Source organism: Aristolochia californica, unplaced genomic scaffold, assembly GCF_029961685.1.
Source record: "Aristolochia californica isolate CCGP_79_NKW_82.1479 unplaced genomic scaffold, dmAriCali1.0.hap1 SCAF_16, whole genome shotgun sequence".
Classification (NCBI taxonomy): domain Eukaryota; kingdom Viridiplantae; phylum Streptophyta; class Magnoliopsida; order Piperales; family Aristolochiaceae; genus Aristolochia; species Aristolochia californica.
Genome location: NW_027181837.1, coordinates 14,713,799 through 14,774,746, shown reverse-complemented (window position 1 = coordinate 14,774,746; position 60,948 = coordinate 14,713,799). Strand labels below are relative to the sequence as shown.

General features: G+C 38.5%; 4 protein-coding genes across 5 annotated transcripts; 2 read left to right on the top strand and 2 right to left on the bottom strand.

Moving 5' to 3' along the window:
- The first annotated feature begins 2,041 nt into the window (after window positions 1-2,041).
- On the top strand, window positions 2,042-7,307 carry LOC137953396 (uncharacterized). Of its 2 annotated transcripts, none has more exons than XM_068800782.1 (12): window positions 2,042-2,472; window positions 2,633-2,753; window positions 3,235-3,295; window positions 3,430-3,513; window positions 4,044-4,160; window positions 4,593-5,015; window positions 5,370-5,776; window positions 5,952-6,051; window positions 6,165-6,224; window positions 6,318-6,404; window positions 6,593-6,718; window positions 6,866-7,307. In XM_068800782.1, the coding sequence occupies exons 2-12, from the start codon at window positions 2,644-2,646 to the stop codon at window positions 7,166-7,168; spliced, it is 1,878 nt and encodes a 625-aa protein (XP_068656883.1). In that variant the 5' UTR covers window positions 2,042-2,472; window positions 2,633-2,643; the 3' UTR covers window positions 7,169-7,307. The 2 variants fall into 2 exon arrangements, with proteins under 2 accessions (XP_068656883.1, XP_068656882.1); XM_068800781.1 differs by having other exon boundaries at window positions 2,627-2,753.
- Window positions 7,308-10,378: 3,071 nt separating this feature from the next.
- On the bottom strand, window positions 10,379-11,023 carry LOC137952649 (protein MIZU-KUSSEI 1-like). The gene has a single exon (XM_068799713.1). The coding sequence runs from the start codon at window positions 11,021-11,023 to the stop codon at window positions 10,379-10,381; it is 645 nt and encodes a 214-aa protein (XP_068655814.1).
- An 835-nt stretch (window positions 11,024-11,858) lies between these two features.
- On the top strand, window positions 11,859-14,889 carry LOC137953903 (plastid division protein PDV2-like). The gene is made up of 2 exons (XM_068801451.1): window positions 11,859-12,171; window positions 14,066-14,889. The coding sequence occupies exons 1-2, from the start codon at window positions 11,962-11,964 to the stop codon at window positions 14,699-14,701; spliced, it is 846 nt and encodes a 281-aa protein (XP_068657552.1). The 5' UTR covers window positions 11,859-11,961; the 3' UTR covers window positions 14,702-14,889.
- A 19,174-nt stretch (window positions 14,890-34,063) lies between these two features.
- On the bottom strand, window positions 34,064-35,008 carry LOC137952648 (MADS-box transcription factor PHERES 2-like). The gene has a single exon (XM_068799712.1). The coding sequence runs from the start codon at window positions 35,006-35,008 to the stop codon at window positions 34,064-34,066; it is 945 nt and encodes a 314-aa protein (XP_068655813.1).
- Window positions 35,009-60,948: the final 25,940 nt, after the last annotated feature.

Genomic DNA, 60,948 nt, shown 5'->3' with positions numbered 1-60,948 from the left:
CGTTCCCCGTGACGACGCTGCTAACGACGATTTCTCAGAATATCGACACTTCCTTGATCGAAAACATCGTCTGGATTCCCGCGGATTAGATTCGTTACTAGCCTCTTTTTCATTTATCTCCCATTTCTTATTCTTGCTAGGAAAGATTTTTACAGAACCCAGAAACGGAACCTGCTCTGCCGTTTCCTTTGATTCTCTTTTCTTTTCCTTCTTGCTCTTAAGGCCGATTCTTCGATCTTCAATCTTCTTTTCTGAAGGTTAACTTAAGAACTAATTTGGGTTTCTGGGTTTTCTGGTTCAGTAATCAAGGTGGCTTTTTGGAGTTGAATCCGTCAATCAGTCAGCATTAATGACATCATTAGTTTTTAGGATGTGAATAATGGTGTCTTTTCCATTAACAGTTACAATAAACATCTCTTAATCAGACAAATTTATTATGGTTCCTTGGCCTTGGGGAATGGGGACTTCCGTGAAAATCATTTTGTACTCCTCATTTTGTCAAAGAGAAAATATGGATTTCCTTCTTTCATGTCTGACTGTCATAATAAGCAGAGACCACTGAAAGTTGAGAAAGATTAACTGATTTGGGGAGGGCAATTTAACTGATTTGTGACTCGTAATCTGTCGACCTCTCCACAATTTTAAACAAAGAGAAAACAAAATCTATTGTTTATATCAGCTCAAGAAGATCTCTGATTTTTATTCACAAAACACATGGCTGGGTTATTTTCTATGTTAACTTCTTACACCCACCGTATTAGTTGTATTCGAAGTCAAATTTTTTAGTAGTAATGGGAGTTTGATCTTCAAGGCTCTAGCCTCAATAAAAAAAATGAATTTCGTTAACAGCATTGATTAACTCAGGCATCAACAGGTATGTCTGTCAGGTCATTTTTAAAAACAGGGTCTACGGAGAAACAGGTGGAGGCTTCTCTGAAATTGAGATTTGTAAGACATCCGTGACTCTTGATTCATACTGCAAACGTCTACAGATAGAGCTCGCTAACGTGATTTTCAAATTGTTTATCCATTTCTTGGAACAAACAATGCTTCGTTCACCACCCAAAAGTGGGTTGCAGTATTCACTGGAAAATTTTAAAGAAAAGCTTTGTCATTTTTTGGGCTTCCTTGGCCTGATTTCTCATCTGGGCATGACGCTTACTGAAACCGTTTTTTCATCCAGAAAATTGGTTCATCCAGAAGATTAGCAGTAGAAGAGACAACATACTTGTATCTTGATATCCATTTCTATCTGGGCAAATAATTTTGCCATCAAAAGAAAGGATTAGTGCAGAAACAGAACCATCCATTTGTCCAGAAAGCGAATTGAGCCATTTTTCCTCTTTCAAAATTCAACATATATCACTGGCGTGCGTTTCAGAAAAGTTCAGCTGAAACAAACAAAACATACCCAGCGAAACACTGGCGCTTCTGATACCATCATATAAAGAAGCAGAAAATGCCCATTTTCCAGCTTTGACCTCACCTGGTTTTCTACTCTTAAGAACTGACTATTCACTCGTGTCACCACAGTGCGGCATTAATCTTTCTGCAACCACCATTAAAGCCTTAAAAAACTCCCACTGTAAAAAGGCAAACTTTTTCCTCAGCATGTCCCTATCAGACAAAAAAGAAACAACCCACCTTACCTCAACCGCACCCATATTTTCTTGTCTCGATCTTGCACAAGGTCAAGCCTTGGCTCTTATTTTATCGAGGGATTCTGTGACAAACAAGAGTCATCTTTGACATAGTAGACAATACGGGGTATCTCACTATTCCTTTGGAGATTGGACACGAAACCCATCTTCTAAAAGCATCCAATGTCTCTTTTATCCCTGCATTTTCAGCCCCTTCTGAGTTCCGAGAGTGTTTTTCTTCCACTGTAATTGCTACTAGGCTTTGTTCTTAAATAAATTACTCTATTACGTCTCCTTCTCCGGATTTTTTCTATTTAATGAGTGTGAAATTTGGTCGTTTTCAGGCATTGACATTGCGGCATGTTTGACTGGTACCCATTTGTTTCTTCCATTTAAAGCGAGGAGGTTGATAGCTTGTGTATAAATACAAAGCTGGAAGCTTGTGTCAAGGGAGTGGGGGACTGAGGGGAAAGATATCCCAGCGAAACACTGTTGAGTGGAATATAAATATAGAACATCCTGCATTTCGTTCCGCTTATTCAGACCAGATTGGTCTCAAGCCAAATCAGTCTCATAACGTGGAGTAGTTTTCGCTACTACAGAGAGGTGATGGGAAATTGAGACGTCTCAGACTTATTTGGACTTTCAGTTCGCGGGTTTGGTTGGCTTTTTCAACGACCCTGTTTTGCTGCCTGATCTGTCTCTTGAAAAGACTTTTCGTTCCGTCATTTGGAGCACTGAGGAGAGATGGTGATACGAATGTGAGATACCTGCTATCCATTGGAGTCAGAAGTGTAGGTTTATTAGTTGGATCTTTCAACAACCCCTCTGGGTGAGTATTTTTTTTTTTTTTGTGATTTTAATCTCATTGATTTTTGTAGAGTGCCCGTTGGTTCTGAAAATTGTGATGGTATATGCATTCTTAATCTGTTAATGCCTTTGAAGTTTGGGTCTTATCCGGAAACTCCTGGCTGATATTTGAGCAGTTCCAGAGTTTGCAGAGATGGGGATCGAACTTGGTGGAGATGAAATGCCGGCCACTCCGTTGAATAATTCGTCTCTGAGACCGTTAAGTTTTAAGGATGTATGTTCAAGGCACAAACGCTCCGAGAGGTGAATAATCTCTCACCCTTTTCTGGAACTTCTTACTACGGCTTTCGCATTCTTTACTTTTCTGTTGCTTTTATTGGTAGAAAACAACTGAGATTGGTTTCAGAAATAACGAATGAAGAACATAAACTGCTGAAGTTCAGTTTTAGATTCTCTGTTAGAAATTTGTCGAAATAAGTCCCAAGAGCATGTTCCCGTGATACATGTACTTCCCTTTTCCGTTCTCTTATTTTTGGTCCTTCCGTCTTTCAAATATCAGTAGCAGGGAGAACCTGAATGGGGTGGAAGAAAGGAAGAAGGGATCTATTCCATCTTAAATAACCAAAAAAATTCATATTTAATGATATTAAGGTTTTCCTTCAGACTGAAGTCCTTTACGGATCATTTACATTTTGCTGTCTCTCATAAGATTAGAAATATTGCAGCGCCCCTAACGTTATCTCTTGTTCTTTCCATTTTCCTGACGATTACTGGTCGATGGCAGCTTTCCTTGTAAAAGAGTTTATAAAGATGATCAAGCGGTTACTTTTCCCCAGCTGAAGTTGGTAAGAATCCAGTTACCTTTTTTTTTTTGGGGACATTCTGGTTTCCAGTTGCAACAGTTTGAGCCATTCCTCAGGATTCAAGTCCTTCGGACTCTTACTGGATCAGTAATTAAGCATTTGATTTTGGTTACTAGGATGTGGAGAGAGTTAAGGACAAAATTAATGTTAAGAATGAAGAATCCCCGGCCACAGAGCTTCAAAGTTCATTGGAGAAAGAGGTACTGAATGCATTCTGTAGAAATCATAATTGAAACTTTGTACTACTTTCTTATTCCGTGGTCCAGATTAAGTTTTAAGGTAGCTGGAGCATGAATAATTATTCTGCATGTGGCTCACTGTGCACTTTAAATCCCTCACTGTCCAGTCTGAGGGAGCTGCCAATGTTCTGGTTTTAAACTTTTTACCAGTTGGATGCTCTTAACCAACCAGCTGATTGGCTTAGCTTTAAGGTAACAATTTGGTACTCAGCTGAGTAAAACTTGAGTTGGCTGAAGTGGATTAGTGTTACCTAATATTTCAATCATGAAGAACCTTTGGTTTTGGGCCAGTCTTTATACTTGTGCCATATGAATACTCCAAACATAGACAATTCTTCAATATTGTTATCACCTGGTAGTCATGATATCTTTTACAGTTTACTTTATTATGCATATGTTTAAAGCATAATTGACTGTAAATGTTTGTTATGTACCTCTAACAACACGAAAGAGAGACTCTTGATGACCTATCTTTAATTTGTTGTTTGCAGATTCTACACCTGGAAAGACGTTTGCAGGACCAGTTTGCTGTTCGGAGGGCCCTAGAAAAGGCATTAGGATATAGGTCTTCATCCCATTTTATTTCAAGTGAAAATTCCATGCCAAGGGTATCTCCACTCATTTCTTGCTTGCTTATGATTTTGTTTGATATTGTTTGTCTAACAGTAATGGAAAGTCTTTCTGAGGGTTCTTCCTTGCCAAGAGTCCTGTTGTTTTTTCTTTTTTTTCTTTGGGATGAGAAGGATCTCATATGAGCATTGAACATTGTCTTATCATAGGAAGATACTGTTTTCTAGCATGGATTGTCCAATTCATTATTGTCCTTCTGCATGGCCTTATGAATTTCATGTTGTACAATAACGGAACTCAAATTAATACTGACCTAATCATTCATTCTTTGGAATGAAATCTACACTACATTTCAAAAAGCCAAAAAACATTATGCTGAGCCCTAATTCCTGCATTCCAAATGAACTAGTCTAAGTGGTTTACTGTCTTTGTAGTTGCATGTGTTTTGAGTACTTTTTCTGTGGATACAGCCCACAAAGGAGCTCATCAAGGAGATTGCCGTGTTGGAGTTAGAAGTCATGTACTTGGAGCAGTATCTTCTATCACTCTATCGGAAAGCATTTGACCAGCAAGTTTTGGCTTCATCTCCATCAACCACTGATGTCAGATTAAAAACACCTTCAAAGGACTTGGCCAGGCTTGACACCACATCAAAAAGGGAATGTAAAGGTGTCCATTCTAGTCGGGTACTCTTCCCTCAAACACCAGCTGCCAACTTAAAGAAGGAAACCAGTGACATCAGGAGCACCGAGAACTTAATAGATCGTAGTGTGCAGCGGAGTCATTCTTCACTATCTCATCGTGGGGTTGGCCCAGCCAGATCTTTCCCTCCTGATGAAAATCTTGATAAAACTCTGCGGTCATGTCATTCACAGCCCTTGTCTTATTTGCAGGTAATTGAATCTTCTTCATATGAATTTTTGCTAGCAATGGGTGCATTCATTCCTCTAGTTGCCAATTCCACATACAGAGTATGTATTCGAGTTAAGTCACAATAAAAAAGGTCCCTGTGAGGAGGGGGTAAATCCTTTACACCCTACAGTCTTGTGAATTCTGCTATACGATGAAAATGGCCAGATGGAATGAATTCCTTCTTTGTTTTTTCTGGGACTGGCTGACTGAGTTTTACATGGTTGACCTTTTAAAAGGCACATCCTGCTTGCTTGGAATTGTGCTATTTATTCTGTAGGCCACAGGTACATTTATACTCACTTACTGACCCACTGCATATCAACTTGCATCTACAGTATGTACAGAATGGAATGGAAAACATCATAAGCCTTGCGGAGCATCTTGGTACCAGAATCTCTGATCATGTTCCTGAGACACCAAACAGACTTTCAGAAGACATAATTAGATCTATGGCCACCATATACTGCAAGCTTGCAGATCCCCCTTTGGCCCATCATGGCCACTCATCTTCACCTTCCTCGTCTTTGTCATCCACAAGTGAGTTCTCTCCACAAGATCAAGGTGATATGTGGAGTCCAACCTTCAAGAAAGAGTCGTCTATTGATGTACGGTTAGAGAATACTTCACAACCTGAAAGCTTCAGAGATTTCAGTGGACCCTACAGCTCAATGGTGGAAGTCCCTGGGATTTGTAGGGATAGTCAGAGGCTGAATAATGTTGAAGACATGCTTCAAAATTTCAAGTGAGTTATTGAGTTACATGATTCTCTGACTTGGAAAATGTTATTTATGTTCTTCCTAAAGAAGAATGAATCAGACGTGGCCCACCTGTGAAAGAAAAGATTTAAGTCCTCTTTTTTGTTGTCTCATATTAAATTTCTTAGTTTCGCACATGATAATAGCCATGGCCAATGTCAGGTCGCTTGTTCAGAGATTGGGAAGCGTTGACCCAAGAATGCTGAAACATGAGGAGAAAATTGCTTTCTGGATTAACATACATAACGCATTGGTGATGCATGTAAGGAAGGGTCTTTCATTGTCAAACACCTAAAATTTTTGTATGTATCCAAAGAATAACAGCTCCCTTGTTTCATCTTGTCATTCATCTGTTTGATCTTTAATTTTTCACAGGCGTATCTGGCCCATGGGATACCAAACAATAGCGTAAAAAGAAATTCATTACTTCTGAAGGTAACTATCTTTGAAGTTCTTTTTCCTTTTGCTGACTTTTCTGGACCATATCAATTAAACCTTGAGGTGCTTTCTCTGTTGTGTTAACTCCAGGCTGCCTACAATATAGGAGGTCAAACCATAAATGCGGATAGGATACAGAGTTCCATTCTGGGATGCCGAACAACCCGTCCTGGACAGGTATAAACCCTATTGATATGCATGTCTTATTCGCGTTAGAGATGTTGATCAATCATTTCAATTTGTGATGATTTCCTTTGTGAAGCGGGGTTGAGCAAGTAGTCGGCACACATGCAAGATCCATTTTTTGTGAATGTTGATAAATAGTATGTGGTGAGATGCTTACAATTGTCTTTGTTTGCTTCCAGTGGCTCAGGACATTGTTCTTCCCTAAAATGAAGTTGAGAGGAGATGATAGGAAATCCTATGCCATTGACCACCCTGAACCCCTTCTACATTTTGGGCTATGTACCGGAAGCCATTCTGATCCACCGGTAATTTCCTTACTTCTTTTGTTTGTTAATATACAAACAAAGCAGAGGGGCACTCTGGCTTTTTCAATAAACTTATCCTCGTACTCCTAGAGGCATAAGTCGCGTAGGTGTTTTAGTATGTATTATTTACACCCATCACTTGTCCAGGTTCGTGTCTACACAGCCAAGAGAGTGTTCCAAGAACTGGATGCTGCAAAAGAAGAATACATCAAGGCAACAGTGAACATTCGCAAGGAACAGAAGATTCTTTTACCAAAGATTGTCGAGTCTTTTGCCAAGGATTCAAATTTAAGTGCAGCAGAGGTGATGGAGATGGTGCAACATTATTTGCCCGGGACTCTGCAGAAAGCCATGCAAAGGAGTCAAAAGGAGAAACCTCGAAAGAGCGTGGAGTGGGTGCCACATAACTTTGCTTTCCGGTATTTGCTGTCAAAAGAGTTGGCAAAATGAGCATTTGCATGGGTTTTGTTATGGGTTTGGCCTGTTTGTTTTGTTCATCTTTTTGGTTTTTCTTTGTATACAAACAGGGTTGATACAGCAACTGCTCAATGCTCAGATAATTATGTTTTGTAATCTATGTTTTGTAATATAAAAGGGATTCCTTCATTTACATCTTGGGTTCTTGTGCATTTGCCATTCTTATGTTCAAACTCTGAACAAGGCTGCTCTTAAAGTCTACTCTTGTTGGTAGGTAAAGCGGGTTGAGTCAACATTGAAGTTGAAGTTGAAGTTAGACTTCAAATTCAAGGCAATGATTTGATTCAACTTCAACTCATCCTTGGGTGTTAGAGTAGACGAGTTCAAGCATACAGGAAAACAGATTCCAGTGTTAGTGTCCCAAAATGAAAAATATGATATAAACAATAGAATAAGTAATTTTTTGTAATATACTTAAATAGAACATATACTTAAACAGATAATTAACTAAAATAAACATGGTTATTACACTTATAATTGATTTAATGTAGTATTAAAATATATTAATATATTAATTAATAAAATATTATATTATATTAATGAATGATTATAATTTATTATAAATTAATATAATAATGATGTGTGACTAGAATAAATTATAAAAAATAAATAAAAAAGTAAAAAATAACATAAGTGAATATAATAAATAAATAAATAAATAAAACTGAATAAATAAAAATAATTATTTTATTAATAACATAAGATGGATTTTTTACCTACTATTAATTAATAAAATATTATTTTTCAAAATAAAAAAAATTAGTTTAATTAATTATAAAAATGAGATAATTAAACCAAAATAATTGATCAAATCCTCTCTTTAATAATATTTTAATTACCAGTCTTAAATTTATAATTTAATATAGTAATAAATATAATAAATATATAAATAATTTTATTAATAAACTAGGATAGATTAGAGGAACTGATGAATATGTTATAATTCATCATGTAAATTATAAAATGATATAATTGGACTGTTAGAAGAGTAGAAAACCCATTTTTGACAATCTAATATGGCATTTATACATTTAACATGGACTCACTTAATAAATTGAACAGCAAAATCATGGTGCATCAGTGTATCATATCCTAATTTTTATATTAGTGAATTCAATTATATTAATTTTATTATATAACTCAAACTACTAATAAAGATATTTTTAATATTAGTGAATTCAATTATATTAATTTTATTATATAACTCAAACTACTAATAAAGATATTTTTAATAATTGATTATAATGTAAATATCTCATCACCTGCTCCTTCACATAGTTGTAACCAAACTACATTTTCCAATTTGTAGAGAATTCAATAAAAACTGGTCACAACCCTGCTTCAAAAGAGGTAATGGTGGGAATAATTCGATGGGGGGGAGAAAGGAAGAATGAGTAAGAACTAAATGAAAAGTGAGCAATTCAGGATCTTCAAACTACAAACAATACTAATTATCTCCGAGTACTATGCCCCTCTAGACAATTCTCAATGATGGAAGAAACGAGATCGAGTCAAGAGAGCAAGTAATAGAGATTCCTCTTAGAACTTGTTTTGCCACCCTCTATGACCTAGAAAATTATGCTTCAAATGCTTCTCAAGCACCTTCTTAAGGAAACATGTTAAGATACTTATGCACGGGCAGTCTAGTCATTTTACTAAACCATTAACCATACTTTAAATACCCTAAATCTTAAATCCTAACCCTAAACCCAAAAGTATACCCTACCTTAACCCAAACTCTAAATACCCTAAATGCTAAACCATAAAGACAAAGTTGAACCCTAAATACTATAAACCCAAACCCTATATCCTGAAATTATGTAGAAACTAAACAATAAATACAAATACCGCACATATAAATTAATATTAAATCAAATACAACAGTAAATTAATAATAAAGAAATTAGGGTTTAGGGTTACCTTCTGAAATTTGTGGAAAACCAAAACCCAATGTAGAAATTGAAGCCAAATGGGGAAATAAAGGGAAATCGATGTAGAATAGAAGAAATTGACACTGAAATAGGGAAATCGAAACTGAAATGAGTTAAATCGAAGAAAATCGAGAGAATTTTTAGGGGAAAAGAGAAGAGTGAGAGGGAGACGGGAGAGGGAGGCCGAGAGTGAGAACAGAGAGAGAAAAGAGAGGGAGATGAGAGAGGGAGAAGGGAGAGGCAGGCCGAGAGAGACAGGGAGAAGAGATGCGAAGACGATGAAGGGAGAAGAGGTGCAAGGACGATGAGAAGGGAGAAGGAGCCGAACGCAGTGCGAAGACGAGAGGAAGAAGAGAGTGTGAGGAAAAAAAATCCAAGAGAGGAAGTTTGAGAGGGAGAACAGAGCGCATATGAAAAAAAATCGTAGGGGGAGGGAACGATGCATCCCAAGAGACGCTTCAAGTGAATGATTCGTAAAATCGGGCTGAATCACGATTCCATGATTTTAGTCTGAGACGATTACCTGAGTTTTTCAAATGATGTTGGCGCTCATTCACCACTAACAGCATAATCGAATGAACTACGTAATGCGCGTGAACTTTATTTCAACTAACCCCCCTAAAGTCTTGAAAATTTTACATCCCATAACTGTGAACTCTCTTAAGAGTTGCCTTGTTTTATGTAATGACTTGGATGATGATTGGGTTAACCAAGGGTGAGTGGATGACCCACATAATTATGTTAAATTTTCTCCTAATGATTCAAATAACTTTTCAATTTCATCCATCATTAAAATCAAATGGGCTTGATCATGTGGTCAAAGTGTTTGTGTTTTTTTAAGTGAAAAGGAAGTCTTTGGTCAAACAAATGTTCATACATTGGCGTGTTTGTATTAGCATAAAATCATTAAGAATGTAAACCAATAAAGTAGTAATTTTTTAATGTTAGTGTGTCTTTTAGGTGAAGAAGAATTTTTGAATTATCAGGAGTTTTTTTTGAAAATAATTTTTTTATCTTAGCCGTTTGATCATGATAACCGTTGATCAGACGACAGAGATAGCCGTTGATCGGATGGATGTAATAACCGATCATGATCGGATGATTGAAATATTTTACACCAAATAACTTTTGGGATATATTGTGGGTAGATGCTTTTATCAAACAATGATGGAATATGGACAATTTTTTTTGGAAAAAAAAAAGGAGTAAAACAGAATAATTAGTTCTCCTATTCAAAGTCTATAGAAGTTAATTACAATCTTAGGAAGAAAATGCTGAGCTCTTGGCCCAAACTCCCCGAGGGGTCCATCAAGTGGTAAGCCTCACAGTCGGTGGATCCCACAACCCGCCGGAAATTCCCTCTAAGAAACTTACACCAGCCGGACTCCGCCGTCTTCCCGGCTAGAAACCCGGCACCGACTGACACCGTTCTCACCTGATACAGCACCCAGGCCTCTCTCTCCGTCACCTGCCGCCTCGTCGCGAACCCGGTTCTACGTCCGTTGCAGTAGGTGGTCCAAGCGGGGACGTCGAGCAGGGCGGCGCCTGCACCCGGCGAGGTGCGATCGCACACGAGCGAGAATCGGCTGACGCCGCCGTCGATCTCGGCTGCGAGATCCGGGGTGTAAAGGGGGAAGTCGAGGAGGAGCAGTAGGGAGTTGGCCGCAGGGCTCTGCTGTAAACAGAGACGGACTTTGTCGTTCTGTGGGCAGATGATGGTGCCGGTGACGGTGGAGGATTCTGGGACGGCGGGAACGGGCTGGAGCTCCATGCGGCAGGCCAAGCAGGGGAAGAGGCGGTCGAGGATCCAGCGGAGGAAGTGCGACCAAGTGAGGTGGCCGCCTACGTTGTCGGAAATGCTGATGAGATGGGTTGTGCTCGGGCCTGCTCCGGCCATTTTTCTGGAGAAAAGAAGAGGTGAAGAGGAAGAGAAGGAGAAAAAGAGTCGACTGGACGAGTGTTTTGATCAAGATAGAGTTCCACAGTTACACCGGCGAGTGGAGTGTAGGGAGAGGAGAGTGGAGGAGTTGCCTTGTAAACGTTACGGATGAAACGGGAAAAGCGAGAAGATTGCGCGGGGCTTTTACGAAATTAAAAAACGGCCCATTGTTATGAAATTTATTACGAAGCGACCACTATTGCGCTCCCTAGCGGTGCTATTGCTGATCGCATGAAAAGAAGTAAAACCCACGGTGCCACAGAGGCTTTTAAATTTTTTAATATTTTTAAAAAATAAAAAAATTAAAAAAACCACCTTATTTTCCACCAATATTAATTCATATAGTAAAAAAATACGATTAAAAATCCTAAAATGGGTTACAATTATTCGGATTTATAAAGTTTTAAATTAATCGGTAAAAAATATAAAATTGCTATTGGTGAGAGGCATTTCTGTCATTTTTTATATAAAAAAAAATTAATATTTTGAGCTAGTCAAGGAAGCTTGAATAGATTCGGGATCGGCTCCTTGATCCTACCAAAAAAAGGTCGTTATAGACTTACGAGTTCAAATGATTAGACCAACGAAAATCCAGCACCCAAGAATCAAATGAGAATATCTCCAGGAGAAGCATCTGAGACACCTTTACTCTGTTCTTCGAAGCGCACGTTAGTGCGATTCTGAACTTTCACATAGATTTTGTCTGTTATGCCGGTTCTGGTGGCTTTTAAAAAAAGGCCATGAATTCTTCTGGAATCCTGAACACTATAAATGCGTCCAGAAAAATGGATTTTGTTTTTTTATGTTTCTTTGAAAAATTAGGATTAAGGGTTTTGAGAAATTGTCTTGTGGAGTGGAATCGAAGGTGGAGGGAGGGAGAGGTGGCAGAGGCGGAGATGGACGTGGATGGAATCGGCGCCGTTTTGTCTCGAGTGGCTGTGCTTCGATCGACGATTAATAACTGCATGGACAAGGCATCGTCGCGGGAGACAGATGAGGGGTCTTCTAGTTTTGTCGATAGAGGCGAGGCCGAGGAAGAGGCGGAGAGCCTCTTGAATATTCGGGACGCCCTGGAGTCGCTGGAGGAGCAGATTGCTTCTCTGCAGGTTGGTTTATTGGTCCTTCTGGTTAGCTTCTATGTGTTTGGGGTTTATTGTAGTCCTTTGGTTGTTGTAGGGAGTTCTATTGATGTTTTATTGCTGGGGTGTAGGAGAACTATATACTTTACTGACTTATCGTCCCTTGATGTTCAAAACGCTAGTTGCTGGTTTACTGTATGGAAACTGATACGCTACAATAGGGAAATGGATGCGTATGATGAATGTCTAAACGTTCTTGTGTATGTCCTTAGCTAAATTTATATTGGATAAGACTTACCTGTTTGCATGCATTATATAGGGCAAAATTTGAACTCATAAAACCGAGTTTATATTGCCTGTTTAGAGCCGTTTCTCACTGAGTTGGGAATATCTAGTCCAATTGAGCAACATGTAAATTTATATTGGCTAAGACTTATAGTCTGCATGCACTATATAAGGCAAAATTTGAACTCATAAAGCCGAGTTTATATTGCCTGTTTAGAGCCGTTTCCCACCGAGTTGGGAATAGCTAGTCCAATTGAGCAACATGTAAATTTATATTGGCTAAGACTTATCAGTCTGCATGCACTATATAAGGCAAAATTTGAACTCATGAAGGCGAGTGTATATTGCCTGTTTAGAGCCGTTTCCCACCGAGTTGGGAATAGCTAGTCCAATTGAGTAACATGGTACTAAATATCCAAAAGCATCCCTCTTCAGTATCGTATTTCCTAATATAGCTAGTTATTTGTTGTATTCCGAAATTCTCCTGGTTGCAAATGTGGCCATGGGAATGTGTTGAATTGAATTGTATATTTATCTTTTGCAAATTTACTAAAAATGAAAAGGGGATTCTTCTCCTGCTGTTGGGAGAGAAGGGAGAATTGGCAAGAGGAGGTGAGTGCTACCCCCTGCTTTATCCTTATGGTCATATTGGTCCCCTCACAGAAGAGGAGCGAGGCAGGCTTCTCCTCTTTCTGCATCGAGGGAATCAGACCTCCCCGATTCACTACTCTTTGAGTATAACCAGAAGAGTAAGGAAGAAAAGAGGGTCCTTCCCCCTTCTTCTGTTTCCATATTAAAAGGGAGATGTGCAGTCCAGCTCCTGTCCTCACCCCACCCCCACAACATGGTTTGGGAAGGGACTTGCCCTTATCTTGTGCAGAAAACAGTGGGAGAGGTGGGCACCACATAAAATTTTAAACAAATTATTGAAATGAGAACAATATGTTCGTTTTTATTTTTCTGTAAGGTATATTAATGATGAGGTTATATTTATATCTGGGTTTTAATCATATAGCAGCATTTGTATATTCAGCATCTAGAACTTACCCACTGAGAGGTGAGAAAATTGGCATGGAGGGAATAAAATAAAACGGTGTGGGTGAGACGGGTCAATTTTTTGAAGCCCAATAGACTCCTAGCTATGGAAGCAGGTTGTTCACAACAAAGGATCTGTTCATTGGATTGGAATAACAGAAACCTGATTAGATTGATGTTTACTCTGGGAAGATCTTGAAATTTTCTTTACCAAGATTCTCAGTAGTAGTTTTGGCATTTCAAGATTCAATGTCTTTGAGTCTTAATTTTTACTTCAGAATCAGGTTGATTTGATCCAGTTTTTTAGGTCTTTTTCTTTCTTTTATTTCTTTCAGTTATGATCAATATGGGGACATGATGTAGGTGGTCAGCATGTTAAACTTCCACTTAAATCCTGCAAATTCTTGTTTAATGAATTTTTCTTCTTCTTTTCTTTGTTGATTCGCGATTCTTCATTATTCTAAAAAAAAATGGTTCGAGTCTTCTCTTTGTTACTCGAGATTTCTTCTTCTTCTTCTTCAGTGGCAAGGTTAGTACCATATTTCTACTAAACCAGTAAGCAGTGTAGATATGGTTTTTGACTTTTTCTTTATTGTTTCAGGCACTGGAACAACTGCAAAGATATGAGAAAGAAGCCACTATTACTGAAATTGAGCATAGCCGCAAGTTGTTGTTGCAGAAACTCAAGGAGTACAAGGGAGAGGACTTAGAAGTGATTCGTGAAGCCTCAGCCTTTGCCGATGCGACCATTGAGCGGGATGAAGATCTCCATCTGCCCCCGTATCCTAGTAGGCTTCCTGATTTATTCATAATGAACGAGGCTTACTCATCTCAGTTACATCGCAACAAGTCTGCTCGAAATGGGGTCCCGGCAGAAATTAAACAGAAGGGTGTGGATGAATCAGTGAAGCCAGATCATCCTGTACAGGAGAACACCCCAAGGGGGTTAAAATTTACCTTTGCTTGCGCTGCCAAAACTGTTTTCACCATTTTTGGTGTGGTTACTGTTTTGAAAATCGCCGGGTGTGAACCAAAAATGCGGAAACACAGCAATCCCTTTAAGATTCTGGAGCTGTTCAAGAAGGCCCAAGCTGAGGAGAAGCAATTAAGAATACAGTGCCCGCCTGGGAAAGTTTTGGTGATAGATGGAGAACCCCGGTGCATAGTGAAAGAGAGAGTAGAAGTTCCATTTGAGCCAGGGATTAAGGCACCGGATGTAAGTTACGGTTTCGGATGAAGAGTGTCCAAAGTCATCAATCGTTCAGCGTTCAGGGAATGGGGCTGGTTGGATGGTCTTTTTATCTTCTGGAGTATATGAAAACTCTTCATTTCTTTCTTTATTCTCATAATCTGCTGGAAAAGCATAATCAGAATTAAAAGGGGCAGTTAAGATCCGTAATTGCCCTATTTCGGGTGTAAATGGCATACAGGCTTTAATTACCATCCCGATATTTTTATTTTTGTTACATTTAATAAGTATTATTCGTTTCCCTTTCAATTAATAAATGGTATAATAGTAAATAAGTAAAATTATTTAGTAACTTATACGGGTAAAATTCTTTTATTCCATTAAAACTCTTAATAGAAATTACATTTAATTTGAATCATTCATAAAAAAAAAACATAAAATTTCCCTATAAAAGACAAACTCATGGTAATTACAACTTTATTTGATTCAAATACTAATTTGTACCCTAGTTGACTCAAAGGAAGCACCTAGCAAGATTCTTTTCAATGTCTCGGAGAATAAGAGAATTCTCGAATGTGAATTTCAACTCTATTTCTTCTTCCCTGATTACTTGAGCAACACGAGAATCGCCCATTGTCATAGTTTTCCTTTGACTTTCTAGTAGAAAGAAAAAACACAAAAGACATCATAATAAACATTGACTATTATTCCTGTGTCAATCCAACAATCGATTGAATTAAATGCCACTTTTATCTTTAAATTAATCGTAACTAACCTGTCATCGGTTCCAACTGAGTTAGTCTCAATTATCATGTTTACTTGAGGAGTTATATTATCATCTTGCCCTTTGTCTTTCCCTTTGCCATGTCTATACTATTTCGTAAAGTGACCTAATTTTTCACATGTCATCTTATTTTGTTCCTTCTTACTTTTCTATTTAGGTTTACCAAAGGATTTCTCGGTTTTCTTCTTTATGAAGTTAGTCTTATTGGATTATCTCAAATTCGTTTTTTACTAACTTTTATAGCCATGCAAGTTTTCCAGTACTATTTTATGCTTCATATGCTTCATCTGGATCTTAAAGTTTAACCATGAGGGAGAAGGTTTTTAAATGAGGGCAAATTGTATTCTATCATCTAATGGAATATCCTTGGCGATAATTTTAGCAACAGTGTTCTGAATTTTTTGTGTCATCTTGACTTCTCATAAAGATGAAATGAAGATGTAACTATATATCTATTTATGTCTCTTCTTTTGTAAAGGTTTTAGTTATAAGGGTATTGTAGTCATTATAACTGTTGAATTTATGAAAAAGATAAATACTTTATTGAGTTATTATCATCAGAGTATATGAACCTCTATTTATAATATAATTAGAAAAATAGTATAGTCCAATTACAATTAAACTATATTTGTTCCAATTATATCCAAACTCTGACTTAAAGTTAAGTCCTAGTATAATTAAATAACCCAATATAAATAGAAGACTAACATAACTAAAACTAGAACTCTTCTAGGACGTGACTATAAGATAAAGATGCCTTTGTGAGTCCTTCTTGATCTTCCAACCAACTTGTGGTTATGTTTGTGAGTCCTTCTTGATCTTCCAACCAGCTTGTGGTCATCTTTGTGAGTCCTTCATCTTCCAACTTATGTGATAAGGATGTCAGCTTGTGGAAATCATGGTGGGTCATACTTCTTATGGGCTTAGACCCATCTTCCAATACTCTTAGATATGTGGGTCTTCCTTGGTCGTGTGGGTTGGAGTCCATCTTCCAACACTCCCCCTCAAGTTGGGAGTGAGAGAACATCATGAACTCTCAGCTTGCTGCAAATGATGTATAAAATGACAGTCCTCAAGTTGGGGGTGAGAGAACATCATGAACACTCCCCCTCACGCTGGTGCTCTCTTCCATAAGGCCCAACTGGACAATTAACGATGGGGTGGGGGAGGGGGGGGCGGGGGGGGGGGGGTGGGGGTGTGTATAACATAGATGTAATAATAAACTCATCCATCATGGTATCCCAATCCGGGCACCGACATTGGTAGATATTTTTTACGGGGTATCAAGTTCTTCCAATACGGTGTCCCAAATTTTTAAGTTGCTCCGTCATGGAATCCCAACCACTGATATTTTTTATATTTTTTTGGGGCTATTAAGTTCCTCCGTCTTGGAATCCCAACCATTGATATTTTTGATGGGGTATTAAGTTCCTCCGTCATGGAATCCCAATTGTTGATATTTTTTACGGGGTATTAAGTTCCTCCATCTTGGAATCCCAACCGTTGATATTTTTGATATTTTTTATAGGGTATTACCTCCGTCATGGAATCCCAACCGTTGATATTTTTCACGGGGTATTAAGTTCCTTCGTCATGGAATCCCAACCGTTGATATTTTTTACGGGGTATTAAGTTCCTCCGTCATAAAATCCCAACCGTTGATATTTTTTACGGGGTATTAAGTTCCTCCGTCATGGAATCCCAACCATTGATATTTTTATGGGGTATTAAGTTCCTCCGTCATAAAATCCCAACCGTTGATATTTTTTACGGGGTATTAAGTTCCTCCGTCATGGAATCCCAACCGTTGATATTTTTTACGGGGTATTAAGTTTCTCCGTCATAAAATCCCAATTGTTGATATTTTTTACGATGTATTAAGTAAATGATGGTATGAGAAAGGATACCGAGGCCACCTCTTCTTCAATAATAATGTCTCATCCAAAGAGACATAATAGTTGTAGCTGAATACAACACGACCATCTTCTAACACATATAATAAATTTTGTAAAAGAACCCATGAAATAATTTAATATAAAATTTTCTCCTTGGATGCACAAGCTTCATCTGTGCTCCCCCTTTCTTTAATATTTTGGTCACATAAAACTTATCCACAACATATGGAAAAAAATACCTCTTCCTTGTACTTCTTCTACTTCTCCCCCCTCAAGTTAGGAGGTAATGAGAGTGATCCCAGCTTGAACCAAAAATCATCGATGTAGCAATAAACCCAAATAACAGACATGTATAAATAAGCCCTCAAACTCCAACTATATCCAACTAATAGCAATTGGAGAGTCCCCCGGTCAACAATCACAAGTTGCAAAACTTTCTTCTCCTATAGAGAACCTTACAAGTCTTGTTGCCTTTGTCCAAGAGAAAATAACATCTAGTTGCAAGTCCTTGCTGTTGGATGCTTCCACCCATTTTATCATGGGAAATAGATTCCTCCTTGCATTGCTATGTACTTTGAGATAATACTATTTACCCTCACAATCTCACTTCCCACAATTCTATTACCCTCACAACCTTCTCTCTTTAGCTCTTCTTAGAACATGGGCTCAAGCCCACACATCCAAGAGGTGGCATCTTGGTAAAAAGGACGACTTCTCATAAAGATGAAATGAAGATGTAACTATATATCTATTTATGTCTCTTCTTTGGTAAAGTTTTTAGTCATAAGAGTATTGTAATCATTGTAACTGTTGAATTTATGGAAAAGAGAAATACTTTATTGAGTTATTATCATCAGAGTATATGAACCTCTATTTATAATATAATAGGAAAGTAGTATAGTCTAATTACAATTAAATTACATTTGTCCCAATTATACCCAAACTCTAACACTTAAAGATAAGTCCTAAGTATAATTAAATAACCCAATATAAATAGAAGACTAACATGACTAAAACTCCTTTGTGAGACATGCTTCCATAATAATTCTGGCTCTGTTAGACTTCTTATTGTGTAAGACTTCTAATGTCTCCTCACGTGATCATGGTGGGTCACATATCTTATGGGCTTGGGTCCATCTTCCAACACTCTTGTATATGTGGGTCTTCATTGGTCGGGTGGGCATGGGCCCATCTTCCAACACTCTCCCTCAAGTTGGGGGTGAGAGAACATCATGAACTCCCAGCTTGCTGCAAATGATGTATAGGATCTTCTCATATAAAATGACAGTCCTCCATATCTTCCAACACTCCCCCTCACGCTGGTGCTTTCTTCCATGAGGTTCAACTGGCATAAGATAAGTGAGAGTAAAATCACTCCAAGTCATATGACATCGCTCCATACTCCAGTCATAAGCCATGGTGGATGTAGGGCACACTCCTATCATTTTCTGGGAGTGGTACTCCTATCTTTCACAGGTAGTTGGTCTATACGTAGTGCTCAGAAGTGTAATAAAAAATCCTCCACTGTGTCCCTCTACAGAACAATGACTCTCAAGTGGGGTAACGTATATGTAGTAATAAGCTCTTCCATCACGGTGTCCCAACCCGGGCACTGACCCTCACTTCTAGAAATGGGTGATAAATGTCTGTCATTCACAAAACGGCGATAAAAGATGTGATACGTGATAAATACCTGTCTGTTATTTACCAGATGACAATACAAGACGTGATAAGTGGATAATGTCTGTCATTCACAAGACGGCGAAAAAAGACCCACAGGTACATAAAAAAATCTCAATGGACTTAAAAACACCCAAACATGATAGACTTAAACTCCCAACAGAAGCAACACGCACAAGGTTGGCCCAAAGATGTATATGAGAGTCAAATAAAGGATAGTAGGAGTAAGGTTTTCAAATAACCAATAGGTTATGGTTAACAGAAAGATAAGATGTTGATGCCACCACTTCTTCATTAATAATGTCTCATCCAAAAAGACTGTTACAACTGAAATGGGCATAAACTCATATAACATGAACCAAAATAATAAAAATCCTTGTAAAAAGGACCCATAAAATAATCCGATGCAATATGTTGACCAAGGAATATATTGCGAATCCCTTAAAATAATAATCTAGCCAGAACAATGGAATCGAGTCAAGCCGAGGCAGGTATTACTAATAATTACCACAATTATTACCGCGAATCAGGATTATTGATCTTCAATTTTCTTTACTGCAAAAAAATCTTCTTAGATGCAAAAGTTTCATCTTTTGTGCTCCCCCTTTCTTGAATATTTTGGTCACATAAAACTTACTATAATATATGGAATAAAATACCTCTTTCTTGTACTTCTTGTACTTCTCCCCCTCAAGCTGGGAGGTAATGGCATTGTTCCCAGTTTGAACCAAATAACATAGATGTAGTAACCGAAAAAGTGGTAAGTGAGATATTGATGCAGGAGAAGCGTGAGGCGGGTAAGTAATCGGATCCATATTCGGATCCGTCTTTCTGAACCCGGTTTGGGTTTTTTTGCTTTGAGCTGTAGCCCGGGCTTGTCGGGGGCTTTGTATTTTGGATGTTAAAACTCGTTCTATGTACAGGGGATGGATAATTGATTGTGTATGGAATTGAATAGAAACAGGAGGTTTTCTCTCTGTTTAGGGCGACCTATTGCCAATTTTTCCCACAGATTACAGGTGGAATTTTTGGCAGGATAATCACTATCTTGTGTCTGGCGTCAGTTGGTATCAGAGCTTCAGGCTCGGGAAGAGGCTTGTCTCGCCATAAATACTGCAGCGAGCAGTTGAAGGGGTCGACGAAGACGACGCCGTCACCGTTGAGCTATTGCTCAACACTGATGTTGTAGCCATTGAGCTACTGCTCAACGTTGCTGCCGGAAAAGCTCGGGACTCGACCGAGCAGTTATAGAAAATAAGGCTTCGGCAAGAAAAAGGGGCGGAATCGTTGTCGTCGCTGTAGCCGTGGTCGGAACTGCCATCGACGGATCTGTCCGAACAGCAAGAGTTCAGGATTGACGAAAAACAGAGCACCAAGACAGGGTTTCGTGGTGCCATGAAAGGGAGGGTTTTGAGACAGGCAAACCTCGTTGCCGGAGCGAGCTAGCGTCGCAGGAGGCGACGAGCTGCAAGAGACGACGGTCGAAGAGGGCCGCCGGAGGAAAATCAGCCTATCGGAATCCCGATTTCGGGAGTTTCATCAACGTCGAGGTATTTTACATTTAGGGGAAGTTATTATTTTTTTTATTAAAAAAGAAGAAGTATGGTTGGTGTTTGTGGTCGTGGTCGTGGTCATCGCGGGCAGCATCCGAATGTGGAAGGTCCACACCGTGGCCGTAATCTTCAGAATGTGATGATTGAAGATTTACAATGGCAAGTTACGGAGTTGACTCAACATCTGGCAGTGCAGGATTTCGGTGATCGTGAGATGGGAAGTCACGATTCCGATACCAGCTTCGAAAATCCATATCGCAATCATGCTCGATTTGGGGAGCACCGTGGTCTGGGAGATTGACCTATAGACATCGGTTTCAAAGTGACGTTACCCGAGTTTTCTGGTACATTACAGGCCGAGGGATTCATCGATTGGTTGCAGGAGATAGAGCATATCTTTGAGTATAAGGAAGTCCCAGATAATGTCAAGGTGAAATTGGTTGCCATCAAACTCAAGGGCAAAGCATTTGCGTGGTGGGAACAGTAGAGGCCATCACGAGACCGGCAGGGCAAGGCCAAAATCACTGATTGGGAGAAGATGAAGAAGAAGATGAAGGGTCAATTCCTTCCTTTCGGCTACACTCAAACTGTTACGATCCCGGGTCATGGATCGAGTAACACGGCGTGGGATTTGTGAATCCAACACTCAGAATTTACTCACTTCACGTCAAGGGTCTGTGTATGAGTATTTCTCCTTAACCAGTGCTTGGCCAAGAGGAAAGATCCTCTTTTGTGGGTCCTACCGAGTTGTTGTGCTAGGTAGTAGACCCCACAACAATGCTGTCCTTGCTAGAGCAAGGTGCTCTCTTTTTTTGGTCACGACAAAGAGGGTTTGGCCCTCTTTGTTGCTGCTCTAGCTAAGAATGCAATCCTTCTTTCTTAAATAACTTGAAACACGAGTTTGGGATAGATTAATACCTCTTCTTTGATGCTATGATCAGCTCCCACGTTGCACCAGGATTTTCTCAATATTTGAGGATAAAAATCCTCACTTTGTTGCTTGGTAAGGGAGGAATTCGGCCTCTCTTGCTGCTGCTGCCAAGAGGGAGGATAGACCTCCTCTTTGGGCTTGGAAAAGGGGCAGGAAGCTCCTTTTCTTACTAGGGATGATGGTGGATGAATTTGGGTGAAGATGGATGGCAATGGAGGGTGAAGGATAGGTTGGATTTTTGGAGTAAACCCTAAACTCGAGATCAAGAGGTGATCTCAACCTATTTAGACTAGGTTATTCTAAAATCTCAAAGCTTGCCTATTTCATTCATACCTATCCCTTAAATAGGGAGTTTTAGGGTTAGGGTTACAATACTTCCCCATAATGCCCTTACATATAAAGTAATTAGAAATAACTCCTACTTAAAACAATATAAGAAATAAATCCTACTCAAAGAAATATAAGAATTAAATCCTATTGAGTGAGGTGTTGTTGTCTTCTTCGTTGTGTGACTCGGTGTGCTATTGAGTCCACAACATCTGCCTCCCTATGGAGAAAGAGCTTGTCCTCAAGCTCAAAAGTTGGGTAGACTTGTTTGAAGATGTCCACACGTTCCCATGTTGCAGCGTCGGGGTCAGTGTCCGTCCACTGAACGAGAATCTCCCAATGATCATTGGTCAGCCGTGCACGTAACACTGCAGCTGGGTTAAGAATAACCTCGCCATGATCAACCGGTGGTAGGAATGGAGTGGATGTAGGCTGTGCTCCTGAATGCGGCTTCAAAAGAGAGACATGAAACACATCGTGAATTCTGGCTGTGTCCGGTAATTTGAGTTGATAGGCGACTGTTCCCACGTGTCGAAGAATGGGAAACGACCCAAAAAATCTGGGTGAGAGCTTATGACGTGGAGGTCCCGCTAGAGACTGCTGACGGTAGGGCTGGAGCCGTAGCCACACATACTTTCCAACCTCAAAAGAGACCTCACGGTGGCCTCTATCGTATACATCCTTCATCCAAGCTTGGGCACGTCTTAGCCGTTCTGTGATATTCTATAGCAGTAGATCCCTGTCTATGAGTGCCTGATCAATCGTGTCCACGCGGGTGGACCCTGGGTTGTACGAGAGGAGGCGAGGTGGATCCTGGCCATATATAACCCGAAAAGGAGTGGAATGCAATACAGAGTGGAACGAAGTGTTGTAACAGTATTCGGCCCATGGAAGCCATTGAACCCATTGCCGCGGACGATCCCCCACCAAGCACCGTAGATACATCTCGATGGTGCGATTCACCACCTCAGTCTGCCCGTCTGTCTGTGGATGATAGGCGGAGGAGAACTTCAATTTCGTCCCACTCAAGCGAAACAATTCCCGCCAAAATGTGCTCGTGAAAACTGCATCTCTGTCACTCACAATGGATTCTGGAATGCCATGTAAGCGGACTATCTGCTCTAGGAAAGTCTGAGCAACCCGTGTTGCTGTATACGGATGAGCCATCGGTATAAAATGCCCGTACTTGGAGAATCGATCAACCACTACGAAAAGTACGGATTTGTCGTTTGACAGGGGTAGGCCTTCCACAAAATCCATTGAAATGTCGGCCCAAACCTGCGTAGGAAGGGCCAGAGGCTGGAGAAGACTGGCTGGACTCAAGTGCTCAGCTTTGTTGCCCTGGCATACCTGACAGTCCCCCACATAAGTCGCAATAGAGGGTTTCATGGCTTGCCAGTAAAAATCAGCTCGAATTATGTGCAAGGTCTTCTGGATCCCCTCGTGTGTACTGTCGTGGTAGGCCGAGAGAATAGCTAGAATCAACTCGGACTCAGGTGGAAGGAAAATCCGATGCTTGTAATAAATAAGTGAATCCTGGATGGACCACTTCACATTCATTGACCCTTCTGAGATCTGCTAATGCAGTTCCTGCAGTGCAGGGTTAGTAGCATGTGCTTCTCGCACCAAGTCCATAATGAGAAATCTCGGCTGGCTGATAGAATAGATCGAATGCTGATCTTCAAAACACCGTGACAAGGCATCTGCCACCTTATTTAATCTCCCCGCACGATACTCCACCGAGAAGTCAAACCCCAACAACTTACTGATCCAGTGCTGTTGTGGCGATGTCGTCAAACGCTGTTCTAGTAAGAATTTAAGGCTGTAGTGATCCGTGCGTATGAGAAAAGCCCGGCCCCAGAGATAAGGCCTCCAATGTTGGACCGCTTTGGCCAACCCAATCAATTCGCGCTCATAGGCTGCCAGTTTGTGATGGCGGACTGCCAACTGTCTGCTAAAATAAGCAATAGGATGGCCCAGTTACTGTAAAACGGCCCCCATGCCCACGCCCGAAGCGTCGCACTCTACCACGAATAATTCGTCGAAGTTGGGAAGTTGTAATACTGGCGCGGATGCGAGGGCAACTTTGAGTGCCACAAATGACGTGGTGGCCCCCTCATTCCAAATAAAGGAATTTTTCTTGAGTAAACTCGTCAATGGTGTTGCCACTGGCCCATAGTTCTGAATAAATTTGCGGTAGTAGCCCGACAGACCCAGAAAACCCCGTAATGCAAAACACGACTGTGGTTGCGGCCACTCGTGAATAACTCGGATCTTCTCAGGATCCACCGTAACCCCCTCATGTGAGATAATGTGTCCCAGATATCCCACATGTGAAGCCGCAAAGGAACACTTGGAGTGTTTCAAATAGAGCTGATGTGCTCTTAACAAGTCGAAAACAATCCTCAAGTGTGCCAAGTGCTCCTCAACCGACTTGCTATATATCAAAATATCATCGAAAAATAAAAGAACAAATTTTCGAAGATAGGGGCTAAATACCTCGTTCATCAAAGCTTGAAAAGTGGAGGGTGCATTGGATAACCCGAACGACATGACGACGAACTCAAAGTGGCCATTGTGTGTGCGGAACGCCGTCTTCTCAATATCAGAGGGGTGCATCCGGACCTGATGGTATCCCGAACGGAGGTCGAGTTTAGTGAATAACCACGACCCATGTAACTCATCCAGAAGCTCATCCACTACCGGAATCGGGAACTTGTTTTTTACTGTCTGCACGTTCAACTCCCGATAATCTACGCAGAACCTCCATGTCCCATCATGTTTCTTCACAAGTAAGATGGGTGAAGAGAACGGGAAGCGGCTGGGACAAATAAGACCCTGTTTCAACATCTCATGGCACTGACGCTCTATCGCGTCCTTCTGAAGGTGTGGGTAACGGTATGGTCGCACGACCACTACCTCAGAACCTGGTTTCAGACAGATCCTGTGGTCACAGTGCCTCATGGGAGGCAACCCCGAAGGCTCCTGGAAGAGGTCATAGAACTCCTCAACCAGACCATCACTAGTACTGGCAGGCTGATCCTGTGTCTGCAAAGTGTGTATGCGGTGGGTCCTGTCCACCTGACAGCCCTGTAAGAGCACCCGACTTTCGGCCAAATCAAAGCTCATGGTTAAAGCCGAAAAGTCCCACAAAATGGGCCCCAATGTTTGTAACCATTTAATGCCTAAAACCATATCAAATCCCGCTAGGGGAATAACAAAAAATTCCGCATTAAATGAAGTAAATCCAATGGAAAAAGTTACCGCCTTACTAATCCCATAGCTAGGGACCTTCTCGCCATTGGCCACTGAGACGGTGGCTGTCGGATGAGTGTGTATCTGGAGCTGGAGATGCTGTGCGGCTGTCAAACTCAGAAAATTGTGTGTACTCCCTTAGTCAACTAGTCCCACCAGTTCTCGGTCGATGACATGAGCTCGGACTTGCATTGTAGTAGGGGATTTCTGCCCAGTAATAGCATGCAAGGATATCTCTGGTGGTTCCTCCTCGATAATATCCTCTGGTTCCTCTAGATCCTCTGAATCCTCCATCTCGAGCCAAAATAATCGTTTACATTGGTGTCCGACCCGATACTGCTCATCGCAGTTATAACAGAGATTTTTGGACCGCCTTTCTACCATCTCCGCACTCGTCAATTTTTTTATAAAGCTCAGTAGGGAATTACCAGGGCGGGGATCGGCTACCCGAGTCGTAGTCGGAGTGTGTCTGGATGGTGCTGCTGTAGATGCTCCCTGAGATGAATTATAGCGGCGCCCTTGCCACGTGGAGGAAGTGTTCCTCTCACTCGACCAACTCGGCTTACGTTGCTGCAACTGTTGTCGTTGTTCCATTGCTTGGGCCATATTCATGGAATGAGCTAGATCCGTGGGCATAAGGAGTTCTACCTCTAGCCGTAAATACTCATTGAGATCTGCTGTGAATAAGGAGACCTGCAGGTCAACCAATACCCTCTCTCCAGCACGAGCCAACTTTTCCTGGAAGAGTTTTTGATAGTGTTCCACCGAACCCGTTTGTCTCAATAGGACTAACTCGCCCAAGGGGTTGCTGTTGGCGGGAGGCCCAAATCTAACTGTGCATAGATTTTTAAATTCGCCCCAAGTCATTCCCGGTCTCTCTTTCTCTACTTGAGTCACCCATAACATGGCTTCATCTGTCATATGGAAAGAGGCTAGTTGCACCTTATCCCATTCAGTAGTCCCTTGGTTCAAATTTTTTTTCACATCTATGCAACCAAATTACGGGATCCACAGAACCATTGAAAGAGGGAAACTCTAACTTGGTGTACCTTGGGATTGTGCCTCCATGCTGAGGTGCTTGGACAGCAGTGCGCCCAGGCCACTGCTCCAAGCTTCTGTGATATGGTTGAGCAACCTCTCGCACCTCTGGACTCTGATGTCTCTCTGTCCTCAACTCCTGTAGCATGCTAATGATTCGGCTCATCTCTTCTTCCAAACCACAAACCTTTCCCAACACTGGTTGTGCTGTTTCATGGCTATCTTTTATCTTTTGTATCCTGATTTGGATTTCTTCATTGCTGATATGATCCCCCATGTTACCCTGCTCTGATACCAAGCTGTTACGGTCCCGGGTCATGGATCGAGTAACACGGCGTGGGATTTGTGAATCCAGCACTCAGAATTTACTCACTTCACGTCAAGGGTCTATGTATGAGTATTTCTCCTTAACCAGTGCTTGGCCAAGAGGAAAGATCCTCTTTTGAGGGTCCTACCGAGTTGTTGTGCTAGGTAGAAGACCCCACAACAATGTTGTCCTTGCTAGAGCAAGGTGCTCTCTTTTTTTGGTCACGACAAAGAGGGTTTGGCCCTCTTTGTTGCTGCTCTAGCTAAGAATGCAATCCTTCTTTCTTAAATAACTTGAAACACGAGTTTGGGATAGATTAATACCTCTTCTTTGATGCTATGATCAGCTCCCACGTTGCACCAGGATTTTCTCAAGATTTGAGGATAAAAATCCTCACTTTGCTGCTTGGTAAGGGAGGAATTCGGCCTCTCTTGCTGCTGCTGCCAAGAGGGAAGATAGACCTCCTCTTTGGGCTTGGAAAAGGGGCAGGAAGCTCCTTTTCTTACTAGGGATGATGGTGGATGAATTTGGGTGAAGATGGATGGCAATGGAGGGTGAAGGATAGGTTGGATTTTTGGAGTAAACCCTAAACTCGAGATCAAGAGGTGATCTCAACCTATTTAGACTAGGTTATTCTAAAATCTCAAAGCTTGCCTATTTCATTCATACCTATCCCTTAAATAGGGAGTTTTAGGGTTAGGGTTACAATACTTCCCCATAATGCCCTTACATATAAAGTAATTAGAAATAACTCCTACTTAAAACAATATAAGAAATAAATCCTACTCAAAGAAATATAAGAAATAAATCCTACTCAAAGAAATATAAGAATTAAATCCTATTGAGTGAGTTGTTGTTGTCTTCTTCGTTGTGTGACTCGGTGTGCTATTGAGTCCACAACACAAACCTTGTTTTAGCGACTTCATTTGTTGCGGCAAGGCTCGAGATCAGTGGATGATTACACGGAGGAGTTCTATCAGTTGATCAACAGGAATGACTTATCTGAGACAGAAGAGCAGATGGTGGCACGGTATTTGGGGGGGGGTTACGACAACCCCTGCAGGATGTCCTCAGTCTTCACTCGCTGTGGACCATTTCAGAAGCATACCAGCGTGCATTGACTGTGGAAAAACAAAAGAACAGAAGGCCAATGGTCAGAAGCGATCACATTAGCAGACCAGTTCGCCCTCAGGAATCTCGTCCTGCCCAGCAGCCTCCCCAAGGTCCTTCTAACTCAAATATTCGATGTTTTCGTTGTGGTGAGTCGGGACATAAAGATAATGAGTGTAGGAAACATGCTAGTCAGAAGGGCAAAAATCTTCTGATTGAGGAAGACGTGGTGGATGAGCCTGAGGAACTTGGTGAACCTATGTATGATGATGCTACGGTGATGGCCATGAGACTCTAGTTGTTTGTAAGAGTCTATTGACTCCCAAGGGGGATTCAGGGGATAATTGGTTGCGAACCAATGTGTTCCACATGACCTGCATAGTTGCAGATAAAGTCTGCAAGATGATCATTGACAGTGGCAGTTGTGAGAATGTAGTTTCTGAAGAGGTTGTCCAAAAATTGCAGTTGCAGACAAATCTTCATCCCAAACCGTACAAATTAACGTGACTGACTAAAGGCAATGAGGTAGCAGTAAATAAATGATGCCTCGTTTCTTTTTCCATCGGCATGAAATATTTTGATAATGCTTGGTGCGATGTGGTATCTATGGATGCTTGTCATGTATTGTTGGGCCGCCCTTGGCAGTATGATCGCAGCGTTATTCATGACGGACGGAAGAATACCTATTCCCTTAGCATCAAAGGGAAGAAAATTGTGTTAGCCCCTAGCCGGGAAGGCCCCACTCCTACCCCGATAGACGACCCTTCTAACCTGCTTTCCATGTCCAGGTTTCTCGTAGAGATAGAGAAGGAAGATTTAGTCTATGCTCTACTTCCTTGTTGGAATAGTATCATAGATGTAACTCCTGATTTACCAGCAGAGTTTTCTGACTTGATGCCAGAGGACCTTCCTCCCGGATTGCCGCCTATGAGGGATATTCAGCATAAGATTGACCTTGTGCCGGGGTCCAGTTTGCCAAGTCGGCCAGCATATCGCCTCAACCCCAAGGAGTCTGAAGAGTTGCAGCGACAGGTGATAGAGTTGTTGGATAGGGGTTACATCCGTGAGAGTATGAGCCCATGTGCAGTTCCTGCCCTACTAGTGCCAAAGAAAGATGGCTCGTGGCGTATGTGTGTTGATAGCCGAACAATCAACAGGATTACAGTGAAGTACAGATTTCCCATTCCTCGCCTGGATGATATGTTAGACCAGTTGTCCGATTCTAAGGTCTTCTCCAAAATTGACCTTAAGAGCGGATACCGCCAGATCAGAATAAGGCCTGGAGATGAGTGGAAGACAGCGTTTAAGATGCAACATGGGTTGTATGAGTGGATGGTCATGTCGTTTGGGCTGTCCAATGCACCCAACACCTTTATGAGGTTTATGCATCAGATTCTACGACCATTTATGTGGAAATTCGTTGTCGTGTACTTTGACGATATCCTCATTTATAGTCCGACGTGGGCATCCCATTTTGATCACCTCTGTGTTGTTTTTGCGATGTTGCGGACGGAGCACCTGTTCGTGGTTCGACTGAAGTGTTCTTTCTTCACTACCTCTGTAAATTTTCTTGGGTTTGTTGTGTCTACTGATGGTGTTCATGCAGATCAGACGAAGATCAATGCGGTCTTGGAGTGGCCCACACCAAAGACCTTGCACGATGTCCGCAGTTTTCATGGCTTGGCGTCCTTCTACCGTCGGTTCATTCGACACTTCAGCACTCTGATTGCTCCTCTCACAGAGTGCCTCAAAGAACGTGAGTTCCGGTGGTCCGAGGAGGCGGAGGCCAGTTTTCAACTGGTCAAGCAACAGATGACAGAGGCCCCCATTTTGGCACTTCCTGATTTTGAGAAGGTGTTTGAGGTGAACTGTGATGCATCTGGGGTTGGTATTGGTGGTGTTTTTAGTCAGGAGGGGCGGCCCATAGCTTTTTTCAGTGAGAAGCTATCCAGTTCCAAGAAGAATTATTCCACATATGATCTGGAGTTTTATGCCATAGTTCAGTCCTTGAAGCATTGGCGTCACTACCTCGTCCAGAAGGAGTTCATTCTATTCACTGATCATGAGGCCTTAAAGTACATCAATGGCCAACACAAACTGTGTCGTCGGCATGCCAAGTGGGTGGCGTACTTACAAGAGTTCACATTTGCACTGAGACACCAAGTAGGGAATCTGAATCGTGTCGCAGATGCCTTGAGCCGTCGTACATTACTCCTCACTACCATGAGCGCCAACGTTGCAGGCTTTAAGACTTTCTCTGCTATGTATGCTATAGATCCTTCATTCGGGCGGATACTTCGCGAGGTAACTGAGGGTCAACACCATGATTTTCTTTTGCCTCATGGTTATTTGTTTCGCGGATTACAGTTGTGCATTCCGAAGTGTTCACTACGACAGTTGATTATTAGGGAACTTCATAACGAGGGTCACTTTGGGCGAGATAAGACGTTGGATTTGATATCTTCTTGTTATTACTGGCCCAAACTGCCCAGTGACGTGGCTCATTATGTGGAGCGTTGTTATGTGTGCCAGCGGTCCAAGGGAGTTCTCACTAATGCGGGCCTGTACACCCCGTTACCAGTACCTGAAGCCCCGTGGATTGATGTCAGTATGGACTTCGTGTTGGGCTTACCCCCTACCCAGAGGACTTTGGATTCTATTTTGGTTGTGGTTGACAGGTTTTCCAAAATGGCCCATTTTGTTGCTTGCCGGAAAACAATGGATGCCGCCAGGATCGTCCATCTTTACTTTCGAGAGATTGTGCGTTTACATGGCGTTCCTCGCTCCATTACTTCTGATCGTGACACCAAGTTTTTGAGTCATTTCTGGCGGAGTTTATGGGAGAAACTGGGGACGAAGTTGAACTTTAGCAGCGCCTACCACCCCCAGACGGATGGTCAAACTGAGGTGGTGAACCGGAGTTTGGGCAACCTTTTGAGAAGCTTGGCAGGAACTAAACCGAAACAGTGGGATTTGGCATTACCTCAAGTAGAATTTGCCTATAACAGGTCGAAACACAAAACCACCGGTATGAGCCCATTTGAGGTTGTCTATGGTCAGAATCCCTCCGGGGTGTTTGACTTGGCCCCTATTCTACGTGTGGGTCGTCTGAGTCACTAGGCAGATGAGATGGCAACATCTCTTTGAGATGTCCATGAGCAGGTGAAGAAAGCCATTCACGAGAGTAATGCCAAGTACAAGGTTTAGACAGACAATCACCGTCGTCAGGTACTTTTCGACGTTGGTGATTTGGTTTGGGCAGTTTTAACTCGTGATCGTTTTCCTGTTGGAGAGTATACTAAGCTTAAGGCACGGAAGATTGGCCCATGTGAGGTCCTGTAGAAGATCAATGATAATCCCTACAGACTACGCCTCCCCAGTCATTTGCGGACTTCTGATGTCTTTAATGTTAAACACTTGAGTCCTTGTTTTCTGGATTCCGATGCTGCTACTGTGAACTCGAGGACGAGTTCTTTCGAACCCGAGACGACTGATGCAGGAGAAGCGTGAGGAGGGTAAGTAATCGGATCCGTCTTTCTGAACCCGGTTTGGGTTTGTTTGCTTTGAGTTGTAGCCCGGGCTTGTCGGGGGCTTTGCATTTTGGATGTTAAAACTCGTTTTGTGTACAGGGGATGGATATTTGATTGTGTATGAAATTGAATAGAAACAAGAGGTTTTCTCTCTGTTTAGGGCGACCTATTGCCAATTTTTCCCACAGATTACCGGTGGAATTGCCGGCAGGATAATCACTATCCTGTGTCCGACGTCAAATATTTTCCTAATATAGTTGATCAATAACATCAACTCAAACAGTGATGCAAAACAATCGGCTTAAATTAGGATTTTTCAACACATCATAATTCTAGAATGACCTTTGATTATTCTAATACAAATATATCCTTAAATATAGATCCGATTGACATAAAATTTTCTCCTTTTGAAATTAGAATTAAATAAATTTCATCCAAGTATAAATTAACTTTATAAAATATACTTCTATTAAGATATATAATCTGATAAATTTCGGTCTCTGCCGAACTAAGTTATCTTTCCCCATTTTTCTGGTATGACCATTGACTCTTCCAAGATCAATACCTCCTTATAAAAAAAAAAGATAGAGAATTGGTTGAATAGGTAAGAAAATAGATTTATAGGTCGTTCTTTCGATATATAATTCTCCATATAAAGTCTCGTTATTTATAGCATAAAATAGCTCGAAAGTTGAAGCTTTCAGCTATAGCACGATCCTCTTTTGCAATCTGACCTTTGCTGCTTCAAATATCGATTCCTCTTTATAGATAACTCCGATTGCAAAAAAATCATTTTTCTTTGGAAATTAGTCTTGAATATATTTTCGTCAATATATATAATATAATAGAAAATCTAAGTATAGAGGTGAAAATGTAAATAAAATAGCAGGTATAGGGACTAAAAAAAGAGAAATACAAACCTAAACTACTAGAGATAAAAAAAATCAGAAAAGGATCACATTACCATAGAACCTGCTTTGATACCATGTTGATTTTACGGAAAAGATAAATACTTCATTGACTTATGATAATCAGAGTACATGAACCTCTATTTATAATAGAGGAAAGTAGTAGAGACCAATTACAATTAAACTACCTTTGTCCCAATTACACCCAAAATCTAACACTTAAAGATAAGTCCTAGCATAATTAAATAACCCAATATAAATATAAGACTAACATGACTTAAACTCCTCTATGAGTCCAACTTCCATAATAAATCTGGCTCTATTAGACTTCTTATTGTGTAAAACTTCTTATGCAATGTCACATGATTATGGTGGGTCCTATATCTTATGGGCTTAGGCCCATCTTCTAACACTCTTGGATATGTGGGCGTCATTGATCTTATGGGTTTGGGCCCATCTTCCAACACTCTTGAATATGTGGGATTTTCTTGATTATGTGGGCTTGGGCCCATCTTCCAACATTAACATACACTCAAAAAAACTATAAATAGAGGCCCTTGGCTAAAGGTAGAGCATTAAGTTATCTCCCTTATCATCAGTCCAAACTCTCCTCTCTCTTCTCTTGGAAGCCGAGTTCTAAACTCTCTCTCTTTTCTCTCTTCTTCTCTTCTTCTTCTCTTTCTTCTTCTTCTTGAATTAGACACTCTAATTCCAAACTAACGAGAGCAATAATAATAATCGTGGAAGAAGAAAAAACAAGCATGAAGAACAACGATATTTATATAGGTTTGTGTTAAGTTGCGGAGCCTAATCAATGCCCTACGCTGAGTCAGTACGCAGATCGACCTCTGTGGTAAGGTCATTGTGGGGTTGGAAGGGGGGGCAGAGCCCCCGCCCCGGTCCACGATATATTAATTGTTGTTTCATGAAGGGCAGTTTGAGAATTTTACTCTTGTATCGTGGTTGCCCTAATTTTCTCTTTATAATTGAGGGGTGCCGCTATTAGGGTTTTATCATCACCGAGAGGGAGTTGGAGTTGTAGCTCGTGAGAGGTAAGTGAAGATACCAGTAGGAAGAAAAAACATAAAAGACATCATAACAAACATTGACTATTATTCCTGTGTCAATCCAACAATTGATTGAATTAAATGCCAGTTTTATCTTTAAGTTAATCGTAACTAACTTGTCACCGGTTTCAACTGAGTTAGTCTCAATTATCATGTTTACTTAAGGAGTTATATTATCATCTTGCCCTTTGCCATGTCTATACTATTTGATAAAGTGACCTAATTTTCTCGATTATCATGTTTACTTAAGGATTTCTCGATTTTCTTCTTTATGAAGTTAGTCTTATTGGATTCTCTCAAATTCGTTTTTTACTAACTTTTGTAGCCATGCAAGTTTTCCTGTACTCTTTTATGCTTCATATGCTTCATCTGGATCTTAAAGTTTAAGCATGACAGAGGAAGCTTTTAAATGAGCGGAGATTGTATTCTATCATCTAATGGAATATCTTTGGCGATAATTTTAGCAACAATGTTCTGAATTTCTTGTGTTTGATGAATCACGAAAATACCATATGCCACCTTCTTAAGGTAAACTATTCTCCTATGAAATTTTTTTAGTTTAGACTCAATGTCTTGCATGTACTTTGTCTATATAGTTAAAACCAAAGCTCTCACAATTCAACAATTCAGATCATTCTTAAGGCCTAAACTCCATCCATCAATCTTTAACTCCTCTCTCCAAAGCGAAGGATTAGATGAAACTTCAAGACGAATCAATTGATAAATTTGTTTCAAAATTGAATCTGACATTCGCAGCTCAATCTCCTCTATAAGGTGAATCCTCCATTGGTATTTGAACAAAAAAATTGACAATAACAACAATAATAGCACTTACATGTACATCCCATCTTCACTTCAACAAAATTGGGGAAACTCAAAGCTTCCTTCCAAGTCCTATTGAATTAACAAGGAAAATGACAGTCCATCCGGCCTTCTTTAACAAAATTTGGGAAGCTCTACCCTTCCTTCTTCGTCTTATTGAATTAACAAAGAGAAATAACAAACAAAATAATTGACAGTATTAATCAACAGAACCCAACATTAGCTTGATCCATCTGTAATGCGAAGGTACCCATCTGACTCGTTTGTGCCGAGAAGAATTGCGGCTGCAGCATCGGTTGAGGCGGCAAGGAAGTTCCAATATACTGCACAGATGGCACGAGTGAAGAGAAAAATCCATCCATTGAACAGTTATCCGTCTGATCCATGTTCGCCGAAATCCCACTACTGTAATTTGGTTCCTGCAACCAGAGAGGAAGGAACGGCGGGACTTCATCGGAGACGACGTCAATAGAATCGCAGAAATTGTGGGATGGCACAGGAAACTTCACGCTCGCCTCCACGTCGAATAGATTTTGACCGGACTGCATCTGAAGAGATTCTTCTGCAGGAAAACGCGAAGCCAGTGGCTGAATGTGGTGAAATTCAGTCGTCATCTCCATCGGTTGATTAGAAGGCTGCGAGCAAAACCCAGAAAAAGGTGGGTTTTGATTTTCAACCATCCCAAACCCAGTCTGATTGTTGTCCAGAAGGTAACAGAAAGAACCACTCTGTTCACGCTTCCGAAGCTCGATCTTATCTTTCAGGGTCGCCAAGATGGAATTGATCTTCGCCGCGGTATCTCTCAAAGATTCTTCAGAGAACACATCAAGACGGGAATACGTAGAAGGGGATTCCGAGTTTGCATTGTCTCTCTTCAGCTGACGAAGCTCCCCCTCCAGTTCCTTCTTCTTGCTGTTCAAGAAATCAAGAAGATCTACCTTCCGTTGTTCTCTATCCATGTTGCTCCGACTTCGATATTCGGAGATGATCTCCTGAACCCTCGACGGCTCCGGCGGCCACGTCTCAGCATCGATTTTCTGGCTGCTTTGGGGGCTGGAACATATCACGCATACATCGATCCCACAGAGTTTTGATAACTCCTTACTCTTCTTCATCAACCCCTTCCGCCTGTTGAGGAAGGTCGTCATCCGCGACCTCTCGTCGGAGATTAAAGACCAAGCAACTCTGCCTCGGCTACGACCCATGAGAGAGCACGAAGAAACAATGAAAGGGAAGTTTCCGTTACTGAAGAGAGGAGAGTCTTGAGTTTGTTAAGAGAAATGAAAGGGACATTAGGGGAGGGAGGACAAGAATGAGGGAGGACAATTTATGTTAAAATATTAGTGCCACGTCTCATCTACGCTCGCTTGATTTTTCATCGAACCTGCTCATGTGGCAAACGTGGGGGTACTCAAATAACACCTAGTTGCAGTGTTGGATGCTTCCACCCATTTATCGTGGGAAATAGATTCCTCCTTGCATTGCTATTTACCCTCACAATCTCACTTCCCTCAATTCTATTACCCTCGCAACCTTCTCTCTTTATCTCTTCTTAGAACATGGGCTCAAGCCCACATATCCAAGAGGTGGCATCTTGGTAAAAAAGACGACTTCTCATAAAGATGAAATGAAGATGTAACTATATATCTATTTATGTCTCTTCTTTAGTAAATGTTGTAGTCATAAGGGTATTTTAGTCATTGTAACTGTTAAATTTATGGAAAAGATAAATACTTTATTGAGTTATTATCATCAGAGTATATGAACCTCTATTTATAATATAATTAGGAAAATAGTATAGTCCAATTACAATTAAACAATATTTGTCCCAATTATACCCAAACTCTAACACTTAAACATAAGTCCTAGTATAATTAAACAACCCAATATAAATAGAAGACTAACATGACTAAAACTCCTTTAAAGTGTAACTCCTTTGTGAGACATGCTTCCATAATAATTCTGGCTCTGTTAGACTTCTTATTGTGTAAGACTTTTAATGTCTCCTCACGTGATCATCGTGGGTCACATATCTTATGGGATTGGGCCCATCTTCCAACACTCCCCTCAAGTTGGGGGTGAGAGAACATCATAAATAACATCTAGTTGCAGTGTTGGATGCTTCCACCCATTTTATCGTGGGAAATAGATTCCTCCTTGCATTGCTATTTACCCTCACAATCTCACTTCCCTCAATTCTATTACCCTCTCAACTAGGGGTGGCTTCGAACCGAGCCGGTACCGGCTCGGTTCGATTCGTCATTTATCGAGCTCGAGCACCGAAATCGGCTCGTTTACCTTAACGAGCCGAGCTCGACCGAAGCTAGGTTCGGTTCGTCGGCTCGCGAGCCGGCTCGAAGTGAGTCGGATCGGTATTAATCGGTAACGGGATCGCGAGCGAGCGGGGGAGTGGGAGCGGGAGCGAGAGCGAGGGGGGGAAAATTTTTTCCTCCCCCCTCGTCACCGTTGACCCCTCCCATCGGTTGTTGTCGCCGCCTCTACAGCCGTCATAGCTGTTCGTCGGCGTCTATACTGCCGTCGCAGTTGCTCGTCGACCGCCTCTGTGGCCGTCCGTTCGATTTCTTCCTCTCCTCGTCGTCGCCTCTGTTTCCGTCGCCGCCGCTTCCGTCACCTCCGCTTCCGTCGCCGCCGACTCCATCGTGGCCGTCATCCCTATCGATAGGTCCTCTCTAGCGTCGTAACCCCCTTTCCTCCGCGTTGTCTCAGCGAAAAACCAGAACAGGGGAGAAATAATCTCCCCCATCCCTCGCGAGAAGATGATTTCGCACGAGCGATAAAATAAAAAAAAAAACTTTTTCCTCTAAAAAAAATTAAAAATAATTTTCTATAAACTATTAGTGTCTCATGTTTTTTTAAACATTTTTCTAATTGAAATTTTTTATTAAAAATCATATAATTTTCTAAGTAAGATTTTTCGTACCAAGATGGGATAGAAAACTGTATAGAAAATTTTTGAATAAGTATTTAACAGTTGATGCTGTAATACTTTTAGCATGAAACAATTTTCTTTGCAATTTTGTGTTTGATATTTTATTTAATTAAAAATTTATCAATAAGTATAATAATATATTAGATTGATTATTAATTTTTATTTATTTCCCTAGAAGAGACAATAGTCCATTCAATTTTCCTAAGAAAATTTTAAAATATTTCCTGTAATTTTCTAATAAGTCACTAATAGTAATAAGATTTTATTTAAAGGTTTTTTTGGGAATATGTATCATAGGAAAAAAAAATTTAGTTTTTCATAGAATATAAATTTTTATCTAGGGGCACTAAGGAGGCCATAATAAATTATGGCCAGATTCAAAATTTACAAAACAGGCTAGACAACAATTGGAGTAAAAAATATTAATATTGGTGCATTTTAATCCATTATTGAAATTCAATCCTGAACCTCCCCTATCATTATATTTTTTAAAAATGTATGCATAATTTCATATATAATTATTCAAAGCCACCCCTACGTGCGAGATCATAAACAAGGAAAAAAAACTCTTTTTCCCTTTCTCATGGCTCTTAAATAAATTGAAAATATATTTTAGTAGAAATACGTTTCTAGAGACTATTAGTGGTTTTTTCAATAAATGTTGAAAAGACATTTTTAATAGAAATATAGGGACCATTAGTGCCTCATGTTTTTTCAAAATATTTTTCTAATTATAAATTCTTTTTAAAAAATCATATAATTTTCTAAGTAAGATTTTCTTGCCAAGATGGGTTAGAAAACCAGATAGAAAAATTTTGAATAAGTATTTGACAGTTGATGATATAATACTTTGAGCATGAGGCAATTTTCATAGTAATTTTGTATTTGACATTTTATGTGATTAAAAATTTATTGATAAGTATAATAATATATTTGATTAATTATTAATTTTTATTTATTTCCTTAGAAAAGGCAATAAGAGGTCCATTTAACTTTCCTAAGAAAAATTTAAAATATTTCTTGTAATTTTCTAGTAAGTCTGTAATAGTAATAGGATTTTATTTAAAGGATTTATAGTTTTTATTTGGGTGATTGTAAATTGATAGTGATATTTTATTTAATTTTGTTGTGTTTGATTATTGTATGGAGTTTATTTATAATGTTATGCAGTGTATGGAGTGTTTAGATTATTTTATGGAGTGTATAAACAATTTCATGAAGTGTTTATGGAATGTATAGACAATTTTATGGAGTGTTTATGGAGTGTTTATGCAGGTATTATGTATATTGATTATGCCCAATTTTAAGTAGAGGTCATGCTGAATTTTATACAAGTATTATATATATAGATTATGCTCAATTTTAAATAGAGGTTATGCCCAATCTTATACACATATTATATATATAAGGTATGCCCAATTTTATGTAGAGGTCATGCCCAATTTTATGTAAAATGTATGCATAATTTTATATATATTTTATTCGATATATATTTTTTGAAAAATTTTAAATGTATGTTGAGGCTCGAGCTCGGCTCGAAGCTCGGCTCGAGCTCGTTGGGCTCGAGATCGATAAAAATTTTAGGCTCGAGACGAGGCTCAGCTCGAAGCTCGGCTCAAAATATTTAAATCAAGCTCGACTCGAACATAAGCAGGTTCGGGCTCGGCTCGACTCGATGCCACCCCTGCTCGCAACCTTCTCTCTTTAGCTCTTCTTAGAGCATGGGCTCAAGCCCACACATCCAAGAGGTGGCATCTTAGTAAAAAAGACGACTTCTCATTAAGATGAAATGAAGATGTAACTATATATCTATTTATGTCTCTTCTTTTGTAAAGGTTTTTAGTCATAAGGGTATTGTAGTCATTGTAACTGTTGAATTTATGGAAAAGATAAATACTTTATTGAGTTATTATCATAAGAGTATATGAACCTCTATTTATAATATAATTATGAAAATAGTATAGTCCAATTACAATCAAACAATATTTGTCCCAATTATACCTAAACTCTAATACTTAAAGATAAGTCCTAGTATAATTAAATAACCCAATATAAATAGAAGACTAACATGACTAAAACTAGAACTCTTCTAGGACGTGACCATAAGATAAAGATGCCTTTGTGAGTCCTTCTTGATCTTCCAACCAACTTGTCGTTATCTTTGTGAGTCCTTCTTGATCTTCCAACCAGCTTGTGGTTATCTTTGTGAGTCCTTCATCTTCCAACTTATGTGATAAGGATGCCAGCTCGTGGAAATCATGGTAGGTCATACTTCTTATGGGCTTAGACCCATCTTCCAATACTCTTAGATATGTGGGTCTTCCTTGGTCGTGTGGGCTGGAGCCCATCTTCCAACACTCCCCCTCCACTTGGGGGAGAGAGAACATCATGAACTCTCAACTTGCTACAAATGATATATAATATCTTTGTATAAAATGGTTGTCCTCCATATCTTCAAACACTCTCCCTCACGCTGGTGCTCTCTTCCATGAGGCCCAATTGGACAATTCAGAGGAATGGCGGGGGGGGGGGGGGGGGGGGGGGGGGGGGGGGGGGTTATAACATAGATGTAATAATAAGCTCATCCATCATGGTATCCCAATCCGAGCACCGACATTGGTAGATATTTTTTACGGGGTATCAAGTTCCTCCATCACGGTGTCCCAAAATTTTCAATTGCTCCATCATGGAATCCCAACCATTGATATTTTTTATATATATTTTTTTGGGCTATTAAGTTCCTCCGTCTTGGAATCCTAACCGTTGATATTTTTTATATTTTTGATGGGGTATTAAGTTCCTCCGTCATGGAATCCCAACCGTTGATATTTTTGACGGGGTATTAAGTTCCTCCATCTTGGAATCCCAACCGTTGATATGTTTGATATTTTTTATGGGGTATTAAGTTCCTCCGTCATGGATTCCTAACTGTTGATATTTTTTATGGGGTATTAAGTTCCTCCGTCATGGAATCCCAACCGTTGATATTTTTGACAGGGTATTAAGTTCCTCCGTCATGGAATCCCAACCGTTGATATTTTTTACGGGGTATTAAGTTCCTCTGTCATAAAATCCCAACCGTTGATTTTTTTTACCGGGTATTAAGTTCCTCCGTCATGGAATCCCAACCGATGATATTTTTTACGGGGTATTAAGTTCCTCCGTCATAAAATCCCAACCGTTGATATTTTTTACGGGGTATTAAGTAAATGATGGTATAAGAAAGGATACCGAGGCCACCTCTTCTTCAATAATAATGTCTCATCCAAAGAGACATAATAGTTGTAGCTGAATACAACACGACCATCTTCTAACACATATAATAAATTACGTAAAAGAACCCATGAAATAATCCGATAAAAATTTTTCTCCTTGGATGCACAAGCTTCATCTATGCTCCCCCTTTCTTTAATATTTTGGTCACATAAAACTTATCCACAACATATGGAATAAAATACCTCTTCCTTGTACTTCTTCTACTTCTCCCCCCTCAAGTTGGGAGGTAATGAGAGTGATCCCAGCTTGAACCAAAAATCATCGATGTAGCAATAAGCCTAAATAACAGAGATGTATAAATAAGCCCTCAAACTCCAACTATATCCAACTGATAACAATTGGAGAGTCCCCCGGTCAACAATCACAAGTTGCAAAACTTTCTTCTCCTGTAGAGAACCTTACAGTCTTGTTGCCTTTGTCCAAGAGAATCTAAATAACATTTAGTTACAGGTCCTTGCTGTTGGATGCTTCCACCCATTTTATTGTGGGAAATAGATTCCTCCTTGCATTGCTATGTACTTTGAGATAATACTATTTACCCTCGCAACTAGGGGTGGCTTCGAACCGAGCCGGTTCGTGAGCCGGCTCGGTTTGGCTCTGTACCAGCTCGGTTCGATTCGTCATTTGTCGAGCTCGAGCACCGAAATCTGCTCGTTTACCTTAACGAGCCGAGCTCGACCGAAGCTAGGTTTGGTTTGTTGGCTCGCGAGCCGGCTCGAAGTGAGTCGGATCGGTATGAATCGGTAACGGGATCGCGAGCGAGAGTGAGGGGGGGGGGGGGAATTTTTTCCTCCCCCCTCGTCACCGTCGACCCCTCCCATCGGTTGTTGTCGCCGCCTTTACCGCCGTCGTAGCTGTTCGTTGGCGTCTATACTGCCATCGCAGCTGCTCGTCGGCCGCCTTTGTGGCCGTCCGTTCGATTTCTTTCTCTCCTCGCCGTCGCCTCTGTTTTCGTCGCCGCCGCTTCCGTCACCGCCGCTTCCGTCGCCACCGACTTCGTCGTGGCCGTCATCCCTGACGATAGGTCCTCCCCAGCACCGTAACCCCCTTCCCTCCGCGTCGTCTCGGCGGAAAACCAGAACTGGGGAGAAATAATCTCCCCCCTCCCTCTCGAGAAGATGATTTCACACGTGTAATAAAAAAAAAACTTTTTCTTCTGGAAAAAATTAAAAATAAATTTTATAGAAATAATTTTCTATAAACTATTATTGTCTCATTTTTTTTAAACATTTTTCTAATTGAAATTTTTTATTAAAAATCATTTAATTTTCAAAGTAAGATTTTTCGTACCAAGATGGGGTAGAAAACTGTATAGAAAATTTTTGAATAAGTATTTAACAGTTGATGCTGTAATACTTTTAGCATGAAGCAATTTTCATTGCAATTTATTGTTTGATATTTTATTTAATTAAAATTTTATCGATAAGTATAATAATATATTAGATTGATTATTAATTTTTATTTATTTCCCTAGAAAAGACAATAAAAGGTCCATTTAACTTTCCTAAGAAAATTTTAAAATATTTCCTGTAATTTTCTAATAAGTCACTAATAGTAATAAGATTTTATTTAAAGGTTTTTTGGGAATATGTATCATAGGAAATTTTTTTTTAGTTTTTCCTAGAATATAAATTATTATCTAGGGGCACTAAGGAGGCCATAATAAATTATGGCCAGATTCAAAATTTACAAAACAAGCTAGACAACAATTGGAGTAAAAAATATTAATATTAGTGCATTTTAATCTATTATTGAAATTCAATCCTGAACCTCCCCTATCATTATATTTTTTTAAAATGTATGCATAATTTTATATATAATTTATTCAAAGCCACCCCTACGTGCGAGATCATAAACAAGGAAAAAGAAAACTCTGTCCCTTACTCATGGCTCTTAAAAAAATTGAAAAGATATTTTAGTAGAAATACGTTTCTAGAGACTATTAGTGGTTTTTTCAATAAATGTTGAAAAGACATTTTTAATAGAAATATAGGGACCATTAGTGCCTCATGTTTTTTCAAAATATTTTTCTAATTATAAATTCTTTTTAAAAAATCATATAATTTTCTAAGTAAAATTTTCTTGCCAAGATGGGTTAGAAAACCATATAGAAAAATTTTGAAAATTATTTGACAGTTGATGATATAATACTTTGAGCATGAGGCAATTTTCATAGCAATTTTGTGTTTGACATTTTATGTGATTAAAATTTATCGATAAATATTATAATATATTTGATTAATTATTAATTTTTATTTATTTCCTTAGAAAAGGCAATAAGAGGTCCATTTAACTTTCCTAAGAAAAATTTAAAATATTTCTTTTAATTTTCTAGTAAGTCTGTAATAGTAATAGGATTTTATTTAAAGGATTTATAGTTTTTATTTGGGTGATTCTAAATTGATAGCGATATTTTATTTAATTTTGTTGTGTTTGATTATTGTATGGAGTTTATTTATAATGTTATGCAATGTATGGAGTGTTTAGATTATTTTATGGAGTGTATAAACAATTTCATGAAGTGTTTATGGAATGTATAGACAATTTTATGGAGTGTTTATGGAGTGTTTATGCAGGTATTATGTATATTGATTATGCCCAATTTTAAGTAGAGGTCATGCTGAATTTTATACAAGTATTATATATATAGATTATGCTCAATTTTAAGTAGAGGTTATGCCCAATCTTATACACATATTATATATATAAGGTATGCCCAATTTTATGTAGAGGTCATGCCCAATTTTATGTAAAATGTATGCATAATTTTATATACATTTTATTCGATATATATTGTTTTGAAAAATTTTAAATGTATGTTGAGGCTCGAGCTCGGCTCGAAGCTCGGCTCGAACTCGTTGGGCTCGAGCTCGATAACAATTTTAGGCTCGAGACGAGACTCAGCTTGAAGCTCGGCTCAAAATATTTAAATCAAGCTCGACTCGAACATAAGCAGGTTCGGGCTTGGCTCGACTCGATGCCACCCCTGCTCGCAACCTTCTCTCTTTAGCTCTTCTTAGAACATGGGCTCAAGCCCACACATCCAAGAGGTGGCATCTTAGTACAAAAGACGACTTCTCATTAAGATGAAATGAAGATGTAACTATATATCTATTTATGTCTCTTCTTTTGTAAAGGTTTTTAGTCATAAGGGTATTGTAGTCATTATAACTGTTGAATTTATGGAAAAGATAAATACTTTATTGAGTTATTATCATCAGAGTATATGAACCTCTATTTATAATATAATTAGGAAAATAGTATAGTCCAATTACAATTAAACAATATTTGTCCCAATTATACCTAAACTCTAATACTTAAAGATAAGTCCTAGTATAATTAAATAACCCAATATAAATAGAAGACTAACATGACTAAAACTAGAACTCTTCTAGGACGTGACCATAAGATAAAGATGCCTTTGTGAGTCTTCTTGATCTTCCAACCAACTTGTGGTTTTCTTTGTAAGTCTTTCTCGATCTTCCAACCAGCTATTGGTTATCTTTGTGAGTCCTTCATCTTCCAACTTATGTGATAAGGATGTCAGCTCGTGGAAATCATGGTGGGTCATACTTCTTATGGGCTTAGACCCATCTTCCAATACTTTTAGATATGTGGGTTTTCCTTGGTCGTGTGGGCTGGAGCCCATCTTCCAACACTCCCCCTGAAGTTGGGGGTGAGAGAACATCATGAACTCTCAGCTTGCTGCAAATGATGTATAATATCTTTTTCTATAAAATGGCAGTCCTCCATATCTTCGAACACTCCCCTTCACGCTGGTGCTCTCTTCCATGAGGCCCAATTGGACAATTAAGGGGTGGGGGGGGGGGGGGGGGGGGGGGGGGGGGGGGGGGGGGGTGTGTGGGTATGTCCTAGATATAATAATAAGCTCATCAATCATGTAATAATAAGCTCATCCATCATGGTATCCCAATCCGAGCACCAACATTGGTAGATATTTTTTACAGGGTATCAAGTTCCTCCATCACAGTGTCCCAAATTTTTAAGTTGCTCTGCCATGGAATCCCAACCATTGATATTTTTTATATTTTTTCGGGCTATTAAGTTCCTCCGTTTTGGAATCCCAACCGTTGATATTTTTGATGGGGTATTAAGTTCCTCCGTCATGGAATCCCAACTGTTGCTATTTTTGACGGGGTATTAAGTTCCTCCATCTTGGAATCCCAACCGTTGATATTTTTGATATTTTTTATGGGGTATTAAGTTCCTCAGTCATGGAATCCCAACCGTTGATATTTTTGACGGGGTATTAAGTTCCTCCGTCATGGAATCCCAACCGTTGATATTTTTGATGGGGTATTATGTTCCTCCGTCATGGAATCCCAACCGTTGATATTTTTTACGAGGTATTAAGTTCCTCTGTTATAAAATCCCAACCGTTGATATTTTTTATGGGGTATTAAGTTCCTTCGTCATGGAATCCCAACCATTGATATTTTTTAAGGGGTATTAAGTTCCTCCATCATAAAATCCCAACCGTTGATATTTTTTACGGGGTATTAAGTAAATGATGGTATGAGAAAGGATACCGAAGCCTCCTCTTCTTCAATAATAATGTGTCATCCAAAGAGACATAATAGTTGTAGCTGAATACAACACGACCATATTCTAACACATATAATAAATTTTGTAAAAGAACCCATGAAATAATCAGATATAAAATTTTCTCCTTGGATGCACAAGCTTCATCTGTGCTCCCTCTTTCTTTAATATTTTGGACACATAAAACTTATCCACAACATATGGAATAAAATACCTCTTCCTTATACTTCTTCTACTTCTCCCCCCTCAAGTTGGGAGGTAATGAGAGTGATCCCAGCTTGAACCAAAAATCATCGATGTAGCAATAAGCCCAAATAACAGAGATGTATAAATAAGCCCTCAAACTCCAACTATATCCAACTAATAACAATTGGAGAGTCCCCCGGTCAACAACCACAAGTTGCAAAACTTTCTTCTCCTATAGAGAACCTTACAGTCTTGTTGCCTTTGTCCAAGAGAATCTAAATAACATCTAGTTGCAGGTCCTTGCTGTTGGATGCTTCCACCCATTTTATCGTGGGAAATAGATTCCTCCTTGCATTGCTATGTACTTTGAGATAATACTATTTACCCTCACAATCTCACTTCCCACAATTCTATTATCCTCACAACCTTCTCTGTTTTGCTCTTCTTAGAACATGGGCTCAAGCCCACACATCCAAGAGGTGACATCTTGGTAAAAAAGACGACTTCTCATAAAGATGAAATGAAGATGTAACTATATATCTATTTATGTCTCTTCTTTTGTAAAGGTTTTAGTCATAAGGGTATTGTAGTCATTGTAACTGTTGAATTTATGGAAAAGAGAAATACTTTATTGAGTTATTATCATCAGAGTATATGAACCTCTATTTATAATATAATTAGGAAAATAGTATAGTCCAATTACTATTAAACAATATTTGTCCGAATTATACCCAAACTCTAACACTTAAAAGATAAGTCCTAGTATAATTAAATAACTCAATATAAATAGAAGAGTAACATGACTAAAACTCTTTTAAACTGAAACTCCTTTGTGAGACATGCTTCCATAATAAGTCTGGCTTTGTTAGACTTCTTAGTGTGTAAGACTCCTAATGTTTCCTCACGTGATCATGGTGGGTCACATATCTTATGGGCTTGGGCCCATCTTCCAACACTCTTGTATATGTGGGTCTTCCTTGGTCGTGTGGGCATAGGCCCATCTTTCAACACTTCCCCTCAAGCTGGGGGTGAGAGAACATCATGAACTCCCAACTTGTTGCAAATGATGTATAGGATCTTCTCGTATAAAATGGCAGTCCTCCATATCTTCCAACACTCTCCCTCACGTTGGTGTTTTCTTCCATGAGGTTTAACTGGCATAAGATAAGTGAGAGTAAAATCACTCCAAGTTGTATGACATCGCTCCATACTCTAGTTATAAGCCATGGTAGATGTAGGGCACACTCCTATCATTCTCAAGGAGTGGCACTCTTATCTTTCACAAGTAGTGGGTCTATACGTAGTATTAAAAAATGTACTAAATACTCCTCCATCGTGTCCCTCTACAGAACAATGACTCTCAAGTGGGGTAATGTATATGTAGTAATAATCTCTTCCATCGCGGTGTCCCAACCCGGGCACCGACTCTCACTGGTAGAAATGGGTGACAAATGTCTGTCATTCACAAAACGGTGATAAAAGACGTGATACGTGATAAATACATGTCTGTTATTTACCAGATGACAATACAAGACGTGATCAGTGGATAATGTCTGTCATTCACAAGACATCGATCAAAGACCCACAGGTACATAAAAATGTCTCAATGGACTTAAAAAACACCCAAACATGATAGACTTAAACTCCCAACATAAGCAACACGCACAAGGTTGGCCCAAAGATGTATATGAGAGTCAAATAAAGGATGGTAGGAGTAAGGTTTTCAAATAACCAATAGGTAATGGGTAAATAGGAAGATAAGATACTGATGCCACCACTTCTTCAATAATAATGTCTCATCCAAAAAGACACAATAGTTACAGCTGAAAGGGGTCTGTGCCCATATAACACGAACCAAAATAATAAAAATCATTGTAAAAAGGACCCATGAAATAATCCGATGCCATATGTTGACCAAGGAATATGTTGTGAATCCCTTCAATTAATAATCTAGCCAAAGCAATAGAATCAAGTCAAGCCGAAACAGGTATTACCTATAATTACCCCAATTATTACTGCCAGTCAGGATTATTGATCTTCAATTTTCTTTACTGTAAAAAAATCTTCTTAGATGCCAAAACTTCATCTTTCGTGCTCCCCCTTTCTTGATTATTTTGGTCACATAAAACTTACTACAACATATGAAATAAAATACCTCTTTCTTGTACTTATTATACTTCTCCCCCTCAAGTTGGGAGGTTATGGTAGTATTCCTAGTTTGAACCAAATAACATAGATGTAGTAATCGAAAAAGAATAAGTGAGATATTTTCCTAATATATTTGATCAATAACAGCAACTCAACGAGTGACGCAAAACAATTGGCTTAAATTAGGATTTTTCAATGCATCATGATTCTAGAATGACCTTTGATTATTCTAATATGAATATATCCTTAAATATAGATCCAATTGACATGAAATTTTCTCCTTCTGAAACTAGAATTCAATAAATTTCATCCAAGTATAAATTAACTTCATAAAATATACTTCTATTAAGATATATAATCTGATAGATTTCGGTCTCTGCCGAACTAAGTTCTCTTTCCCCATTTTTCTGGTATGACCATTGACTCTTCCAAGATCAATACCTCCTTATAAAAAAACAGATAGTGAATTGGTTCAATAGGTAAGAAAATAGATTTATAGATCATTATTTCGATATATAATTCTCCATATAAAGCCTTGTTATTTATAGCATAAAATAGCTCGGAAGTTGAAGCTTTCTGCTGCTGCACGAACTCTTTTGCAATCTGACCTTTGCTACTTCAAATATCTATTTCTCTTTGTAGATAACTCCGATTGAAAAAATTTCATTTTATTTGGATAGTGCTCTTGAATATATTTCCATCAATATATAATATGCAATATAAAAATCTAATTATAGATGTGAAAACGTAAATCAAATAACAGGTATAGGGACTAAAAAAAGAGAAATACGAACCTAAACTGCTAAAGATAAAAAAATAAAAAAAGGATCACATGAACCTGCTTTGATACCATGTTGATTTTATGAAAAAGATAAATACTTCATTGACTTATTATAATCAGAGTCCATGAACCTCTATTTATAATAGAGGAAAGTCGTAAAGACCAATTATAATTAAACTACCTTTGTCCCAATTACACCTAAACTCTAACACTTAAAAGATAAGTCCTAGCATAATTAAATAACCCAATATATAACATGACTAAAACTCCTTTAAACTAAAACTCCTCTGTGAGACTAACTTCCATAATAATTCTGGCTCTGTTCGACTTTTTATTGTGTAAGACTTCTTATGCCACATCATGTGATCATGGTGGGTCTCATATCTTATGGACTTGGGCCCATCTTCCAACACTCTTGGATAAGTGGACCTTCATTAGTCATATGGGCTTGGGCCCATCTTCCAACACTCTTGAATATGTGGGCCTTCCTTGATTATATAGGCTTGGGCCCATCTTCCAACATTAACATACACTCAAACAACTATAAAAAAGGCCCTTGGCTAAGAGGTGGAGCATTAAGTTATCTTTGCTATTATTAGTCCAAACTCTCCTCTCTCTTCTCTTGGAAGTTGAGCTCTAAAATCTCTCATTTTTCTCTCTTCTTCTCTTCTTCTCTTCTTCTTCTCTTTCTTCTTCTTCTTGTTAGGAATTAGACACCCTAATTCCAAACTATAGAGAACAATAATAATAATCGCGAAAGAAGAAAAAACAAGCATGAAGAACAACGATATTTATATAGTTTATGAAACTCTATTTATAGATTTATGAAACTACTGTATTATAATAATACCCCTGAACTTAGGGTTTAGGGTTTAGGGTTTTAACCTTAGAACTTTAACTTAGTTACATCAATTCCATCTCTATGAGATGACCCTTTATTTACTATCTTGCCATCAATGTATGTGGGCCTATGGGTCTTCTCCTTGATATGTGGGCCTTGAGCCCGTCTTCAATCTCTCTTGGATGCATGGGTCTTCCTTGGTCTTATGGGCCTGGGCCCATCTTCTAATACACTTCAATATGTAAGTCTTCATTGGTCGTGTGGGTTTGGACCCTGTCTTCCAACACTCCCCCTCAAGCTGGGGGTGAGGGAACAACATGAATTCTCAGCTTGCTGCAAATGATGTATAAAATATGTCTCGTATAATATGCCTCCATATTCCAACAGTCCCCCTCATAGTGGTGCTCTCGTTCATGAGGCTCAGCTAGTATAATATCAGTGAGAGTAAATCACTTCTAGCCACTAAGACATTGCTATGAAGTGTCCACCTCCACCACCGTGTCCCTCCACAGGACAACGACTCTCAAGTGGTAGAGTAATATATGGTATTAATGGGGGTAGTAACATAAATATAACAATAAGTTCCTTCATCATGGACTTCCAACCATAAAAATTTGATTCCTTTTTTTACAAGGATGAAGTTCCTTCGTCTTGGACTCCCAACCAAAAACAAATTTGATTCTTTTTTTGACAGGGATGAATTTCCTCCGTCATAGACTCCCAACCACAAATAAATTTGATTTTTTTTACGAGGATGACTATAAATAATGGTATGAGGCTACCTCTTCTTCAATAATAATGTCTCATCAATAGAGACACAATAGCAGTAGCTGAAATGGGCTTGGTTTGGGCCCACTTAACACGACCCAAAATAATCCTTGTAATATCTTACCCATGAAATAATCCAATGCACATATGTAGACCAAATACTATGTTGACCAAAGAATAATCTATCAATTCTTCAAAAATAATAATCCAGCTAGAAATTTTTTTACCGGGTCGGGCTGAAATCTTGGGCACAATTATCGAGGCAAAAAATAAGTGAACCAAGTTAGGGTGACCCAGACCCGAGTTGACTCGGCCTGAGTTGGTCTGGGTTGACTCGATCTGGGTGGTTCACTCGGTCGACTGGAAGTCTGGCGCACTGGTCCGAGTTGACTCGGGCGAGTCTGGTTCTGCGCATAACAAGAGCGGGCCCTATTGATTAATTGAGTTTCCTAAGGGGGGGTTAGTCAACAAAGTGAAAATTTGATCTTCATCTTCATCTTATGCTCCTACATGATCTTCATATTCGAAATGGGTGTTAGTGTGGACAAGTTCATCTTCGAAATCTTCGAAATAGGGTGTTAGTGTAAACAAGTTCATCTTCATCTTCATCTTCGAAATTTAAAACCATTGATTTTATTAATTATAAAAATAAGTTAATTAAACCAAGTGTTTGAGTTAACAATATTTTAATTACCACTATTAAATCACTAATACAATAGAGTAAATAAAAAATAAATATGATTAATGGATAAAAAAGTATTATATTAATAACATAAGATAGATTTTTTACATGGTATTAATTAATAATATATTTTGACAAAATTAAATGTAATTAATTAATCAAATGCATACTTTGATTATATTTTATTTACCAGAGACTTAAATATGAAGTTTAATATAGTAATAAAATTGAACAAAAATAATAAATAAATACATATACAACTTTATTAATAACCTAAAAAATGATTATTCTAATAACGAGTTCGTGCCTTTAATATTAAAATCATCTAGTTACAAGTTTAGTACATATAAACGACGCATGTTCAAAAGTAATAAGATACAACCATCATTTATCGTTCCACATGGAAGTCGATATGGCATCTCGAAATTGTGCGGCTCTTGCGGATTCTAATGCACTTTGCCTCCGAAATCATGTTACTTGGCTACCCACATCCTCAAGACCTTCGCAATCGTCGCTGTCTGTATACATTTTACATAAAACTGGACATGACTTCTACATAAAATTAGACATAACCTATACATATATAATACATGTATAAGATTGGGCATAACCTCTTCTTAAAATTGAGCATAATCTATGTATATAATACCTGTATAAAATTCGGCATGACCTCTACTTAAAAATTGGGCATAATCAATATACATAATACCTGCATAAATACTCCATAAACACTCCATAAAATTGTTTATACATTCCATAAACACTCCATGAAATTGTTTATACACTCCATAAAATAGCCTAAACACTCCATACACTGCATAACATTATAAATAAACTCCATACAATAATCAAACACAACAAAATTAAATGAAATATTACTATCAATACAATCATCCAAATAAAAACTATAAATCCATTGTAAATTTACAAACTATAGTTGTCTCTCTTTATGCTAGTTATTCCTCGCCCATTTCCCCCTATGAACTGATCTCCAAATCTTCCCCTTGATTGATCTTTCTCTTGTAGAGGAGGCAACTCCTTCAATATTGCAATTGCTACATCATCCGCATTGCCCTGACCTGCAAGTAAGAACATCCAGAATAAATCCGTGATTATGGTAAAAAAAGGGCCAATTCTTTATTAGTTTACTTTTAACAATCTAAAAATTCTGAATTGGGATATAAATATTGCCCTGATGAGACATTCTCAAGTAGGCCTCCGGACTCAAAAGTCTCCTATTCCAAAAAAATAAGATTGGAAAACAAAATCTTAGAATAGTGGTTGAAACGGCATTGGTCAACAAGTTCTCAACAATATCAAAAGTAGGATATATCAATCACAAGTAGCAGTCAATAAGGCAAATCAAATACAACACTAAATTAATGATAAAAAAAATAGGGTTTAGACTTACCTTATGAAATTTGAGGAAAATCAAAGCCGAAGGGTTAAATTGAAACCACAAAAAAAGAAAATACCATGTGGTAGATATGTATAACACCCGAATCTCCTCACCACATGGCAAAAACATTCCATAACACTTCAAAAATCCTCAACAACATTCTAAAATATTTTAAAATTAATTAATCTATTTTCACTATTGCATATGCACTAAACAATGAGAAAACACACACATCAAGTCCAAATTCACTGAACACCCTTGGTAGAGCCCCATATAACTTCGCAGTCACTACGAACTGTACCTCGTCAGTGATGGGGGTCGGGTTTCGTTGGCTAATGGATGCCCGTGTAGGCGACTCAGCCTAGTTTGAATTGGACTAAAAAAAAACTAATAAAACTTAAACCATAAACCATCAAACCCTAAAGTCAAACCCTATCGCCTACTAAACTCTAAACCCTAAACCCTAATTCCATAACATAGTACCCTAAACCTTAGAAGCTCTAAACCCTAAACCCTACACCATAATTCCAGACCCTAAACCCAAAAAACCCTAGAGCTTAAAAACACAAAACCCCCAAAACCTTAAAAACCCCAAACCATCAAACCCTAAAGCCTATCACCTACTAAACTCTAAACCCTAAACACTAATTCCAGAACTTAATACCTTAAAAGCCCTAAACCCTAAACCTTACACCCTAATTCCATACCCTAAACCCAAAAAACCCTAGAGCTTAAAAACCTTAAACCCCCTAAACCTTAAAAACCCTAATCCCTAAAATACCCTAAATCCTTAACCATAAACCCTAAACCCTAATTACAGGACCCTTAAATACCGAGCACCAAACCCTAAAAATAATCCCTAACACGAATCAAGAATTTAGACCCTAAACCGTAACCCTAAATCCCACAATTATGCACAAATAACCCCCAATTAGGCACTGAAAATAAATTTAAATAAAATAAAACACTAATTTAATGAAAAAAATTAGGGTTTAGGCATACCTTCTGAAATTTGGGGAAAATCGAAGCCGAAGGGTGAAATCGATGCCGAATGGGGAAACCGATGCCTAATCGAAGTAGAAATTAAACAATCGATGCCCAAATATCCAAAATCAAAGAAAATCGAAATGGAAATGGTGAAATCGAACGAAAATGGAAGGTATTTTTGAGGGAAAGGAGAATAGCCAGAGAGAGAAGGGAGTGGGAGGCCGAAAGGGAGAAGAGAGGGAGAAGACAGAGAAGAAAGGGAGGTTGGGAGGGATAAGAGAGAGAGACGCGAGAAAAAGTGAGTTCGAGAGAAGAGAGGGAGTGCGAGAGAGAAGGCAAGGCCGATAGAAGACCGAGAGATGAGGTCGGAGATGAGAGGGAACTGAGACGGTGATTGGAGACGAAAATCCGATCGATTTTATGGCAGCAACGTTGTCGGGGGCGTCGGGAGACGAGAGAGGGAGTGCGGGAGAGAGGAAGAAAAAATGAGAAATGATGATGTGCGAGGGGGGGGGGGGGGGGGGGGGGGGGGGGGGGGGGATGTGAGGAGAGAGAGGGGAAAAAGCTAGCGTCGCCCGTCCTTCAATTCAAAGAAGATCAAACAAGGCCTTCTTCCAGATGATCGAAATTAAACCGTGGAGATGAAGGACTCCTTCATCCCCTACATCGAGATGAAGTTTCATCTGTGCTCCACTAACGACTTCAAGTGGGGTTAGTCAACATGACTTAGGACATGATCTTCATGCGCATTACTCAATTCATATCCTGATGTCGTTGGGGGGGTGGGGGGGTATACCATAGCTGTAATAGTAAGCTCATTCATCATGGTGTCCCAATCCGGGCACCGACATTGGTAGATATTTTTTATGGGGTATCAAGTTCCTCCAACACGGTGTCCCAAAATTTTAAGTTGCTCCGTCATGGAATCCCGACCATTGATATTTTTTATATTTTTGTCGAGCTATTAAGCTCCTCCGTCTTAGAATCCCAACCGTTGATATTTTTGATATTTTTGATGGGGTATTAAGTTCCTCCATCATGGAATTCCAACCGTTGATATTTTTTACGAGGTATTAAGTTCCTCTGTCATGGAATCCCAACCATTGATATTTTTTACAGGGTATTAAGTTTCTTCGTCATGGAATCCCAACCATTGATATTTTTAACGGGGTATTAAGTTCCTCCGTCATAAAATCCCAACCGTTGATATTTTTGACAGGGTATTAAGTAAATGATGGTATGAGAAAGGATACCGACGCCACCTCTTCTTCAATAATAATGTCTCATCCAAAGAGACATAATAGTTGTAGTTGAATACAACACGACCATCTTCCAACACATATAATAAATTTTTTAAAATAACCCATGAAATAATCCGATATAAAAATTTCTCCTTGGATGCACAAGCTTCATTTGTGCTCCCCCTTTCTTTAATATTTTGGTCACATAAAACTTATCCACAACATATGGAATAAAATACTTCTTCCTTGTACTTCTTCTACTTCTCCCCCCTCAAGTTAGGAGGTAATGGGAGTGATCCCAGCCTGAACCAAATATCATCGATGTAGCAATAAGCCCAAATAACAGAGATGTATAAATAAGTCCTCAAACCAAGGAGAAGTGAGATATTTTCTTGATACAGCAACTTAAAAAATTCCCATGCGAATATATCTTTAAATATAGATTAGATTGACATGAAATTTTCTCCTTCAGAAACTAGACTTAAATAGCTTTAATCCAATTATAACTTCTTCATAAAATGTAATTAAAAAAATATAAATAATCTTATAGATTTCGGTTTTTGTCATCTAGCCAAACTAAGTACTATTTCTCCTTTTGCCAACGTGACCATTGACTCTTCCAAGATCGATATCTCCTTATAAAAAACTCGGATCAAGAATTGGTTGAATAGGTAAGAAAATAGACTTACAAATATTTCTTTTTATATATAATTATCCATATAAAGTCTTGTTCTTGATAACATAAAATACCTCAAAAGTTGAAACTTTCTACTCTTGCTCGAACCTCTTTTGTAATTTGACCTTCGCTGCTTCAAATATCAATTTCTCTTTGTAGATAACTCCGATTGAAAAAAATATTTTTTTCGTAGAAATTAGACTCGAATATATTTTTGTAAATATATAATTTACAATATGAAAATCTCATTATAGAGGTTTAAATACAAATAAAACTAATGGGCATAGGGACTGAAAAGAAAACAATTACGAACCTAGACTTAGGGTGTAAGGTTTAGAGAAAAGGATCTCATTATCTCTGTGGGTTGACCACGTCAACTGACATAACCTCCTCTGATACCACGTTGAATTTATGAAAAAGAGAAATACTTCATTGACTTATTATATTAAGAGTACATGAACCTCTATTTATAATAGAGGAAAGTAGTAGAGTCCAATTACAATAAAACTACCTTTGTCCCAATTATACCCAAACTCTACCACTTAAAGATAAGTCCTAGCATAATTAAATAACTCAATATAGATAAAACACGAACATAACTCAAACTAAAAATCTTCTAGGATGTGGTCATAAGATAAAGATGCCTTTGTGAGTCCTTCTAGATCTTCCAACCAGCTTGTGGTTATCTTTGTGAGTCCTTATTGATCTTCCAACCAACTTGTGGTTATCTTTGTGAGTCCTTCTAATCTTCCAACTTATGTGATAAGGATGCCAGCTCATGGATCCTACATCTTATGAGCTTGGGCCCATCTTCCAATACTCTTAGATATGTGGACCTTCCTTGGTCGTGTGGGCTGGAGCCCATATTCCAACAAATGTTGACTATACGCCATGGAGATTAGGAGATGGCCTTTCTATATCCAACTAATAACAACTGGAGAGTCCCCCTGTCAACAATCACAAGTTGCAAAACTTTCTTCTCCTATAGAGAACCTTACAGTCTTGTTGCCTTTGTCCAAAAGAATCTAAATGAAATATACTTCATTGATGATTGTTTGTGTGGAATCTCTTCAAGAAATGTTTTGCGAGCATTAAGGATTAATTTTATGCAATAGGACTACTGGGTGGTCATTTTCTCTCCGTGCCACTTTTGAAAGATGTTTCCTTCTTGTTCCCTGTAATCCAAACTATGAGTTCGAAGAATGGAAAATGAGGAGTTAAATGTAAACAAAATAAGATGTGTATTGGATTCCTTCATTAGCTCCATGCTAAAAGAAAAGCTAGCTTTTGTGGCTAAGTAGTGAAGCAGGCCTGGAAGACTATTAAATTTTAGCTTAGCTTAAATGCTTAACTACTCCATCACCAGAAGAATGAAATAGAAGCTTAACGAGCAATACACTATCACATGTATATGTCAGTAACCCCTAGATGATGTTTCCTTAAAAAAAAAACATTTTGCACCAACGATTTCATTACTTCCATATAAGTCTATAGATCACCTCGTCTATGAGGAATGTATTAAAGTTATCTCTTAGATTCTTTTCTATCCTAAGTCTTTTGCTCCACTTAAGTTCAGTTTGTCGTACTATTTTGGTATGCTCGTCGCGGTACCTAGAAGTTTCTCCAACTTCTAACTTTTCTTTTCTTTCATAAAAAAACACATTTAAAAAAAACCAACATCGTTGGATTCGTGAATAATATTTTGAAAATTTTCATGTTAATCTGAATGGTCTACTAAAAACCAATATGCATTGTTGTTATCTGTAAATCTAATGAAATTTGTTTCGTAAGTTTTAGGACTCAACTTCGTCATCTTTTTAAGTTAATTTTTAACTCCATCCTTTAAAATATTAATGATTAGGTCTTCTTCCCCACTACAACTCATATTGTAATTTTTGACTTCCTTTTATGGAATACGGTTAAGTATTTTCTATGCTAAAGTAATGCTTCTCCCCACATAATGTTGGAAAGACTAGAACTAGACTACTTGGAATTAAAAATCATATCTATTTTTTTTTTTGTTTTTTACTTTTATCAACTCCATTGGACTGCGGAGAATAAGGAGCCCTAGTTTCATGAATGATACCATGTTCCTCACATAATTTTCAAATTCTATGGATCTGTATTCTTCTCCTCTATCTGACCTCAGTCTTATAATTTTTTATTTTAAAATTTTTTTCTACTTCAAATTTAGTCTTGATCAAATACACATAGAAATATTTTAACATATCATCTATAAAGGTAATAGAATATTTTTTTCCTCTTCTGATCAAAATACCACTCATCTCACAGATGTCATCGTGTATGAGCTCTAGTAAGTTAGAGACTCTACTCTTTGACTTAAATGGTTTCTAGGTTGTTTTGATTTGGAAATATCTCACATTTATTTTTGGGCATTAAATCTAAGTCCATCATTCTTTTTAGAGGGTTCATATTTATTTGTCAAAGCCTATTGTGGCATGAGTAAAAAAAATATCTAACATGACATAAGATAAAATGTTATTCTCATTAAAACACTTAGCAAAATACATTTAATTTGAATTATTTATCAAAACAATAAAATTTCCCTATAAAAAACCAACACTTGGTAATTACAACTTTATTTGATTCAAATAATAATTTGTAGCCTAGTTGACTTAGAAGGAAGCATGTAGCAAGATTCTTTTGTATGTCTGGCACGTACTTTACATTATGGAGAACAAGAGAATTTCCAAATGTAAACGTCAACTCTATTTCTTCTTCCTTGATCACTTAAGCAACAAGAGATTAGCTCATTATCACACTTTTCCTTTTGACCTTCTGGTAGGAAGAAAAAAAGTAAATATCATAATAAACATGGACTGTTACTCCTGTGTCAATCCACCAATTGGTTGAATTAAAGGTTAGATTTATCTCTAAGTTAATCATACGTTACCCGTCCCCGATTCCAACTGAGTTAGTCTCAATTATCATGTTTACTTGAGGAGTCATATTATCACCTTACCCTGTGTCTTTCCCTTTGCCATGTCTATACTATTTGGCAAAGTAACCTAGTTTTCCACAGACATAACATATCATCTTATTTTGTTCCTTTTTAGTTTTCTATTTAGGCTTACCAAAGGATTTCTCAGGTTTCTTCTTTATGAAGTTAGCCTTCCTGAATTCTCTCAAATTCTCTTTTTACTAAATTCTGAACCATGCAAGTTTTTCTTTGTTGTTTATATGTTTTGCTTCAATCTAAATTGAAAACAACACTTCGTTTAACGAGGGAAGTTTTGTTTTATGCTTCGTATGCTTCATATGCTTCATATGAATCTTAAAGTTTAACCACGATAGAGAAAGCTTTTTAATGAAGGCAGATTGTATTCCATCATCTATTGGAATACCTTGGCAATAATCTTAGCAACAATGTTTTGAATTTCTTGTGTTTGATTGATCATCAAATTACCAAATGCAACTTGTAGGTAAAATATTCTCCTCCAGAAAAAAATTAGTTTAGACTCAATTTCTTGTGTGTAGTTTGTCTCTAACGTTTTCCATAAACCTCTCACAATTTTAGTATCAGAATATAGATCATACAAACTATTACTTAAAGCACAAAGGATCAACCATGACACAAATAATCATCCTTTTTCATATTTTTGTTTAGCTTCTAATCTCCCAGGTTTATGGTCGACGTAGTTACATATGGGAGGTTCATTTACTATCACATAAAACAACTCTAAGGTTTTTAACCAATATTCCATTCTTTTATGTGACATAAAAAATATTTTCTATCAAATGGTTTGAGTTTCAGTGTTTTAATCGATGAGTTCTCGTATTTCTTATTCTAATATTTTAGAAGTCTTAATATCTTTAAAAAATGTAGGAAATAATAAACTCAAAGACCTTAAATAACACTTTATTAAATCGATATTCATTCTACTGTTGTAGATGCATACCTTTTGTTGAATAGCTTCGCTAATCACATAAATCATTAAACAAATTGAATAATACCTCAATAAGATTTGAGGCATGTATTCACTGTCTTCAAAAGAGATTCACATCCTACAGTACAACAGATTTGTAGTGAAAAACGTTTTTCTTCTCTTTCAAAAGAACTTTTTAGAAAAATTTATTGTTTCTCACACGCACTCAAAATATGTAGAACCATTGAGGCACATAACCCTATTTAGCCACTTTGCGTTTAACAATGTGGGACTAAAGTTCTTTAAGGAAAAAGGCATGCCCACTCCTTCACAAATTAAGAAGAAAAAACAAGGCTCAACACCACCTATGTGTCATGGAGAGTGCCATCTTGTTCTAAAAGTGGTCACGAGAAGGATGACGAGACTTTTGTTTGTAGGTGCGCCCGACATGATTTTGAGCCCAGAAAGCGCATGGCTGCATCTTTACTTAAAAAAAAATAGAGCTTCCCACTGAGTCCTACTGAATTAACAATGGAAATAATAAACAACATAATCGACAGAATTGATCAACTTAGATGTGTTGGGATGGCGATAATTCAGAACCCAAAATTAGCTTGATCCATCTGTAATGCGAAGGCACTCATCTGACTCGTTTGTGCTGAGAAGAATTCCAGCAGCAGCAACGGTTGAGGCGGCGAGGAAATCCCAATACACTGCACAGATGGCAGGAGTGAAGAGAAACCATCCATCGAATAGAAATTCGTCTGCTCCATGTTCGCCGAAATCCCACTAAACCCATTACTGTAATTTGGAGGAAGGGACGGCAGGACTTCATCGGAGACGACGTCAATAGATTTGCGGAAATTGTGGGATGGCACAGGAAACTTCATGCTCGCGTCGACGTCGAATAGATTTTGATTGTTGTCCAGAAGGTAACAGAAACTCATCAAAGATTCTTTAGAGAACTCATCAAGACTGGAATCCGTAGAAGGGGATTCCGAGTTTGCATTGTCTCTCTTCAGCCGACCAAGCTCACCCTCCAGTTCCTTTTTCTTGCTGTTCAAGAAATCAAGAAGATCTACCTTCCGTTGTTCTCTATCCACGTTGCTCCGTCGTCGATATTCGGATATGATCTCCTGAACCCTCGACGCCTCCGGTGCCACGTCTCAGCATCGATTTTCTTGCTGCTTTGGGGGCCGGAACATATCACGCATACATCGATCCCACAGAGTTTTGATAACTCCTTACTCTTCTTCATCAACCCCTTCCGCCTGTTGAGGAAGGTCCTCATCCACGACCTCTCGTCGGAGATTAAGGACCAAGCAACTCTGCCTCGGCTACGACCCATGAGAGAGCACGAAGAAACTAAGGGAAAGATCAATGGAAGGGAATTTTCCGTTACTGAAGAGAGGAGAGTCTGAGGTGGTTAGAGGAGGCCAAATTATGTTCAAATATTAGTGATAAAAACATTTCTTTTTTTAAAAAAGGAATTGCCAATGACCAATTTTTTTGCCACGCTCTTGTTGCCCGGAGGAAGCCCTTCTGCGATACTATCAAATGTTGGGTACGGGTTAGTTCATAATGAAGTAAAAATAAAATAAAAAATTAAATTGAAACTTCAACTCATGTTTGGTTGTTAGTCCGGCCAGTGGCTGGAAAACAGATTCCAATGTCCGTTTTTTTAAATGAAGAAAAAAATGAATAACCTTTAATGATTCTAATTCATTATATAAATTAATATACTAATTATGTGTGATTAGAATAAATTATATAAATTTAATAAAAAAATTAAAAAATAACGTAAGGGAATATAATAAATAAACCTAATGGTTTAATTAATTATAACAATTGGATAATTAAACCAATTAATGATTATAATTTATTATAAATTAAAAAAATAATTCGTGTGACATGAATAAATTATATAAAATTAATAAAAAATTAAAAAATAACATAAGGGAATATAATAAATAAACCTAATGGTTTAATTAATTATAGCAATTGGATAATTAACCAATTAATGATTACAATTCATTATAATTAATATACTAATTACGTGTGACTAGAATAAAATTATATAAAATTAATAAAAATTAAAAAATAACATAAGGGAATATAATAAATAAACCTAATTTTTTAATTAATTATAAAAATTGCATAATTAAACCAATTAATGATTACAGTTTATTATAAATTAATAAACTAATTATGTGTGACTAGAATAAATTATTTAAAGTACATAAAACAGTTAAAAATAACATAAATGAATATAATTAATAAATAAATTATTTTGTAATAACATAATATATAGTATAAAAATACTTAATAAATATAATTAAAACATGTGACAAAAAGGTATAAAATGACAACAACGAATATAATTAGAGTAAATTATTTTAACAACGAGTTTGTGCGTTTAACATCATCAACTTACTAGTATAATAGATACGAACGACAACATACATATTCAAATGCAATAAAGTACAACCAATAATAATCACTCCACATGCTAGTTACTATGGCATCTCGAAATTGTGTAGCTCTAGTGGATTCTAATGCACGACGCCTCCACATTGTTGTTGATAGGTTGCCTTCGTCCCCAAGATCATCACTATCATCGCTATCATCGCTATCTTCATCCAAATTTTCACCTGCTAATCGGACCTCATCACATCCTCCACCTACCTCATCATCGGAATCATC

What these genes read in the sequence shown, in the direction of transcription:
- LOC137953396 (XM_068800782.1), top strand. Translation starts at nt 2,644, where the DNA reads ATGGGGATCGAACTTGGTGGAGATGAAATGCCGGCCACTCCGTTGAAT. An exon ending in AGGCACAAACGCTCCGAGAG is followed by an intron (nt 2,754 to 3,234) that starts GTGAATAATCTC and finishes GGTCGATGGCAG; the next exon opens with CTTTCCTTGTAAAAGAGTTT. An exon ending in AAAGTTCATTGGAGAAAGAG is followed by an intron (nt 3,514 to 4,043) that starts GTACTGAATGCA and finishes TGTTGTTTGCAG; the next exon opens with ATTCTACACCTGGAAAGACG.
- LOC137952649 (XM_068799713.1), bottom strand. Translation starts at nt 11,023, where the DNA reads ATGGCCGGAGCAGGCCCGAGCACAACCCATCTCATCAGCATTTCCGAC.
- LOC137953903 (XM_068801451.1), top strand. Translation starts at nt 11,962, where the DNA reads ATGGACGTGGATGGAATCGGCGCCGTTTTGTCTCGAGTGGCTGTGCTT. An exon ending in AGCAGATTGCTTCTCTGCAG is followed by an intron (nt 12,172 to 14,065) that starts GTTGGTTTATTG and finishes TTATTGTTTCAG; the next exon opens with GCACTGGAACAACTGCAAAG.
- LOC137952648 (XM_068799712.1), bottom strand. Translation starts at nt 35,008, where the DNA reads ATGACGACCTTCCTCAACAGGCGGAAGGGGTTGATGAAGAAGAGTAAG.